Source organism: Saccostrea echinata, unplaced genomic scaffold (assembly GCF_033153115.1).
Source record: "Saccostrea echinata isolate AGI-Se365-2 ecotype Australia unplaced genomic scaffold, CSIRO_AGI_Sech_v1 ptg000015l, whole genome shotgun sequence".
Lineage (NCBI taxonomy): Eukaryota > Metazoa > Mollusca > Bivalvia > Ostreida > Ostreidae > Saccostrea > Saccostrea echinata.
In genome coordinates, this window is record NW_026889764.1 from 10,081,357 (window position 1) to 10,138,069 (window position 56,713).

General features: G+C 32.3%; 2 protein-coding genes and 2 pseudogenes across 2 annotated transcripts; 1 reads left to right on the top strand and 3 right to left on the bottom strand.

The window, feature by feature from the left end:
- Positions 1 to 9,342: 9,342 nt before the first annotated feature.
- Positions 9,343 to 11,706, bottom strand: LOC133188082 (uncharacterized; annotated as a pseudogene).
- A 1,033-nt stretch (positions 11,707 to 12,739) lies between these two features.
- On the top strand, positions 12,740 to 21,088 carry LOC133187843 (uncharacterized; annotated as a pseudogene).
- Positions 21,089 to 23,514: 2,426 nt separating this feature from the next.
- Positions 23,515 to 35,249, bottom strand: LOC133188083 (uncharacterized). The gene is made up of 9 exons (XM_061323471.1): positions 35,189 to 35,249; positions 35,009 to 35,078; positions 33,734 to 33,819; positions 33,324 to 33,512; positions 31,000 to 31,068; positions 30,630 to 30,746; positions 30,361 to 30,445; positions 24,280 to 24,421; positions 23,515 to 24,169 (listed from the first exon to the last, which is right to left on the bottom strand). Exons 1-9 carry the CDS (start codon positions 35,229 to 35,231, stop codon positions 23,825 to 23,827), a joined length of 1,146 nt encoding a protein of 381 aa, XP_061179455.1. The 5' UTR covers positions 35,232 to 35,249; the 3' UTR covers positions 23,515 to 23,824.
- Positions 35,250 to 44,648: 9,399 nt separating this feature from the next.
- On the bottom strand, positions 44,649 to 53,902 carry LOC133188085 (uncharacterized). Its single transcript, XM_061323472.1, has 11 exons — positions 53,817 to 53,902; positions 53,667 to 53,736; positions 53,416 to 53,501; positions 53,005 to 53,199; positions 51,073 to 51,144; positions 50,701 to 50,787; positions 48,257 to 48,337; positions 47,882 to 47,983; positions 46,060 to 46,144; positions 45,399 to 45,540; positions 44,649 to 45,303 (listed from the first exon to the last, which is right to left on the bottom strand). The coding sequence occupies exons 1-11, from the start codon at positions 53,872 to 53,874 to the stop codon at positions 44,950 to 44,952; spliced, it is 1,332 nt and encodes a 443-aa protein (XP_061179456.1). The 5' UTR covers positions 53,875 to 53,902; the 3' UTR covers positions 44,649 to 44,949.
- Positions 53,903 to 56,713: the final 2,811 nt, after the last annotated feature.

A 56,713-nucleotide genomic window follows, 5' to 3' on the forward strand; every position in this document is an offset into this window, starting at 1 on the left:
TCCACGACTCAAGAACAAACCTCTAGCATTGCTCCACGCGGGAGACTTTTTTAATTGTATATATTTTGTGTGTGTTAGAAGAAACGCATTATCAAAAAGAGGCCAAAAGGCTTTAACTGTCTCCTGAGTATAATACAACAATTTAGAGGATCCATAAAGTATAATATAAACTGATAGATGAAGCTTTGTTGCCCAAAAGCAAGAGAAATAGGATGATCAGGATTAATGAAATAATTAGTCTAGTATTCAGTAACAACTCATATATTAAATTCTTATCTATTACCCATTTACCACTATTGCAGTGCAGACAATTAACAAACTATTACTTCGTATGTACCAATTTTAATCCCATATTCTGATCTCGCACATTTGCCTCTCTTGGTCTTTGAAGAACATTTCATGAGATAAGTTATTTTTGTCTCATTTTGATTTATTTATTATTTACAAGTCTACCTGATCATTAAAACTATGAAAGTACTTTTTTGTATTATACAATATCATTTTTTGCATAATTCTCTTCTTCTATTGACTTTCAAATACATTATTTACAGTGATTAATTATCAAAAGTGAATGGCAAAGGGGAATAATTTCTCTCAGTAGAATACAAATTAATAGAGCGATGGTCCTGCTGTTAAAAAAAATCTGGTAAAAATATCCTTGCGTATTAAAATTTTTATTCTGTTTGCCTTCGATTTGCCAAGGAGCAGATAAGATTTTCAAAGAAATAATGCATTTTCACTACAGATTCAACAAAGCCCTATCCTAACATCAAAACCCATGGTCATGAAATTCACAAATTTGATAGAGGTACCTTCATCATAACTATGCACTTGAATATTTTCAAAGAATTAACACTTTTTCATTATATTATCAATATATCCCCCCCCCCTTTCCTTGCGAAACACCAAAACCTGGTACCACAAGTTTAGACAAAAAATTATAAGAAGCACAATTGTTCATCATATCTATGAACTTTGTTTATCTGCTCAACACTAAGAGGCAGACAGGATTATTTAACAGAAATAATTCATTTTCACTATGTTATCAAAGAAAGTATGCTTTTTCAATATATTATGAATAGAGCCGCCCCATCCCTGGGGCCATGAATTTCATAATTTTTGCTTATCATAATCATGTACTTAGTTTGCTTAAATAACACCCAGGAACAGAGAAGGATTTTCAAAGAATTAATGCATTTTCACTATATAATCAATAGAGCCCCGCTCTATTACCCGAACCCCTGATCCAGGGGCCATGAAATTCACAATTTTAAAAAAGGCTTCATTGCTTATCATAACCATGCACTTAGGTTGTTTAAATAATACCCTGGAGAAGAGTAGTAGATTTTCAAAGATATAATGCATTTTCACTATATGATCTATATAACACCGCCCTAGCACAAGAACCACTGACCCTGGGGCCATGAATTTCACAATTCTGTAAAAGCCATCCTTGTGCATCACAACCATGCACTTAGTTTGTTTTTATAATACCCAGGAGCAGAAAAGAAGATTTTCAAAGAATTAATGCATTTTCACTATATAATCAATAGAGCCCCGCCCTTACATCAGAACCCCTGAGCCTGAGGCCATGAAATTCACAATTTTGGAAAAGGCATTGCTTATAATAACCATGCGCTTAGTTTGTTTAAATAATACCCTGGAGAAGAGTAGAAGATTTTCGAAGATACAATGCATTTTCACTATATGATCTATATAGTCCCGCCCTAGCACCAGAACCCCTGACCCTGGGGTCATGAATTTCACAATTTTGGTAGAGGGCTCAATGCTTATTATAACCATGCCAACAGTTTGACTACTTGGTGTCCAGGATTAAAGAAGAAGATTTTAAAGATTGCATCAATTTTGGTGGTTTTAGCCCCACCCCTCACGCCCCAGTTTGGCAGGGACCATGAAATTCATAATTTTTGTTCCCCTTTACCCATAGGTGCCAAAATTGGTTGAAATTGGTTCAGCGGTTTTGGAGAAGAAGTTAAAAATGTTCAAAAGTTAACGGACGACGCACGACAGATGACGAACGACGACGGACGAAAACAAATAGCAATAGGTTACCTGAGTGACTCAGGTGACCTAATAAAAATCTTATCAATACCGTTAAAACAACATCGAAACTTATGCTACTGAAATCATTGTTAGGAAACTGAATGCAAAGTGAAATAAAAACGTTTAAATAGGCGGATATAGGGTCAGACTCTGTGTAAAATGCATAGAGAGAGTATTTTTGAGAAACTCATTACGTTACGTTTTCGACGTTACAATGTTGTTAGACTGTTCCGTGGTAAAAAAAAAAAAAAAAAAAAAAAAAAAAAAAAAAAGTAAAATTTCAATAAAAAGTGAAGTTTCATTTTAACATATGGAATGGCACTTCATACATAAACAAAATAAATACAATAATTTGGTATACTTGAATTTCTGGAATATAATGTAACAAAATGGAAATCGTCCGCAAACGTTTCGAACAACCCTCATGGAGAACATATATCCCATGATTTATAGCATCATTAAAGATTTAAATAACTCTAAGGGTGGTCTATCATTACTTCGCTAGTTAATGCATTTGCCTGCAAAAGAAAGAAGAAAACAGAAATCTAATCTGATATAATAATATTTATCATATAAAATTTGACAATCAAAAATATAATACGGTACCCATGCCTTAAAGTTAAAATGAATTACGGAATAAAAATTATGATTTCTTTTTTAAGTAGTTAATTTTCCTCTATTTTCACTGCAGTAGCCCGTCTACATCGATCCTTTTGCTATACCGATCTCGATGTATTTTTACAGATATTTTTAATTTCAGTTTGTGTGATACTGTATAGCGAAAAAGATGAAGATAACGAACAGTGATCGATCTCAATATAAATTTTTAAACAATACAAATATGTGAAGATGGCATAAAACAAAGCCTGGAAATTCCAGATGTGGAATCATGTGATAGGAGTGGTAACTGTGACCCGTTGACCGGTCACACCTACCGTTAGTCCTATGTATCGATCAGGTAGACGGAACATTGTGTTGTCAAATTTGGTATAAAAACAAAGGCCTAATACTTATTAAGAACGCGCCAGTCAAAATACGACCAATGATAGGTTACATTTGTTAACAATGTCACTATAAGGACCATAGAATTTAAGACATGCTTACTTTAAACGAGATTGTTGAAATCCCTGTAACATCAACTTATTTGGTAGTAGTTTGCCTCGGTTTCATACTTAATCGCTCCCGGAGCATGCTCTTGAGTGTCAAAGGTTTGGAGACAAAAAACCATATGCAGGTGATAGCGGGATATTTCTACATAAATAGGGAAAGTTGACGATGGAAAAGGTGAATTCATCTCGTTTGTCATACAATTTTGTTGTTAGTTGGACCTTTAAGTCTATAGTCAGTAAAACATCCACATATGAAATAGATGCGTCAGACTTCTTGGTGTCTTTTATTTCAAGTCCACTGGGATATACCAAGTCGACATATGAATGGAAGAAAGTATTGTTAATTGATAATACGTCGTCGATATACCTAAATATATAGTTGAAAGCAGCCTCTTCCCATGTAGAAGTTTTTTAATTAATAAATTAAAGGCGCACAACTACTGACCATTTAAATTCCAAGTTTGCTGGAAGGCCTGGCCTGGTCTCCAAAGATTAAATAAATGTTTTCAATGCGGAACTCCAGCATCCATTTGATATCAACTTCAGGGTTCTAAGTTTAGTAATTTTGTTGATGACCAATCAGAAGATACCAACATTTCCGACTTCCGTTTTTATTAGGTCACCTGAGTCACTCAGGTGACCTATTGCTATCCGTTTTTGTCCGTCGTCATGCGTCGTGCGTTAACATTTAAACATTTTCAGCTTCTTCTCTGAAACCGCTCAACCAATTTCAACCAATTTTGGCATACATGTATAGCATTTATGGGTAAAGGGGGACAAAAATTGTGAATTTCATGGTCCCTGCCCCCCCCCTAGGGCCTGAGGGGTGGGGCTAAAACCACAAAAGTTAATGCAATCTTTAAAAATCTTCTTCTTTACTCCTGGACACCAAGTAGTCAAACTGTTGGCATCACTGTAATAAGCATTAAGCCCTCTACCAAAATGTGAAATTCATGACCCCTGGGTCAGGGGTTCTGGTGCTAGGGCGAGGCTATTTAGTTCATATAGTGAAAGTGCTTTATTTCTTTGAAAATCTTCTTCTCTGCTCCTGGGTATTAGATAAACTAACTAAATACATAGTTATGTAGAGCAAGACTGCCTCTTCCAAAATTGTGAATTTCATGGCCCCTGGATCAGGGGTTCTAGTGTTAGGGCGGGGCTTTATTGATTATATAGTGAAAATGCATTAATTCTTCGAAAATCTTCTTCTCTGCTCCTGGGTATTAAATAAACTAACTAAGTACATAGTTATGATGAGCAAGAGCGCCTCTTACAAAATTGTGAATTTCATGGCCCTTGGGGCAGGGGTTCTAGTGTTAGCTAGGGCGGGCCCTATTGATTATATAGTGAAAATGCATTATATCTTGGAAAATCTTCTTCTCTGCTCATGGGTATGAAATTAACTAACTAAGTATATTGTTATGATGAGCATGGCTGCCTTTTCCAAATTGTGAATTTCATGGCCCCTGGGTCAGGGGTTCTGGTGAAGGAGGGGGGACTCTATTGATTATATAGTGAGAATTCATAATTTCTTTCAAAATATTTTTTTCTACTCCTGGTTATAAAGCAAAGAAATAAGTGTATAGTTATGATGAGCAAGGATGCTTTTACACAATTTTTAAAATTTAAGGACCCAGGGGTTCTGTTGTTTCTCTGAGGGGGGGCTCTATTTGATAATATAGTAAAAATTTGTGAATTCTTTGAAAATCTTCAACTAATTGCATAGTTATGATGATGAGGGTACCTCTTCCAAATTTGTACATTTTCAACATCTGGACCATTAATTCAAGTGTTCTGGTCCTGGCCAGGGCTCTATTAATTTGTATTCTATTGAAGTTATTCCCCTTTGCCATTCACTTTTGATAATTAATCACTGTAGATAATGTATTTGAAAGGTTAATAGAATAAGAGAATTATGCAAGAACATTTATTGTATATTATAAAAAGTACTTTCATAGTTTTAATAATCAGGAAGACTTGGAAATAATAGATGAATAAAAATGAAACAAAAATAACTTATCTTCTTAAATGTTCTTCAAAGGCCAATGGAGGCCAATGTGAGAGGTAATAATATAGACATTTTGTTAAAAGTCTGCATGGTAATAGTGATAAATGGGGGACATATAGAAAGATACTAAACCAATTATTTTGTTGATCTTAATCGTACTAATTTTCTTGCTATTGGGCAACAATTAAACCTTCATTTATCAGTTTATGGATCCTCTAAATTGTTGTACTCAGGTGACCGTTAAGGCCCTTGGACCTCTTGTTGAAGAAGCAATTGTCTATGATGTCAAAAAGTATAGTTTTCAATTTATCATGATGAATGGTTTAAAAAGTGCAGAAAAGTTGTAACATGTTACTGACTTTTGAAAAATTAAACCCTTGCGTCTCAAAATTCAAAAGTTAAATCAACTGTCCGGAGACCAGGTCTGCCAGGTCAGAGGTCATAGTAAAGTTGATTGTAAAGTTGACATTTTTTCGTAATTATTTAAAGACAGTGCACATGCTTAAAAGACTTATCTCTTAATAGTAAAAAAATATGCTATATATCCACACAGTCAACTGTTTTGAAAAGTAGGTCAAAGATCAAGTTCAGGGGTTAGGAGGCCGGAATCAATAGTATTTTACAAAAGCCAAATAATATCCAAAATGTAAAACCCACAACCCACAACTCCTACAGGTTTTAGAATATAGATAGAGACAGACGGACATAATCTAGGTAAAGTGATCCTTTTGTATCACTCTACAAGCGACAAAACATTAGCGTTCATAAAATCTGATACATATTTAAAATATTTTCTTAACTATTTATCATGTTATACTATACTCTGTATCATTTTTAGTTTCCACTGCTTTCCTCCGAATGATCAAACCTACAAAGAGAAAAAAAGTAAGTAAAAGAAGCAAAAAATATGTTTTTATCTAAGTTTTTGTTAATATCACCATCAAGAACTTACAAAGTAAAAGTTCCAAACAAATATGTCCTTTACATTTCATGATGTTCTACTTTGCTATAGTGCAACACTGTGTCAAACTTCCCAGTTTTAGTTTTCTTCCTGCTCTCTTCAAAAATTAAGAAAAATCAAACTTTGTTTGTAAAATATTGAAAGAGGAAGGAAATGTGCTTAGTTATTTTTGGGAAAAGTTGCGATATGATCACAAACATGCATATGTAATTGAATCATTTCTAATTTTTCCTCAGTTAAAAGTGTTTATAATTTTAAATCCCAAACAAGTATTAAAATAAGGCTTGGTGCTATTGAATGTTGAAGTCCTTGTTTTAAATAAACGATGAAAAATATATGTCATAGGATTTGTTTACATAAACCAAAAAAGATATAGGAACTGAGGTTTTATCAGTTCAATAGCTGTTACAGCGAGTACAGCAAGCTATTAAAGAAAAGCCTAAGCGAAAAGAAAATTCACACTGTGCATATTGATCTAATTTTTTTCCCGCAATAACCTTTAGACCAACATCATTTGCGAAATGCATGTCGCTGCAAAGTCCACAAATAAAAAATACTAACTGTACTTTAATGGAAATTAGAGAATTTGTTATAGACTAAATGAAATGAGATAATGAACAGTAATCAAGCTCAATAGTCCATTGTAAAATATAAATTTGAAACTGAGAAAACACGGACTCTAAATACATCACGCAGTTACGTTAAGGCTTCCCATAGAATATCGCAGTGCACTCTGGGCCTTCACTTCTCTGAACTACAAATATATAACGTCATAATTGAAAATGACGTCAAGTCACTGCACACTTGAGCTGTTATGACGGGGAGTGTGTCATAAACTTTACACCTTATTTCAAAGTGCATGTAAAATATCAGAACGCTTTTGCAAACTTCACATGTCTTAATTGTATTTTAAGATCTTATATGTCTGAATATTTTAAAATACTTCGTTTAATTATCCTTGATCGAAATTCTGTTCAAAATGCCTACGAAAAATTTATGCTTTTTGAAATGTACTCTATTTTATACCCGTGATTAGAGGTAGAATTTATTTTGTGTATAAAAGAGTCTAGCGCAGGTGATTAATGAAGATTAATTTGATATCTTTCGGCAAATATGTAAGAGGTGTTTATTCTCTAACTGAATCTTGCTTGGGAAAAATGTGCACGATGGCTTTGTTTTAATACAGATTTCAATATTGGAAAACACCGCCACCCTCAAATATATTAATGTGTCGGTAAATTGCACTTCGCATGAAATATTTTGTACCAGAGTAATACTATGACTTTTCCCAAGCACATTTCAGGAATATAACAACACGATGAATTGATTTATATAACAAAATGTTTATGGTAATCGTGTTTTATAAAAGGCTACGCCGAAAAGATTTATGTGTAACAGTTCAAAAAATTATAAATGATCGTCACGTGATCTACGGAGTCTTGTGATATCATACCAAATATGCTAATATATAGCCGAGAGAACCTATATAATCTATATAAAATGGCTGTACTTAAGTACATAGTTTACAAATTAAAATCAAAACCAACCTTGCACAGCATTGTTATGTTTTAAACGCATTTTAAAGCTTCAGGAAGCCTTAACATAGCTGCGCAAAGGTAAGATCAGTTGCCATGGAGGAATAAGCATCCCCTGTCGACAGGTCACACCCACCGTGAGCTCCTTCTCATGATCAAGCAAACGGAAACATCCGTAGACTATTCAGTGTAAAAATAATGGCCTAGCAATTAGTATGAAAAATATCAGTCACCATTCGACTTAATGATAGAATGTAGTTACTGATAGTTAATGTCATTGTATCGACCATAGAATTTGCGAAATGTTGAGTTTGAACGATACTGTTGATATTCTTATTTCATCAACTTATTTGTCAATAGTTTGTCTCGTTTTAGAAATTGTTCGTATGCATGCTCTTGCGTATCGAATCAAACGTCATGTGAAGGTAATAATGGTATATGCTACATAAATAAGGGAAGTTGACGATAGAAAAATTGAAGTCAGGACGCTTATCTTAAGTTTTGCTGTTAGGCTTATCAGAAAGATTTGCTGCTAGGTTACCATTAACGTCTTTTTCTTGTGAAATATCCAACTATGAAACAGATACCGGTATGTCAGACTCTGTGGTATCTTTTATTTCGAGTTCAAAGGGATATATCGAATAAACCTATGAATGAAAAGGAATATTGTTAATTCATAAAATGTAGTCGATATATCTAAATGTTGAATTGAAGGCCACAGCAAGAGCCTTTTCCTACACAGGTAAAATTGCAACGTATGTTAAACATATGTTAAACATACGTTTTACATATGTTTTGAAACATACGTTAAACATGAAAAACGAACAACATATGCTTAACATATGTTTGAAAACATATGTAAAACGTATGTTTAACATATGTTTAACATATGTTTTTATCACCATGAATGAACATGTGTTTCATAATACACATGTTGAACATATGTTATACCACGTACTACGGTTTCTGGATTGTAATACATTGTTGCATTTATTTCCTCTTCTTTCCTGGGAAATGTTTTTTTTTTACCCATCAAAATATTTCATCTCTTCATCTTTTGCTAATAATGTGCAGGGCACCAAGTTTGACATGTGTACTTCAACAATTATATCTTTTGTGTAAATGATTTAAATGATAACAGAACACAACATTGTTATCAAGTCTTATTTATTATTCTACATTTTTGCTACATTTTTTCATCTGTCATTAACTTATGAGTGTAGAGTTGGCAGCATCTAAAATCAATGAAAATGTATATATATTTTGAAATTAGCATTGTGTAATTATGCATTTTTAATAAAATCTTGCTTTATTTTTGAAATACCGGTAAAATATGAAGTAATGAATTGTACTGTGACATTCCAGAGTAACTCATAAATATCTATTTGTATCAGGAAAAAACCAAACCTTGACTGTTGAGGAACTTGTTTCTTCTTCTGCCATCAAGCTCCTCCATCTTTAACCATTTATCCTCAGTTTGGCTGCGGTGCTCTTGAATGTATGTTTTGAAATCATTCCAGAAATGGCTTTCTTGCTGGGTCTGGTTCTGGGTCTGATTCTGGTTTGTATAGACAAATATTTTTTGTCTATACAAGAAAGTTCTCTGAAAGTGTTGATATGAAACGGAAATCACCAATGGCCTATATTGTGTAGATAACTAGTGTATCATAAAACAATCTGCATGCATACCAATAAATTTACCAAATATTTAAGATGGAAAAAATGCTGCATCATGCGAGTTTTGATGCTGTGATGAATAATTCTTGTTTTTCAAAATCTTTACATGACAATCACGTACAAATTTTGAGTAACAAGAATTTAAATTTTGTAAAGGATACCAGTACTTATCTTTATACATGTACTTACAAACAGTAGGGCATTTCGGCGTCTCTCAGTGGAGCAAATGTCCTCCCCTGATCTGCAGAATTGACTGTAAACTACTCTACAGAACTCTGCCAATTTCAAACTTCTGAGGTCCACTTTTCTCTTCTGCACAAGCTGTAATCATTATAAATTACATGTATTATACATATGAGAGTATGAATGAAGTAAAAATTTTGAGGTTAATTATTACGCACGATAACCCCCATTGTTAAAGTTATGCCAGTTTGAATCAATTTTTAACCCTTTGTTGAATTCTAGTACTTTTATAATGAAGGAATGATATCTCAATTTTTTTCTTTAAGAAAACTGAACTGAAAACTTCATCTTCTAAAGAGAACACTGAATGTTATATTTGTGAAAGTATAGTTGATGTATGTCAGCAATATCTACCGATCAAAATTAAGTTCCATTTTGTCATCGATCTGATAATTAAATATCTAATTTTCCAAGAGCTTCACAATTCCTTACTGATAAGGAGCATGTAAGGAATGCAGAACAACAAAAATGTACCCTTGTCTAATTGCATTGGAATAAAGTTTTTATTTATAGAAACTTATACACTCCTTCTGAATTGGTTTCTGAATTCTGTGAATTTCAGCATAGAAAACGAGTTGACTTTTTTCAATGCATCAATATCCGAGGATCTGCCATCCCTCTGTAAGCATTTCTTCACTTCAGATTTATATAGAATGGAAAATAATTATTATAATTAATATTATTATTACTAGTTTATGTACTAAACAATCGTCTTTCAATTTTCTTGTAATGCAATTATTTAGATGTCTAAATGTAGTTTCTCTCACCTGGTATTCTTCATTCTGGAGATCAAGCCATATGTTTTTTGTAAACAAATGTCTCAAAAATAGATGCAGCTTCTCCTGTAAACACAGAATTTTTAGATAAGATATTTGATGGGAATGTTCACAAAATATTTAGAATTTCTCTATTAAATTTATATCAATAAATTTAAGAATTATCCATAATAATTTAATTATAAATAACTGTTATGGGCATAAACACCTGAATGTATTAAACCCAACTTTGTGTGTGTGTGTATGGGGGGGGGGGGGGGTTATTATTACTTTGAATGAACATGATGCCATATGGAATGGTCTCTGTTGGACAGTACTCGATAATTAACATCTCTTTAAGTTCTGCAACTTCTGATCGTAGAGATTTTAATTCCTTCACTGTAATTTAATTTTTGAAAATTATGATAACTATATAAATGTGACTGTCGTACAAAGAATAAAAATATATCTTATATATTATATATATTGACTCAACTTTTTTTTAGTTTATAATTTGTAACAATGCTATAAAAATGTACTTGCATATTTCTTTTAAGTCATTCTGTTGTCCTCTCCCTAAATCATCGTTCTGTGCACCATAGTCTTGGAAAAGATCCTGACTTTCGGATACTTGTGTTATCTGCGAGTCTTGACTGAGTTCCTAAAATTGAATTATAAATGTAAGTTTAATATGGAATACATAGAGACTGAGAGATGAAGAAGGGGGGGGGGGTATACAAAAAGCAACGATTTAGCAATTATTTATTTATTTATTTTATTTTTTTGGGGGGGGGGGGGGGGGGTTACATCCCTAAACTACTGAAGAACAATATTTCTGTGCATTTAAGTTTTTAAAAGTTTTCATATTTAACTTTTTGTATGTATCATCATATTCATTGATTTTAAATTTAATCTTTAAAAAAAATTGAAAAGATAGATGTAATTATTACATGACTTGATATATGTTTATACTGTCAATGTAAGCGTGTTGTCTTTCCAAAAATATTTATTCTAAAATAAAAATTGGTGGCCATGCAAATTCATTTCAAAATAAAAAATTGTTTCAATTTCTTTCAAGAGAATTTTCAGGGCATTGAATTTCTTATTACTTTTTTAATATACTTTAAATCTTGCTTCTCTAAAAAGTTTTTTTTTTTTTTTTGCGTTTAAAAGACAGTTTTCCCATCAATTTATCTATCATAAATGTATCTTTTTCAATTATTGTGAATGTAAGTCAATAAAAAGGGGGGATAGAGTATAGAACTTTAACCTACCTCCATCCTGCAACGATACCATACGACACCGTCTGCGTCATCAAAGAACCGAAGGGAATTTTGTAAACTGCATTTTGTTGTAGAAAACTTTTAAAAAAAAAATAACTATTTGGTCAAATTCCGATCGATTGTAAAATGAAATTAACACAAATTGATGAAAACACCGAATAAAAAAAGAAAACCTAAGCAATAAAACTCCAAGTTTGTAACTTTTTGGCCGGATGTTACAAAGTGTTACCTTTCGGTTCTCATTGTTTACATTTTAGATAAATCGGAACTCATCGGATAAATCGGTGTCCAGTCACTTCGTACACAAACCGAGTCGTACACAAACCAACTCGTATACAAAAAGTCAACTCGTACACAAAAACCAGAAGTCAACTCGTACACAACATTTATATACAATCGTTATGATTTAATTTTATACAAATAATGTTTGATAACACGAAGTGTTACTTTTCTTTAAGTTTTTTCCCCTAAATATTTAAATAATTCAACTTCCCTGATAGGATAGGAACATCAAAGACATCAAAGAAGTATTGTTAAACCAACACCCGCGCGGTGGTTTCTTGGATCTGCGACAAACGCTTATTACGAGATGCTCATAATTCGGTATCCTTTAATTATGAGATACTATATGTATCGAAAACGTCTCCAAGTTTCTTCATTCCTTATACTTCACCATGGTTCGAGAGAGTTGTCTTTCCTGCAGCAAGACGGTAAGTTTTTAAAACTTTTTTCAATTAAATAAGTTTAGGTAAGTGCAAGAAAAATGTGTTATACAGTATACCATTAAATTCTTACCATGTATTTAGATCGAATTTACTATCTACACTATATATCTATTTAACATAATAAATTAGGATGCTACAAAATATTATATTCTACATCAACATGCATGCATTACTTGCATAACAGAAAACTTTTTAGAAATATAAAAACTACATATATCAATTCTGTTGACAATTAGAAATCCATTTGACTTCTGGTTTGTATACGAGTTGACTTTTTTTTGTGTACGAGTTGACTTTTTGTATACGAGTTGGTTTGTGTACGACTCGGTTTGTGTACGAAGTGACTGTAAATCGATAAATCCAACACTTGTTTGCGAGATATCCGAGGAGTTTTGTTTACGCTATTTGAGATGGCGGCGAATTTAACAAATGCAAAGTAACTGTGCAGTTTATGTGATTACTCGAGTGGTCACCGTGGAAATTATCTTAGACATCTTCAGTCTGTATCTCATCAGAATATCTTACATTTTTATTCCGATGCAAAAAGCGATTCGTGTGAACAGGTGAAAATATTCCAATATCCACGGAAGATTCTCAAGAAGACATCGTTTTCGATGAGCCGACAAATTATACTGAACATGTGACGTTTCGAGATGACCAACCATCGAAATGTAATCAATATGTGTCCGCTGAGGAAAAAACTAATTTTGATCACGAACAAAAGTCAGAATGGTTTCCGTTTTTATCCAAAGCAGATTTTTATCTGTATGTTCTCATGAATTCTACCACACATCCAGTGGTAAGTAAAACCATGTCTAGGCCAAGTCAAAAAAAAAAGAGAAGAAAATATATATAGTGTTCTACAGAATTTTCAACTACAAATGAAATCTCTCTCTCTCTCTCTCTCTCTCTCTCTCTCCAGAATATCTCATTTTCTACAATGATTAATGACTGATCCAGCAATTTTAATAATAGCTAGCATACATGTATAACATGTATATAGTCCCAATTTATTATTGGATTATTTTGTTCAGTCAGATTTTCATAATTAGACCTACTTGATATATATTTTTAAACATTATATTACATCTGAAGTCTAGCATAAAATTTTCAAACTCAAAATACATATATATTTGTCCAAAAATAATGCATGCTTCATATTGATCTACAGATCTGTGCCAAAAGTGAAGGTAATTTTATTTGTCCTCTACATATTTTATTGAAAACCACATATAGTTTAATCACTGACAAATGGTCAATTTTTGTCTAATTTCATTATTTATTTCAGTACTTCAATCATAAAATGTGAAGTTATCTTTTTCTAAAAGATCATTACATATTTCGTTTTTAGAAAAAGATAGTTCATCACTTACATGCTTACATCAGTTCTAAAATTCAAGATCAATTTTGACTATATAATTCATTGTGCGTATATGAATTAAATTTTCATGTCGCACTTAACATGCTTAAATTACAATATTTTTTAAGTATTGATGCTGATCAGATAAAAACTAATGTTTTTTTCTGATCAGCATAATGTTTTTATCAAATATAACAATTTCTTGGATTATCAAGAAATTTGTGGTAAAAAATCTGTCAAGAAATGTTGTCATTCAAGTGATTTTTACAAAATATTGTTTTCAATGAAATATATAAGGAAAAAATAAAATTATCTTCACTTTTGGCACATATCTGTACAAATTCTTATACTTTTTATTATTCTTTTTCAGAGTGATGAAGTAGTTAAATTTGTTGTTTTCATCTTAAAACAGTGTGGAGTAGAGGATGTTCCTCCCTTTTCTTCAATCAAAAGAAAATGCTTTGGTTCCTTTGATTGGAATGAGTTCCTAATTAAAGTAAATAAACAAATTAATGAAGTATTGCATGATGAAATAGAAAAATAGAGGATATCTATTTTAATACACTGTCTATCCTGGACAATTAGTGTTAATGGTGTACATGTATCTCTCTCTCTCTCTCTCTCTCTCTCTCTCTCTCTCTCTCTCTCTCTCTTTAACAGTGAATTTGTATCACTTATAATTTTATATTTTGTATAGAGCCATGATGATGACAGTACTCCAATGTGGGCTATTAAACCATCAGCAATAGTAAAGATGGCAGTTGCTCACCCTAATGTTTCCAAAACAATCATCAGGTAAGTGTAAATAAATTTCTTGATATATAATAAGTAAACTAGCCAATGTAGTGAAATGAGTATAATTACAAAGTCTGTAACAAGGTGATTGATTTGCATTTGTTTTAAATATACTTCATGCATGTTGTCACTCTTGTGATGACCAAAAGTCAAGGTCTATATTTTGATCAATACATATTCTTCACATCTACAACTTAATGTAATATGTATATATAATAGGTATCCCAGAGTAGATTCATTAGGAGAAAAAAGTCATCCTGCATATGGAGAGAAGTGGATAAGTGATTTAGAATTCTGTTATGCTGCAGATGAAAACACAGCTTTTTTTAAAAATGAGGTGTGCATATTTGAGTCAGATGAAACTAAGCAGATGGGAATTATTGAAAGCTTTGTAGAGAATGTCAAGGTAAACAGTCTCATACTAAACTTCAAATAAAATCAAAGTGAAGACTGTGAAAATTAACACATCATACTTAACGAAAATTAAAACTTTGACATTCTTTGTGCAAATACATTCACATTTACATTTTATTTTATATATTGTCCATGTTCTAATTATCAGGAAAATGTAAAAGAAGCTGTTATTTCAAGTGTAGAGCCCATGCTACTAAAACCTCCATGCTGCCAAAGTGAAAAGTAAGTCTGATTTAATATTAATTGAATTTTTACAAAGTAATTTTTTAAAAAAAGCACAAACTTTTTTAAATATGCTATGCTTGTATAACAAAGTGAAAAAAACTAGAATTCATTCCTTAAAATTTATTTTTGTACTATAAAATTCATAATTAAAAAAAAATCAATAAAATGATGATTATAAAAATTTTGAATGGGACGTGAAGCTGAGTAATAAGTTCTGCATGAACTTTGTACTGAGATGTAGGCAAGCTATGTAATTTAATTTAGATGATACATGTATTTTTCAACCAATAAAGTATTGCTTTACTGTACAGTAGATTAAACTAAAAGTACCTAAATTTAGATAAATATTCTGACTATTATTTTTTTTTCTCAATAGAGCATTTCTTATATCAAGTGATAGAAAGCATTGTAAAAAGTTACAAAGCTTAAAACACAGAAAAACTTATGAAAATGAATCATACTACACAAAAGAAAGTTCAGAGGTGGTTTCTGGACCTATCAACCAGAATGTAAGAAGTGTATAATTTAAAATCCCTTTTGCATTAATGTCGTAAATAAATTTTAAGTTTGAATATATTTTATTTTATAAATGGTATATTAAAGGTTTCTATGCAAGTTTGAATAGCTTAATACAATATTTCTCCATGTTGTTAGTTGAACCTGTGTTTGAGTTTGGGATTATTATGTAACAAGCAAAATGATATTTTTCAGCACTTTAATCTGTACTCAAGTATGAATATGCCAATTTTGACTGTTCCCGTAAACCTTTTTTTGGATGACACGTCAACTCATAGATCAAAGAAATGGCTGGCATTACATTGTATACAGATGCAACTATCAGATACTGGTTATTTAATTTCTTGCAAAGTAAAACATGCTTATAGTGAACTTGCTTAAAGTGAATTTATGCTTATAGTGAAGTGATTTTCATTCCCCTTGGTTTTGAATAGTATTATGAACTTAACTATATAATTACTGGGACGTTTGTAACGAATTGTCTGTCCCCTGGCACTTCATTATAAGCGTGTTTTACTGTACAGTGATTTGGTTGTAAAAGTCAGAATATTATAATAGGGAAAAAGAATTTGAAACTATATAACCCATGGAATATCATAAATGTTACACTGTTTTTGCTTGATAAACCTTGTGTACATTTCATTCATATTTTGGTTTATGTAGAGGTATAAGAAATAGGCAATCTATAGTCAGGGAATTCATACATCTCTGCAAGATTAAAATAAAGAAAAAGAGGACAGAAGTAAAAATCCATACCCTAGGTTCTTTGGATGTATATTTACAGGAATTCCAGTTGATAAACGGCACAAAGAAAGACATGTACATTTCGTTGGAGCATCAGAGAAAGTAGAAATACTGAAATTGGTGGAAATAGCTATTGCCGATATAAAACAATGTCAAAGGTTATAATTATTTCTAATCTTTACTATGTTTAATGAAAACGCTAAGAAAAATTTACTGTGTTTGTCAATACTTCCCTTTCATTTCAGACATGGTGTAATTTCTTTTGATGCCCTCAACCAAGAAGAATGTATGATAAAGTGTCCTCTGGATGTTATTGTTGCAGATTATAACATGCTTTCACACTGCTGCAACCATCTTGGTGCATCTGCAGACAAATATTGTCCAAGATGCCTTGTGAGTAAAGATTTTTCCAAGTCAAATATCAACTTAAATATGTGAATCATTTCATTTCATGTGGGTTATGTTACAATATAAATTGTATTTATATTTGCAAATATCTTTCCTCATATGAACATATTAACTAGCAAAAATATTCACTATAAATCTGTCATTAATAGGTCAAATTTCTGACATCTCACTGATTATTGATTAACTGATAAATGGGTGATCAAAGTTTTACATAGGAATGCATAGGAAAAATCTTTAAAATTTTCCTCTTCAGAACAGCAAAGCCATATGATTAGTCATTTTTATATGCAGGCATCCTCATGTAGCGTAGATTCAAATTTATTCAAATCATGACCCCAGGGGTAGGGTGGTGGCACAATAGGTGATCAAAGTTTTACATAGGGACACAAAGGAAAAAATCTTTAAAAATCATCTTCTCAAGAACAGCAAAGGCATGATTGGACATATCCTCAAGTAGTATAGATTCAAGTTTGTTCAAATCATGACCCCCAAGGGTAGGGTGGGGCCACAATTAAGTTCAAATCATAACCCCCCAACCCCCCAACTACGTTGATGCACATGGACCTTGATTGATAAGTCTATTTAACTTATCATTGACTGTAAAAGGCTGCTCTGTACACTGCATCATTTCAATTGAGATTACAGTTTCTCATTCCTCAATCTAAATCTGGTTTTCCAACAAAAACCTTAAGAGTCTCGTTGAGATTTATTTACAAGGAAAAGAATTATTTCCAAGTTCTTTTTTTTTTTCAGTCATCCTCTGGGACATTTGATCAGGTTATACATTCTAGAAAACCAAAAGAAACACTTCGAACAATTAACAGATTACATCTGAGGTCTAAAGAAGTGGATAAAGCCATGCTACGCAAAGAAACAGGTGTCAAGGAACACTTCAATTGTTTATGGGATGTTATTGACCCACACAGGTACATATTAAATTCTAACTTTTACCAGAGTATAATTAATATTATACATATATTGCATGATCGTGAGGGAAACATGAAGATTTATTCAGTCAAGTAAAATCATATTCCCCGAGGGGAATATATTTCTTGGCAGAATAAATCTTCATGTTTCCCAAACACTCATGCAATAAATTGTTTATTATACCGAAACAAGCAAAAACTTTAAAAATAAACAAAAACTTTCAAATTCAGCACCGCTCTTAGATTCACTTTCAATTTTAACGTAGAGCTACTGAAACAATTTAGAAGTCCATCATCAATTTTGTGACGTGAACCAGGCTATTGTGACGTCTTAACTACCCTCGGGAGTTTTCGTTCAACTAACGATTACTATTGCGGGAAAATGCACCAGGTCTCCGAAGAGGTTGAATATGATGAAAATCATGACAGGACAGGGAAATATGAAGTTTTATGGCCTTGTCACGTGATAATCTAGAACCAATTAGATAACGCATTGTATAGAATAATTATAATGAGGTATAAGGATACATTGTATTTTTGTTTTATATCCATACACATAGATAAATTCCCTGTTTATATATAATCCCTTCCAGTGAAACTGGAGGAGCTGTAGTCCCCTTTCAGTGAAATTGGAGGGACTATAGTCCTCCCCCAGTGAAACCACAGGGACTATATATAGCCTTAATTGCTGTCTTTCTATCTATTGGTCAGTCTGTGCCAACATTTTTTTTTATTGTTTGGAAAATTGATTCAAAATTTGCTGTGTATCTTTATAATGGAAAATCAAAGATCAGGTTTGAGTTTTGTAATGATTGATCAACAGATAGTAAGGAGAACTCCAATTGTTCAAATAACTTTTTTATTATTTTCTTGAACCTTTTTGAACATAAAAGAATGTTCCTTTAAGAAACTGGGGGTGCCAGTTGCAGACATAAGCAATGCTCTCTGAATGTTTATTTCATTCACATGTTCTACTTTATCATGCAGAGACATACCAGTGGGATTATTACATCTTGTTCCCCTTGGTTTGACCAAACATCTTGTGACATACATTGTGGAACAAGTAGATCAAGAGAAACTTAAGAAAATGGGTTGCCATTTAAAAACACTTCAACCTTCCAAAGGACCTGAGTTTTTTCAACATATTGGAAGTCGACAAGGAAGAGACTTCAAAAGTTATGTAAGTCCATGCAAGAAAATGTCAGTAGCTGAAGTATATGTTCAAAATTTTTGGTGAGTCTACCTGACTTGTAAATGCTAATAGTGGTTTTGTTATGTCACTAAAAATTTTGCATATATATATATTCTTTATGCATCTTAATTTTTTAGCTGCAAGTGGCTCCCTTTAATTTGCTCTTTGCCAAGGTGGATCAAATTTTTATCAAGCTTACCTGCTGTTTGGCCCTTGTAAGTAAAAGTGAATCTTACATCTATAGATTATCGAATGTTAAAATTTTTAAAATGACCATTATTTGTACTTTGTTACAAACATCTTTGTTTATTAAAATTTCTGATTAAAAATCAACAGATACAAAAGCAACTTTACATGAAGAAAACAGATGAGCAAAGTATCAAGAACATGACGGAAAATATTGCAGCGTACCATCGAATGATCACAGAATTTTTACCATCCTTTGCTAGGAAAGCCAAGACTCATCTCCTACTTCATGCTGTAATTATTCTTCAGTGATATATGTTTTACTTTAAATGGTATTTTTTGATAATATTTTTATACATGACAAAGTTTAGATTAAGGATGATGGCATCAACACTCTATTAAACATCTTTATTATTGTAATCAAAATTAGAATTGAAGACTCACTAGTAGCTTGCTAACAGGATGTATCTAGTTGTTATGTTTTGTTTTTTTTTAAACAGATTGATGATATCCATAGGCATGGGCCATTACCTTCTTATGATGAAGAAGCATTTGAAAAAAATCATGGCAGAATTAGGGATCAGATTTTTCTACAAAATCAAAAAGCCCGCAGTCAGGATACTGCTGCGAAATATGCACAGCACATTCTTTGTTCTCATGTCATCACTGGTGGTTACTTTAAAGAAAATGACACTTGGTAGAAACTTATTCTGATTTGAAGAGTGTTTGTAATTTCTCACTTACATTGTACATATACAGAAACGTCAAACATGTAAAGTTTATATTTATCAGTGTGTAAACTCTTTACAGGACACAAGCTGCAGAATGTATTTTAAAAGCTGCTTCGGAGCCATCTGTAAAGTCTTTCCTGGGATTAAAAGAAGACAGCAAAAAAACAGTAGGAGAGCTTTCAAAATTTGAGAGACACTCCAATGGTCATATTAGGAAATACTCCGTTATGAATGATGACCCAATGATTTCTTGTCAAATAGGATTAGACAACACTGCAACATATCATAAAAGCCGGAGTGTAACAACACAGTCATTGGATCTCATCAACAGTGGTGACTGGGTGAGATACAAGAACAGCAATGGCGTAAGTTGTATTTCTAACCTTAAGTTTAAATATTTACATTTGCAAATATCTTTCCACATACCTGTATGAAACTGCTTCAGAGCTACATTGTTCATTTCTGTGTTAACATTTTAACTGGTCAAGAGGTCTAATACATTATGCCTGAAAGAACTTTTTCATTCATGTTTTGAAAAATAAAATTCAGTGTTAAATTTATTACATGAATGATATGTACTGCATATGGAGAAGGCAAAATGATAAAGTATAGTGTTCAACCACTGCTGGCAATGCAAAGTTGTGAAGGATATTTTGTATCTTCATTTATTGAACATATTTATGTTTAAAGGACTCTAAAATATACTACTAATTATTTGCTAACGGAGTCATGCATAATGAAAATATGATTTAGTGTTTGATTAAAAGGGTTTTTTTAAAATTTTTTGACCAGTTGAGATTAACACATTTCTGATTTTGTCTTTCCAGGACACGTGTCATGGTATCTTCACTGGGGGGTTTGAATTTAGTACCAAGCAGACGTTGGTCCGTGTACAGAAAGCCCAGGAATTAGATCACACTGATCCTTTCCTGGATTGTCCATTGCATGAACTTACTTTGAACTATGACTATGTTCCATCTGTACTATTGGAATGTCCATGCTCATTTTTCCATGACTGTTACAGAGGAAATTGTAGAATGACCTATATAATCACTTCAGCTCGAGTTGAGCAACAAAATTTATCAAAGCGTAAATTATCTATTAAACATAATGAAGAACACAGGATATACTTATTTAACAATTTTCACTTGTAAATGTTCTACATAGGTAGATCAACTGTAGACTTCATTTAGGTTTGAAGATAATGATAAAGAAAAATTGTTGACAATTATACATGTCTTGGAGTCATTTTTTGTAAAAATGGATCATTTAACCTTTGGGAAAAGGCCACAAAGTCATGTATAGTGTTACTGTCAAATAATTTAATTTTGTATTCTAGCCTCTGATCGGTTAATATCCAAAAAGGAACACAAATTATTTCTGTATAACCTGGTTTGGTATGGGGACCCCCCCCCCCTCCCCCCTGACAACCAGCTGAATCATCTGTATCCATACAATCCTCTCATTTCCAGTCCTAGGGATTCATAGAAAATTCCAGATTTAATAAATGTACCTTTAACTACAAACAATAATTCGATCTTACCACATGTAAACAAACAACAAAGCTGCTAGGCCTATGTATCAGTTTTTACCTCCTCTCGCTTCCCATCACTTCCGTTACTACGGTTGTATTGTTGAGCGGCAAATTTGAACTAATAAAATGCAACGAAATTTATTCAAGTATAACCAGGTTATACTCGAATAATTTGGCCAAGAATTAGAGTCATTCCTAAAATATACAAACATTATGTATCGATTGTAAATTAGATGCATTTAACAAATATTGTCAAATCCATTTTACTTTATGATTATGAAGTATGGGGTTTTAGTAAGGCCATGAACACCAAATTTTATGGTACATGGAGAACTTGGATGACGTTCTTCAATTATTAAAGCAAAAATTGGATTATGGTAATTTCCATTTAATACACTGATTATAGGAAAGAAACAAATTTCATGCTAATGGCCAAGTATGGCCAATATTAAGGCAGCATTTATTATTTAATGTATGTTTAACATAAGTTAGGATTTTCATATGTTAAACATATGTTGAACATAGGAAAACCCCAACGTATGTTTAACATATGTTTCGGATCAACATTATGTTTAACATATGTTTAAAACATATGTTTAACATATGTGTTGAACATATGTTCAACATACGTTTGGATTACCATATGTTTGACATGTGTTTAACATATGTTCAACATATGAAAATCCTAACGTATGTTGAACATACGTTGCTGTATCATGTAAATGTTTTTGAATAAATTCTGCTTCATAGGAATGAAAAAAGGTATGCTAATGATGGGGTCAATTAGAACACACTTCCAGTTTCACAAGAGATCTATGAGCCACAATGCTCATGTAATTATGGACCTTCTGTTCTTCATCAGCAGGTTCTTTTTCCTATATATTCCTCTATATTCTACATTCTTATGTAAAACTTTGATCACATATTTTTGCCTCACCCTACCCGTGTGAGTCAAAATTTGAACAATCTTTAAATATGACTAATCATGGCTGTGCTGTTCTTCAGAAAATTTTAAAGACTTTTCCTAGGTATTCCTTTGTAAAACTTTGACTACCCCTCCCCATCCTCTCCGGGGTTCATGAATTTAATAAACTTCAATCTACACTATCTGCGGATGCTTCAATTTAGATATGACTTATTGTAGCCTGCCCTTTCCCGGAGTTATGTTTTGAACAAACTTGAAGCTAAAAAGATATTTTCCTATGTAAAACATTGATCTTCTGTTGTGGCCCGCTTTACCCCCGGGGTCATAATTTGAATTAAGTTTAATCTAAAGTATGTAATGAAGCTTTCACACAGGATTCATCTTTTCTGGCCCAGTGGTTCTTGAGAAGATTTTTAAAGATGTTACCGAATTTGAACGACTTGTTAATTATCTCCCCTTGAAAAAGGGCGAAGCACTTCCTGTGAATAAACTTAAATTCCCTTTAACCAAGGCAGCCTTATGACAAGATTGGTTTAAAGTTGCACATTTATTCTTGAGAAAAGATGGAAAAGTGGAAAATGTAAAAAGTTTACAAACAACAGACGACACACGAAAGACTCAGACGACACACGACATGTGGACGCCGGACACTTTCACACGATCAGAAAAGCTCACTTGAGCCATCGACTCAGGTGATCTAAAAGTTGACCATTTGGACCCGTTTATGGGAATGCAATTAACCTACAGAGTCGTAAGACGTCAGAGTATAAACATTCTTAACGTCTCGTGTGGTCTGAAGAGGGAATTTAGGTTAATTTAAAGTGAATAGGTATCCAATGATGATTAAACAATTGCTTTCGTCCCAAAGGTCAGAATGTCAATATTGACTTATTGTAGCCAAATGTCCATCATGTAAATCAAGTATGTAAAGATCTACTGTTCTTCATGAACTGACATAAATTTAACATTCGTTTAAATACCAATTCATATATTCACATGTTGTTTTTTTTACATAAAATGAACTCCAATTAAAAGAGTGATTTAAAAATTCCTTCTTTTGATTCTGCTTATACTTAACTTATACTTTACTTAAATAATAATAAAAATACGTTTTCAGAAGAATAAAAGACATATCTTTATTTATTTTAACAAAATTATATTGGTGATTGATTGCAGTTAGCCATTAGATATTGTCTGTATTATTTGTATGTGTACTAAAAATTTCAGGATTAAATATTAATGCATATTTCGGGCTTTAAGTTTTTATTTTTGCATTCACGGATTCCATTTGTACAGTGTATTATAATTTATATACATCATGTGTACATCCAAAAAATGATTCTTCCTGTTGTTTACTGCCATTCGATCGCTGACTATAAGAAGAGTCATATACCTGTGTAAGTGAGTAGTTTAAACGGTTAATGTTCATACATGTAAACTATGTACATGCATTACTGTCAACATTTAGCACGTTTGTATATTATTCATAATTATTATTATTATAATCTTCACTTGAGATCCATGTCATTATCTTTCTCAAGAACAAAATATTCATCAGTTTTGTCCTCAATAGCGAAAGTAACCTTTGGACTGTTATCCAAAATATCATGATTTGTATCAACTTGATCTCCTGCTGAGGACGCTTTCTTGTGATCTTCTGGATTTAATCCTGTATAATTCACATTACTGTCTATCTGTAAACCATCCTTTCCAATATGAGAAATTAGGTATTCATACTCATCTTTTTCAGGTTCTCGTGGAATATCCGGTAGTTTGTAGAGCTTCCGATCTTGTGATAATCCAATCCCCGTGAAAGAATTCGATTTTGTATGATTTTCAAATGGAAGTGTTAGCTACAAAGAAAATTTTTTTAAAAAAAACATGTTGAAAAATATATATATATTTTTTTCAGTTATGGTTTATCCATCAAATGATTGAAAATTAAATGTTTGAGAGCTTCTACCGTTTTGCCTTCTACTTCGTGATAGAGCTCTTCATCGTAGTCATTGCTTGAGCGCGGAATAGTGATTCGTCCTGTATTTTCCTGTTGACTGTAAGAAGCATTATAAAATCCTTTGTTTCCCTCGGATTTATTTTCAGTCTTCCTGTTATAAGAAAGGAGAAGTTTTTTTAACCAAACTTAGAATTACTCTTTTAAATCTTAAATGCAATGACACCAGTTTGATCTAGTCTCCCATCATTTTACTTAAGCATTGAATACGTTGGTTTATTCCCCGAACGTCTACTCGCTAAAACAACTATTTAATTATCACACTCAATTAAGAGGCCCTCTAAGGGGTCCAGGTAGAGTTTACCTGTGTTACCTTGATTTAACAAAGTAGTCAAAATTAAATAATTTGATATTTACTGATAAAGTTGTGTCCTAAAGCACAGATTACATGTAATTGATTAAATACTTGCTATAATTGAAGGCTCTGAACAAATATTTTTTCATATTCATGTAATAAATATTTTTATTTAAAATACATCTAAAATTCGAAAAAGAAACATAACTGCACAAGACATGTAAATTAACAGATAGCATGTTTATGACTTATTTTCAAACATTACTTTTATAACCTAACACTTGGAACTTGAAGCATTACTTACATCACATTTTAAGCTTTGTTTAATCTATATTATACATGGGGAACTTTTTTCACATCGCCTTTGCAGGCCCTTAGAACAAAGGGGGAAGCATTTTTCTGAGTATAGACTTTTCCTGTAGTATAGTTTTTCCTCTAGAATTAATACGTAAATTTTCATTTAGATGCTGTCCCCCTTACATTCTGTTGCTGTAAAGTCTACAAACAGTTAGAGAAAGTCCACCCCTCCCCAAACACACAAAATAGGATTTTTAAGGGGTTTTTTTATTATTATTTTAATTTTGCTTGTCATATTTCTTTGGGAGGTCGTCCCTTCCCCCACTGTTTAAACCATAGCTACCTCGGTTTGGAAGCAATATCTAAATTTAACACGGTTTTATTTACATCAAATTCAGACACGTAGTATCGTTTTTGAAAGAGGAGGGAGGGGCAGAAAATTTTTTGACAACTTACCTTTAAAAATATTGTCCAAAACCCAATTTTATTAAGGGGGGGGGGGGTTAAAATTCAAAATAAAGTTATTTTTTTTAATCGTATCTTACACTTCTTGATAAATCTTTACCAAAATAAATTATATTGAGATCTGAGTTTCATGATGCAAACTAACAAAGATTTTGAAATTATTTATTGTTATAATATTTAAAATCAATGCTTTGAAATGGTGATTAAAACTAAATTTAGAGGTATCTGAAGCAAAATTTTTATGCCCCCGGATCGAAAGATCCCGGGGGTATATTGTTTTTGTCCTGTCTGTCTGTTTGTCTGTTTATCTGTTTGTCTGTTTATCTGTTTGTCTGTTTGTCTGTTGTCAACTTTAACCTTGCCCATAACTTTTGATTGGTTGAAGCTATGACTTTCATATTTCACATGTGTATTCCTTGTGACAAGACCTTTCTTTGGGTACCATCATATTTGACCTTTTGACCTTGCCCTTGGAGTTTGACCCACTTTTGCAAAATTTTATGAGACTTTAACCTTGGCCAAAACTTCTGAACAGTTGGTGCTTGGGGTTTCAAACTTCACATGTGCATTCTTTGTGACAAGGCCTTCCTTTGCATACCAACAACTTTGACCTTTTGACCTTGACCTTGAAGTTTGACCTACTTTTGAAAAACTTTAACCTTGGCAATAACTTTTGAACGGTTGGTGCTGTGGGTTTCATACTTCACATATGTAATCCATGTGACAAGACCTTCCTTTGGATACCAACCACTTTGACCCTTTGACCTTGACATAGGAGTTTGACCTACTTTTGTAAAACTTTAACCTTGGCCATATCTTTTGAATGGTTGATGGAAGGGCTTTCATACGTCACATATGTAATCCTTGTGACATCACCTTCCTTTGAATACCAACCACTTTGACCCTTTGACCTTTTGAAAAACTTAAACCTTGGCCATAATTTTTGAATTGTTGGTGCTAGGGCTTTCATACTTCACATATGTAATTCTTGTGACAAGACCTTCCTTTTGATATCAACCACTTTGACCCTTTGACCTTGACATAGGAGTTTGACCTACTTTTGAAAAACTTTAACCTTGGCCTAAATTTTTGAATTTTTGGTGCTAGGGCTTTCATACTTCACATATGTAATTCTTGTGACATCACCTTCCTTTTGATACCAACCACTTTGACCCTTTGACCTTTTGAAAAACTTAAACCTTGGCCATAATTTTTGAATTGTTGGTGCTAGGGCTTTCATACTTCACATATGTAATTCTTGTGACAAGACCTTCCTTTTGATACCAACCACTTTGACCCTTTGACCTTGACATAGGAGTTTGACCTACTTTTGAAAAACTTTAACCTTGGCCTAAATTTTTGAATTTTTGGTGCTAGGGCTTTCATACTTCACATATGTAATTCTTGTGACATCACCTTCCTTTTGATACCAACCACTTTGACCCTTTGACCTTGACCTAGGAGTTTGACCTACTTTTGTAAAACTTTAACCTTGGCCATAACTTTTGAATGGTTGATGCTAGGGTTTTCGTACTTCACATATGTAATCCTTGTGACATCACCTTCCTTTGAATACCAACCACTTTGACTCTTTGACCTTGACATAGGAGTTTGACCTACTTTTGAAAAACTTAAACCTTGGCCATAATTTTTGAATTGTTGGTGCTAGGGCTTTCATAATTCACATATGTAATTCTTGTGACAAGACCTTCCTTTTGATACCAACCACTTTGACCCTTTGACCTTGACATAGGAGTTTGACCTACTATTGAAAAACTTTAACCTTGGCCTTAATTTTTGAATTTTTGGTGCTAGGGCTTTCATACTTCACATATGTAATTCTTGTGACATCACCTTCCTTTTGATACCAACCACTTTCACCCTTTGACCTTGACATAGGAGTTTGACCTACTTTCGAAAAACTTTAACCTTGGCCATAACTTGTGAATGGTTGGTGAAGGGCTTTCATACTTTACATATGTAATCCTTGTGACAAGACCTTCCTCTGGATACCAACAACTTTGACCTTGACCTTGATGTTTTACTTACTTTTAAAAAACTTTAACCTTCCCCATAACTTTTGAACAGTTGCAGCTAGGGCTTTCAAATTTAACATTTATATCTTTTGGCCTGGATTCTGACTTGCATTTGAGAAACTTTAACCTTCGCCATAAGCTGCCATACGAGGGCATCAGTGTTTCACAAACACATCTTGTTTTAACTCTTAATAAGATATGTTGAAAAGAAAAATGACATATGATCGTTAGATTTCTCCTGTTTAAGAAAGAATGCTACTTACATGTTCACGGAGATTTTATTTAACCGATCTTTAAGACATCTCCTCTGAAATATGGCTTAAGTATGGAAAGATTGATATTAACCTAAATTAATTTTTATGAATTTTGGGGGCTTTTTTAGGAGAAAAAGAAAAGATTGTTTTTATTGCAAATAAGATCCTTTAGTGTTTAAAGTTTGCCGTAAAATGCACAGTATTAATGTCAAGAAAAGTCAGATAAGCTTTTTTTATTTTTGCTAAAAAATTATTTATGGAAACAAAACATTATTTTTAGCATTTTTTTAAACCAATGGATATAATTTAACATTTCCTCTGAAAACAAATCATGTAAAATAATTAATATTTTTTATCAATCTTTCCATGCTGAAACCATGTTTCACAAGAGATGCCTTAAAGATCCCAAAATTATATGTTGCTGTAGAATTCCTCCTTCAATAAATACAGGTATAGTTAGTTCATACATGTACATGTACCCTTTAAAGGGCCCCTTAATTGAGTGTGATAATTAGATTAGTCCACTAGACGTTCGGGGAACACACCGATTACGTATTTTGTAACTGATTTTCACAAATTATCTTTTTTCAATCAATTTAAATATTGCTTTCCGATCCAATTTTTTCAAACGATAATGTTCTACCATTTTTATAAAAGAGCACCATGTTTTTAACTAAAACATAGTCATGGTCATTTTGAAAGAATTAATAAGATTTTATTGGCATATGTTTGTTAAGAAAACGGTTAACGCTAGATGGTACAATGTAGGAAAACACACGTACTTGAATATACAAACAAATTCAGAGACCCCCCCCCCCCCCCAGTTTCGGGGTATTACTGGAATGTGAGAAATGGTTCATGGCATATTGTAACTGTATTGTCTGTCCTGGCTTGTCCGTCCATCATTTTAAATATGTTTTTTTTTTTAAATTTCGAAAGCAATATGTTTTGGTGCAAAAGCTACGGCCAAGATTAAAGTTCTTGAAAGTGACACTGGAGTAGTTCATTATGCAAAAGATCATAGTTAATTCAGAAATGTCTTGACACAAGTAATGCAGATTCAAAAAGATATGAAAGTCCTTTATCATAAGATCTTAAAGTTACGACCAAGGTTAAAATTTCTTAAAAGTAAGTCAAATTTTAAGGTGATAAAGTGAAAAATCTTTATGTATTTGGAAGGGACTTTTTACAAGTAATACTTAAGTAAATATTTGAACCCCTGATTCTTCGGGCGCAGAAGTTGCAGCCAAATTTAAGATAAAGACGGCCAAACTTCAAGGCCTTGGTCACAAATAATAGTACTCCTTGAAAGGTGTTGTAAAAGGTACACCTTCTCTCATGCAAAAGTTATTACCAATGTCATCATTTTGAAAATTTTAAAAAAAAACTTCAAGATCAAGGTCACGGATTCAAAAATATTATAGTACCTCACGGTACTTATAAAGGTCACAGGTAATGCATCCGTGAAGTCAGAAAGCCCCATCGTCTCTCATTCAACAGTTATGACCAAGGATAAAGTTTTTGTGTCAGATGAGATATAATGTCGCGAATGTGGTGTACAATAAATAGAGTTGAAGGGAATAAAAGATTTAAGAACTATTCTCTAAAATTACTTTAACTCTTATAAAGGAGCTGTGGCGCATAGTCAAAATTTCTTCACTCACTAATGGAAAGTGGTTAGAGCGTCTGCTCTAGAGTCGCGGAGTAACGAGTTGATCCTTACGTACCGGGTTCGAATCCCACTGTGGGACGTGGAGATCGGTCCTTCGGATGAACCGTATAAACCGAGGTCCCGTGTCGCAGTAGGTGCTGGCACGAAAAAGATCCCTCACTGCTCAATGGCCGTAAGTGCCGAGTATAGGACAAAATTTGCACTCTCCACCGGCAAGTGGTGGCGTCTTCATATGAGTGAATATTCTCGAGAGGGACGTCATACAACATACAAACAAACAAACAAACTCTAATAGTCAAATAGTATTTGATCTATAAGGTTATATCATGCAACAATTAACAAAAAATTACCCTGTCATGAGAAAAAAAAATAATGATTACACGACTATCTTTCGATTTAAGCCTAAAATTATTCGACTAGGCTATCCGATTGAAATTGACATCCCTATTATTTATAAATTAATATTGCTTTGAAATATTTACATAAGAACAGTTATTCTTTTTATTTCTTTATCTCTTGCAATTAATTTAGAACATGTATCTCCTACATGTTTAATTAGTAAATACTAAGCGTTTCCCAGCATAAGAAATGTATACCAAATGTTATCATGATTAGCACCTATTTAGAGAGGTAATCCAAAGAATCCCTTTACATCATAAGTGGCAATGGGGTATAATGTTTTTTGTAAGTACTCAATTTGATTTTGTTTGTTTTTGCAGCATCTTCGCTAGCCAAGGGTTTCTGATACGCTACTCTCCTCATGAGGGGAGTAGCGTATCAGAAACCCTTGGCTAGCGAAGATGTTTTTGCAGAGGCAAAATAAAGATCTCAAATAGCTGAAATCTCAATTTTTGAAGTTTTACAATCTAAAACCATGGAAACTAAGACACGTAGCAACCAAATTTTGATGGATTTATGCTTCTGATGTCAAGCAATAGTTAAATCAAAACCTGTGTCAATGCATGCCAAAAAAATAAGTCGTATAGAGAATTGCTTTTGATATATTTCACTTACATTAATCGCCCAAGCTTTTTTAGAACAAGATATAAAATTCCAGCCCCAACGGCTGCCACAAGAAGATGTGTAAACACTAGGATACCTAAAAAGGAAGAGAACGTATATATGGAAAATAAACAGTTTTATCAAAGTATAGGGAGGGCTTTTTTATAAAGTACTTATTAATAATATGGAGGAATTACCATAATGACAAATTTAAGAAATGCTCTTTTTCTCTTCTTTTATAAATACATATTGACTGTGTATGATACATTTTCTATACATACCAACACCACGAAATTTGGGAGAGTTGCCCGATATATAGATGTTTTGTGCACAATTAGGATTGAAATTCAAACCTTTTTTACATCCTTCTATAATTTTTGCTCTATGCGTTTTCCAGCCTAAAACAAAAGATTTGTTTTCTAAATTTGTCAGACTTTTATGCTGTTCAGTATTTATATATCATACCCACAATTATACCTCAGACAAAATCGTCTTTGCAATAACAAATGATGAAACAATGAATAAATGTTATGTGTAACCCTTTCTATCTCTCATTATTATTGCAAAAATAAAATAAGAATCTGTTTTCTCTTTATCATTTGAAAGTGTTCAAATTTATAGCTTTGTCTTGAAATAAAAAAAAATGCTTACATTGCACGAACGTTTTATCTGTTTCAGCATCAAGCTCTTGTTGGTCTGACGAATTTTCAATCGCAGTATCTGTGAAAAAAAAATGCAAGTGTAAACTATGAAGAGCTGTTATCAATCTTCTATATCCGGTCAAGAATGCATATCGAAAACGAGGCAAAAACATAGAGCCCTGGAAGAAAACAAAGATGAGATCACGTGCGTAGGAGGGGTAAACATCCCCCATCGTTACCCACCTGAGTCCACTTTATTCATTACTACTCTTTTGCAGCACTGTTAAAACTTGATAGAGGCAGAGCCTAATTTATATGAGAAATGATTACTGTGACATCACGTTTAAAACACAAAAGTTCTTTAAAATACATATACCTGAAAAATGATAACTTGCAGTTTAAACTGTTTAAGAGCACTAATCTTAGCATTGCATTCATTTTTATCGTTAGTAAAATTCTACAATGCAAGGAATAAAAAAGTAACTGCTTGCAATGTACTTGTCGACAAGACGTCATCATGGTAAAATTGTGCGGTGAGGGGGGGATCAAGCAATTCTTACAGTAAAGGTTGCATATCATTAGATAGGATATTTATTACAGATGTGTTATGGACCAATAATTTCAATGCATACCTTTGTTAATGCTATTATTTAATTAATATCGAGAGAATGTATTGAATTTATTCCACTGTGTAGTGTATGCAGAAATAGAAAGTTGAACGTCAGGGTATCCCGTTAAAATCGCCTTATTGCAAGGACATACACTTAATAGATCTTGACCACTTTTTAAATGAAGGTAAAGAAATATTCCTTACCTTCAAAAGTTATGCTTCTTTTTTGAAATTATAAATATTACTTGATGAATACATAAAATACTTGGAAAATGTTGTCAAATGTTATTTCTATTTAAAGCAGCAGCATTTTACAAGAATTAAAATATACATTGTATGTTGATAATATTTATCAATGAGAATTTAGATAAGATATGACCTTGCAAAATTTAAAATTTTTGTATGACCTTCATCCGGTACAAATTAAATGCATGTATCACGAGACTTACAAATCTGGTAATCAAACATTTTGTTTCATAGTGGGATACACTACGTTATTTCAATTCATATTAAACTAGTATGACAATATAATATCTTTACAATATAATTTCAGTATTAAAAGGTATCGATTTGTGCACGACTACATTTCGTTGATTTCTACATATTACGACATAACAGTGCTGCGTAGTCAAATTTATATTATAGTATTGACCTTAAACTTGGTTGAAAACATGTCACTCAAAATAATACCCACCAAAAGATTGTATTTGCAAATAAGGTCATTATAATGACCATAGAATTTATAAAATGCAAACCTTAAGCGAGATATTTCAAAACCCTGGAACATTATTGTCAGTAGTCTGACTCGGTTAAAAGATTGTTTTGTTTTGTTTTTGTTTTTGTTTTTTTTTTTTTTTTTTTTTTTTCAGAACTTGCCCTTGCACTGAACCAGTTTACATTCCTTGCTTTAAGTTGTCAAAATATGCCAGTGAAGGGTTTTAATTATAGAACTTTAGTCAACATGCAGGGCCATTCTTTAGCGAACCAATGCCTTCTGTGACATGGTACCTACATTATAAAGGTCATATCTAAAAGACCAGTGACTTTCACTTCTAATGCAGGGAGCTTGGCGAAGGAACAGTCACTAACTTTGTTTAAAGAATACGATTTGACGAAGCACCAGAAACAAGACTCGAACCTTGACCTCTCGATTATGATATGAAAGCACTAAGCTTCAGCAACGGATTCCAACAGATTGTTGGAAGACTTGGTCTCAAAGACTACATGAATATTGTTATTGAGGGTTTCCACCATCTTTTTAAAATCAAATTCATAGTACTTATGTGTAGAATCACTGTGATTTTAAATAAAGTTCTTTTGTAAATGATCAATCAAAATATGAAAATTAACGAATTCAATCTTTGTTGAAGAAGCACTTGTTTAATATACAAATGCAATTCAAACTCTCATCGAGTTTCATTGATATTAAATGATGATATATTTATTTACTCTTTATTGTAGAAAAAAGGGCAAAGATAAGCTGTGATTGATCTAAAAAAAATCTAAAAACAATACAATTCTGTTAACGTGGCAGAAAACACGGACCCCCGGAATAATCCTCAGCAGCGTTATAAAGATATATATATACTACTGATATGCTCCAAGTCATTTTTTTTTCATTTTAAAGTATTTATTTATGAGTTGTCATTAACCCCTTGAGAAGACACACAAAGAAAGTGATAAAAAAATAAGTTGAAAATGCATAATTTTTAATGCAACCATACCCTGTGAATCTGTTTCAATACATGTAATTTTGAAATCTCTCTTCTTGTTCAAAGAATCATTAGTTCCTAAGAAGACCATGAATTTCTTCCCTCCGGAAATGAATGCAATTTTCCAAGAATAGCAAGACTTGTCTTCATGTTGACAATTTTCTCGAATGTAGCTTCCCTCTTGGTCAATCGTATTGCAATCTAAATGTTATAAAAATGTTTTAATGAGTAAATCTGATGTATTGAGTAGTAAATAAAAAATAATAATTGGTCTTTTAAAATACCAATTCTCAATTTTGTATTGTCTCAACCAATGAAAGGTATTCATTGTAGGGTATAAACTGAAAACTAAATTAACATTCGGATTATATACATAAAGCTCAGTCCTCTTCTTATTACTTTTCATTTAAATATATAAACACCTCTGATGGAGGATGGAAGTGGATGACAGCTGTTGTTCTGTATCTTTATAGCAAGCTTTCCTAGGGTCTTTTCTAATTTCTTCAGACTATATTAATATAATATATGACATTAAAACATTGTTGTGACGTCATTCTTTTGTTCATACGGTAAATAAATTTATCTGCGACAGTCCGATATTAATGAGCAGTCTGTAACTTCAGAATTTTCTGAAATTATGTCATTTCAGAATGTTTCAGTACAGATATCCTTCAAAATTAAACTGTTACAGAACAAAAGAAAAGTAAAATGTAATTATTTAACAATGCTTAATCTTATATATGAGTATAATGATTATTTTAAAACTGATCATAAAGAATTTGAAAATTAAAAAAAACTTCCAATTCAAAGAATATACTTTAATAAGAAGAGAGGAAATAAAATGATTCAAACAAGAACTCCCTGAACTTGTAATAAACTTGTTTAACTTTAAGAAATTCAGAAATGTCTTTATCTGCATGGATTGAAACCACTGAATATTTAAGGAGCAGTCATTTCAATCATAGAAGAGATCTACTTTGGTTACATTTCAAAATTATTCATTATATATACAGTCCTTTATAAAGTTATTTCAATGTCTTTAATCTTAAATTGATAAATCTTCAACATCTGCTTTATTTTCAGTGGGGTTTTTTTCAGTTCAAATCATAGTTCCAATCTCCATTTCCCTTTCCATTCCCAAAAATATCATTCACCAGACAGTTTGTATCATAATCCGAAGCATTGCTTTAAGCATGTTTTAATTTGGGAAAATTTTAGCCGAATACTCCATTTTAAACAGTCATATTACTTTAAATATCTACAAATGCGTAGCTGATTAAAATAATATATTGATTTTTTCATTCAATTAAGCATTCTCTAGAGAATTGCTTTCATGGTTATTACTACTTCTGTCGTTTGTAATATCGGACTGTTTCAGGTCAATCAAAAACGGGAAATTTAAAGGGCTATGTTTAAGTACGAAATACCCTCAACTAATTCTATACAAGAAAATATCAGTCTGTTTTCGACCCTAACCGGCCTCAAACTGTCTATTTTTTCATACAGAACTCATGACTGTTTTGGCATATATCCGTTAGTTTTATGCAATGTCATTCTTTTTAAATACACTGTATCTATAATAGAAGTAAAACACTTATTGAAATTCTGGAGAATCTGAACATTTTACAGTAAAGTAATTATTACATATGAATGTATATATATGCTGTAAAAATAAAAACAATATATTAGTTACGCACTTTTTCTGGCTTAAATAATCCTCTTCAGTATCTGTTATACCCATAACAAGATATAAATGTATCACTACATCTAAAATGGAAATAATGCTAAATTTATATATTTATCGTATGTTAGTTTTCGTTTTGTTCTTTTTAATTTATCTTTTTGATGTTTTATGGAATCTTACTGTTTTTACGTACTCAGAAGAAATCCCAAACATAACTGATATCTCATAAACTTCATGATGTCCCTCTACATGGAAAGGTCGTGTTGGCATTACAATTTCTCCGATGATTTGCTATATTCCTTGCTTTCACATAAATGTGTCTAATCAAAGTATGAATTGTGTATGTGATATTAACAGGAAGAAGAAGGGAAATTGTACTTATATACTTAAATGTAGATACAATGGTCCATGTTTTCAACGCAGTACAATAATCAGAATGTTGTGTTGATAAAGTGCATTTTATGGTTTTTCTACGAAAACAGCTTTCCTATCAAATTTTACTAAAAAGTGCAAAAATTAAAACTGGTCATATTATCGGTAATATTATCCGTGTTTATATATACTGATAAGGAATGTAAACTGTAACAAAAAGATATGAGGAAGTAAATATCTTAAAGTAAGCAAAGCAAAGTTTATTGTATTTCTCATAAACACAGAAAAAAAATTTCTGATTCTCATTTACTGGACTCTATATATTGAAAATAACCAAGATTTGTTTACATTTTATCCACAATTCCTTGCATGAAAATTTTATTTTTTTTTTAAAAAAAAGCATTCTTAGAACACAGTAAACAAAATAAATTAGAAATACTCTGTTACACAATGTAGTGAAAATAAACTTTAAGCCAACATTTTTTTACAGGGGAAAGCTTCGATGGTAAAAAAAGAAATATCAAATCTTAAATTGAGAATCGAAATAAATTTGTCAGGTCTTCCAGAAGCAGAGGATTTTTTACCCTAACTTAAACGTATTGATTAACTGAATCTTACGCATACAATGATGAAACACAAATGTAAAGATTGATACTTGATAAATATGAGATCAGGAAAAATACTCCTTATTTGACTTTTTAAAAAAGAGAATGAGTAAATATGCACATCCCTAATATACGTGGGATTCTTCACACGATCCACAAAATTTCATCATGCACATAAAATACAATACGTTCCTTCAATTCAGTGGAACGAACACACTAAAGTGTTAATACATATTATTGTATCCAAACTTAATATTAAATTACTTAAATAAAATGCCAAAAAAGAAATGATTGTTTTTATAGAGAGAGAGACACAATTAAATAAGGTCATTTGCTATTTCTAGACAGAAGACATTTTCAAAGAACCGAAAGTCAATGAAACTGTCAGGTACTTATCCGTGCCTTGCATACCAGAATCAATTCTCCACGTAAAAGGTAAAACAGGTGATATCTCTTCAGAAAAGACTACAAAATATCTGGTCAAATCAATTTCAAAATTTAAAAAGAAATGGTTATTATTGAACAATCAAAAAAAAAAGAAAATGGAACGAAATGTAAGTTGAAATTTTGGAGTTTGTTGTGTCTATCTGCTTCAAAGTTTTCACGTCTCTAATTAATGAAAAGTACTTCATCAAGAAAGGACAAAATGTACATGTTTCCGTGACTGTGATGGCTTACCAATTTCATTTTGATTGGTTATTTCCTTGCGTAAAATCTTTGAAGTGCATATTGAAAAGAATGTCACACTTTTTCATCCTTTGACAAATGATGTCGATTATTTTTAAAATTAAACCTCATATTGCCAAATTATATATTTTTATCATTGAAAATCAAGGGTAAACAATATGCAAACCAACGCAAGTTAAACGGAATTTCACATATAGACTTCCTTTTAAAGACACAAAATGCATTAATGTAAAAGAAAGATTTTATGGAATTTTAAGATTATTCCTTGATTTGAAGAATGAATCTCTGATACCATAAAATTAAGCAGAATCAAAAATCACAAGAAAGATGTCTATGCTACATGTATCATAAAAAAAAGTCTCAGAAATATTATATTAAGGATGCTTGCAAAGTCACAATATTGGATAACAATTGCAAAAATAAAAATATGCTCTCAAGGAGGAAAAATCAGTCCCACCATTCTCGTAGAGCAAGCAGGTGCGTTTAGAAAATTGAATAAAGACAAGAAAATTGAAAATTGCCCCAGAGGTTTTTTTTTACCTGCTTTGATCCCAAAAAATAAATTATTTCTGGGGCTCTTGTTCCAGAACCTCTATATATGATTCTATTGTAACTCAAATATAACATAATTACCAATTGACGAAAGTTAATAGTTACTTGAACATCAATATAGTAAAAGACATTGTATTGATTGCATTTATGTCATTTCATATTTATTTAACTATTTAGGCTCTAATGTAAAAGAGTGTTTAGAAAAGTGGATTTATTTATTTAACTATTTAGGCTCTAATGTAAAAGAGTGTTTAGAAAAGTGGATTTGTTAACAAATATGAAATGGGTCCAAAAAAATTAACTTACATTGTTGTTGGAGGACACGGGTCAAACAGTACAAGATTTGGTCATGGCTTGTTAGACAAGTTGTGCAAGGGCATTCTTGTGACAGCTCGATCTTGGATATTTCATACTAGCAGTAATTATCAATTAGACTTAACACCCAATCCAGATCAAAGCATGGATATTAAAACAAATTTATCCTGATATCATTACTATCATTATTCACTACAGGTTGCATAACCTTGATCTCTTGTATCCCTTATGCAACGGTAATGCTTCCTGTCTAGGAAAACAGCGGGAATGAAGCGGGTCAGCTCATGACTTCTGAAGTATCTTTATCAGATTAACTCCTGTTCATTTTCATAGCCTCTATGACTTTGAAATAAAACTATTTAACTTACTGATAAGTAAATTACAGTGAAAGCAATATAGAAGCGAAGCGTAGATGTAAATTCATTTTAAATTACAAAGATATTTCTCATTCATATCAGGTTTATATTTTCTTTTATCTCAATAATGAGCTAGACTTTCTATCCGTTCATTCAAGTTCAGGATGTCATTTGGTGTTACATTTTTTTATTCCTAAAGTATCGCTTATTTCCATTCTTAAAACAGAAATATATAGGAAAATATATATCCCGGTCTCATATTTATGCTGATCACGGTGGGTTTCACTTTTCAATTCCCACGGGTAATTCTAATCCCAGAACCGGTCATATGCCTGAAATATTGCCGACTCGGCGTTAAGCAATAAACAATCAATCAATATCAAAGGAATCAATTTGTTCACGTTAGATAAGCTTTTTTTAGGAAACCTAATATTTGTATTATTAATATTTTGGTCAGGTAGACTTGTAAATAATAAAAAAAATGAGACAAAAATACTTCGTTCCTTTCCTTTCCTTTGTACATTAGATATAAGAGGGACCAGAGTGATGGGTCACTATTAGTGCTGAAGCACTATCGTAATTCTTAATCTGTATAGTGATAGCGTCAAATGGGACTGTATTATCAATTGCCAGGCCAGGCAAGTCATTTTGTGATTTGTTACTGAGTAACTAATTTTTTCATCCATGGTCGTACATGTATTTCTCTTGCTTTTGGGCATATTATTTTCTAATATTTACTTCTAAAACGGATTACAAATTCTTTGAAAAATTAAATTATTCAGAGCAGAATTTTTCGACCATAATTTGAGCAGCTATTACGTTTAATTGATATCATGTGAAACCCCCCCCCCCCCCCAGGAAAACCAAATAGGAAATCAAAGTTTTAAATAGAATATACAGAAGAAAAATCTGCATAAGAAGGACATCAGGGGGCCATATTGACTCAGGTGAGCAACATGACCCATGGACATATTGTTTAATATATAGACAAACTTTCAAAGATTCATAGTAAAAAAAAAACAAGACTACACAACAGGGTGAAAACAAACATGGTAAAAGAAATTGTCACTGATCGGGGAATCCTCAAATATACAGCAGTAAACATTCTTAGCAGATAACTATATGAGGTTTGTCCCAAAAAGTCGTAATCAGTGGTTATAACTTTGTTAACGTTCCTCCAATGCTAACCAAATTTTTTATGACAATCATTTATACAGATGAGCTAAAAATTCTTGTCAAAATAAAAGTCATTTCGGTTTTGAATATTTGCGTGGACCCTGAGTTCCACGCAGAAAATATACAAGCGGGGTTACACCGGATGCCATGGGCTTGCGTCAGGCCATGCATGCGCGAGAATGCTAGAGAGTTCGCCTCTAAGACAACTTACCCTTAGAACAATACGCCCTTTCAAATTAGAATATGCCAAATGAATCATTGGCAAACCTCGCTCTAAAATCTGTACATCATATTTATGTATTCTTTGGCGTTACCAAGATCCGAATTTCTCTTTTATACATATACCCGTATATACAAACTAAATTCTATGGTACAAGCATTTTAAATAAGTAGGAAGAACTTATATAGATCGCTTAACAGCTTGAACATGTTGAATGAAAAAAAAACTTAATTCATCTATTAGGTTTCAATTTAAAACCTAATAGTTCAATTTAAAACCTAATAGTTTTATACATATATCCGTATATACAAACTAAATTCTATGGTACAAGCATTTTAAATAAGTAGGAAGAACTTATATAGATCGCTTAACAGCTTGAACATGTTGAATGAAAAAAAAACTTAATTCATCTATTAGGTTTCAATTTAAAACCTAATAATTGAATTAAGTTTTTAATTCAACATGTTCAAGCTGTTAAGTTATCTATCTTTAAAGAAAAGATAGTCTTTACCATGTTTTCTGGAATTAATTTTGTGCATCAAGGTTCGCAAAATAATTTGATAGACAGCAATCCAAATATAGCTTGATAAAGGCCTGTAGCAACGTTTTTCCGTGTGGGGGAGAGGGCGAAACATAAAAAAAAATTCTGCGTACTACTGATCTGTGCTACACAAGTACCATCTTTCTAATGATAGAATATCTTCCGTATAAATCTAGTACAGATGTCAAGTCCCAGTCGTTATGGATTACATGTATCGAAATAGCCCGATTTTTTAAAATGACAAACTATAGGCCATACAATACTTCGTCTAACTTTTCGGTACATTTTGATTTCTTTTAAATGTTCGATATTTCCGTACTTTGAACCTTCCTGCAACAAAAAGTGCGGGGGAGCTTCCAATGCAAATCAAAACTTATATATTAAAATTATAACAAAAGTTGAGTGACCACCCCCCCCCCCCCTCCCCCACATACTACGGGGACATTTTGAACCTTTCTCTTCATTGGTTAAATAAGGAGATAAATATTCTCTTATGCATTCTTCCTTTCATCACTTTTTATGCATACTTCTTAAAGTTAGTTACTTTAGAAGATGGTCCAAAAATGGCATAGCCGTACGTTCGCCGGAATCTTCCGATGATATCAAAGTGAAATCTTTCATGTTACGTGTGGTTGGTCGAGGCCCGGGGCCGGGGTTGTGAAGGTACATGGAGGAAGCAATTAGCAAAACTCTATCTAAAGAGCAGAAAGGGCAGAGATTGAAGTACTTATTTTATTGAAAGTACTAGACGTAAAAATATCTATATTACAGAAAAAACATTCTCTCTCTCTCTCTTCTTCTTTCTGCAAAAATAAAGGAGGTTCCAACACCAGGACCCCCCTCCCTGGATCCGCCAATGGAGTTTAAAAAATACATCCATTACGATACCTGCACGCTTAAACCTCTTTTAATCATGTTAATTTTAAAGGCTACAATTGTGATAGATACCTAGATCATCATTTCATATTCATATCATTTCAAGGTCATGATTTTTTATCATTGCAGCCTAATTAAGCAGACTTAAATAACGATGAAAATTACAAGATACATGTAAAAAAAAAAATAAATAAATTTAATTACACCTTTGTAAAATCACTAAATCTAAAAATTTTCTTTGAAATTCGTTTAGAAACACATGCATATGGTCCAGGTATTGCGGTCCTTTTTTAAAGGATAGCAACTTGTTATACATATTGCTGGCATTAGACATTTTCGGTTGGGTGTACTTCTACAGGTATTAGCGACTATGGATAAAAAAGTGTGGAAGCCGTGTTGTGCAGATACAAATAAATAAATATGAAGACATCTTCATTAATTTGGAACTTGTATTGCAATGTAGACAAATGCGACAGGTTTGTCTTAATTGTCATTTGAAAAGGGTGCTAAAGATTGAACTTACTTCAAAATTTATAAACCCAGTAAAAAGCCACAAGAACTATATTGTTCTGGTTATACACATTATTGCACTATTCACACAAAGATTAAAGTACGGTTGATAATTCGTGGATCGAAAATTAAATGAGATATTTATTCCCAGGGCATGGCCATTGTGATTAATATTTCTGGAATGGAACTATCTTTCCATGATGGCTGTATTGATATACATACATTCCAATTTTTTAAGTTATGCTTGCAAATTTTGGAAATTCCATAACGTACCTTAAATAAATGTATAAAAAACAAGAAGTATGTGAGCCAATGCTCACTAATAATACCCCCCGCTCTGATGTGAATATACAAGTTCAGTTATGGACAGACGCACGGATAACATATGGCATGCTAATACAAAGAGTGTGCTAAATTTCAAGCATCTGTGATGAGTAGTTGCTGAGAAAACTGCGACCAAAATTTGTTATGTATGATACGGACAGACGCACGGATAAACAGGAAGTTGACATCGGATTTGTACAAAAATAAATCCCACCATATGGCATGCCTAAACAAAGAGTGTGCTAAAATTTCAATCATCTGTGATGAATAGTTCCTGAGAAAACTGCGACCAAAATTTGTTATGTATGGTACGAACAGACACATGGATAAACAGGAAGTTGACATGGGATTCGTACAAAAATAAATCCCACCATATGGCATGCCTTAACAAAGAGTTTGCTAAAATTCCAATCATCTGCGATGAGTAGTTGCTGAGAAAACTGCGACCAAAATTTGTTATGTATGGTACGGACAGACGCACGGATAAACAGGAAGTTGACATGGGATTCATACAAAAATGAATCCCACCATATGGCATGCCTAAACTAAGAGTGTGCTAAAATTTCAAGCATCTGCAATGAGAAGTTGCTGAGAAAACCGACCAAAATTTGTTACGGACAGACATACAGACAGACGGACAGACAGACACACAAGGGTAAAACAGTATACCCCCTTCTCCTTCGGAACGGGGGTATAAAAAAACGTGTTAGGAGTGAAAATGTTTGCTTGTTGTTGCATGGTTAATCGTAAATAAGGTCGTTATCCAATACCTATATGAATATAAAAATGAAAGTAAAATAAATTTTGCATCTTTAAACATGGAAAGATTGTTGGATACGAAGCTAAGAAATGTAAAGCATATTTTGAAAATTCAACATCGATTGTGGAAATTTTGTCAAATCTTTAACTGACTAAGCGTAATCAATTTCAGTTAAAGAAGCATATTTCTAGAATGAGACCCCCCCCCTTTTTTTTCAGGGCTTGAAAAAAGAAACTGGCATATACTAAAAAATGAAAGAAGCTTCAGAATATTTCATTTTTGTAATGATTGCAGTGTTGGTCAAAGATCACTTTCGAGATCACTTTCGTTTTAGCTTGAATTTTTGCCTGAATGTCCTTTACATAATGGGTGCATTAAACCATATAATTTTAGATCTCCAACTACACATAAACTGCTTAGATCCCATAATGTTGGTGTTTCAATTTGGTCAGGATCGCAATTTATGCCCAAAGCACTCAAGCAATTGAATGAAAAATTGTCAGTAGGGGATATAAGAGGGCAGAGCTTTGTGGGATTGATTCTTATGCTTTCTCCCGTATAGAACTTAAACTATTCGTAGTCTTATAAGAACTTATCATGAATAAGGACAAGAAATTTTTAAAAAAAATCTTAGAAGACATCAGTTTTGCTCTACTAAATCTCTAGAATGGTTGTATAAAACGCAGTTTGAAAAAAACGATACAATGATTTTACTAATGTTTTTAAATTGGACTATAATTTAGTAAGCGGTTACGAGCTTACTTTTCCTATTGAATACCTGATTACTCGGATTATTTTTCATTACATCTCTTAACGTCCTTGCTAGCGATAGATACCCAATATTCAGTTCACTTTTCGGATTAAACATCGGCATTTCTTTGGAAATATTTCCAGGCTTTTGTTGCCTGGGACAGCATCTTGTTAAATCAGGTTATTAATAAGGTAATAGATTATTTAGGTCTTCAAAACTAGTATACCTTTAGATAACCTAAACCATTAATCAGATAAACCGTGAAAACTAATAAAATCAAATCGATCGTATTTGTGAAACTCTAGATCGAGACTAGCGGTATATTTATATTAAAAACAAAATATTTCCATCTCTATTTGTTTTCTCTGTGATAACTCTTTGAAAGTTAGGAGAGCTGATTTCTTGATCATTCTAAAGGAATGCAAATTTTGCCAAGCGAAAGGTCAGTAGCTAAGAAGGCCTAATATGCATGTAATTCTCGTGCGGCTGTCTTTGTGTCTGACTCTAAGGAGGCCTAATATGCTTCGCCCGTTATGCAAATTATCCCACGTTTCCAACTATCGTTGATGCCCTGGCATACTCTACTAACTAGACAGTGATTCCTTAAATAACGTTTCTTTTCTACTTATTTAATCAGTCAATTGTCTATATATCCCCGGGTAGCCGTTTTACTAATCTATGCCCGCATCGTTCGACAGTAAACCTGTAAACCGCGTTCTCATTGACAACACTAGTTTTTAGTGCATAATGCATTCCATACTGAAGATCCGTATTCGCTATTTTGTAAATGAAATGTCCAGTGGCAAGAACAATCATATATAGTATTGACATCTTTGAGCTTTCCAAGACTCCATTTCTTTAATTTATTAATTTATTCAAACCTTCTACACGAAAAGAAGTCTCTCTGTGGCTTTCAATTTAGATACTAGTATATCAACGAAGTTTAATCAATAAGCAATATTAAGTTTCATTCCTACGTTAATACGATACATCCCTCTGAACTCGAAATAAAGATATCACAGAGTCTGACATATCTATGTAATATTAGATTTTACTAGAAAAAGACATTAATGGCAAACTAAGAACGCAATATTATGTTAAACGTGATTATTTCAACTTTACTATCGACATCTTCCTCTTTTTCATGTAGCAATATGCCACGCAAAATTTAAATTATTGATTAATAATTTAGTACGTATTAGCCTCAATAAAACCTCAATAAGCATAGCAAAACGCTTAGTAGGGTCATTAGAATGATGCAATATTGAACACTTACAGGACAGACATTAATTTATATACCGATACTGAAAAATTCTTATTCATTTAAGTTGTTTAATTAAAATAATTAATATAAATCAATGGGAGATATTTTAGCTATGTAATAAAGAAGTTATTGAACTTCTATTGGTGAATATTGGCACTCGTTGGCTGTACAAATGTACTTGCAAGCTCGTGCATTTGTACATCGAATTCGTGTCAATATTCACCAATATAAGTTAAATAACCCTATAATATGTACATGCATATCTAGAAATAATTCATAAACGTACAAGTCTCAGTTGCAAAATAAAGTTTGTATTTAATTCTTGCATTTACATTGTAATATTCTATCAATTATTAATTCCCAACTTATTGTTCATCATTCATATTATACAAGTATTCCACAATAAATTTGAACTGATTTTGTAGGTCATTTGCAACTAAAAACGTGAGATATGATCAATGTACTGTAAATTGAGCTATTTTGAATATGAGCTAAATAAACATTTAGATTGACAATGATTTTGTTGTTGTTGTTGTTTTCCTTTTCTGTATGCATTCAAATCATAGAATTATTGTGTTTATTGGGATGATAGCATATTATTCATCCATTTCAAATGATAAACCGTCACAAATCCCCTGATAAACCTCACTTGAGATCCATATCAGTAACTTTCTTCTCAAGAACAAAATAATCATCAGTTTTGTCATCAGTAGCGGAAAGAGCTTTTGGACTGTTGGCCAAGATTTCAAAATTTGTATCTACATTATCCCCTGCTAAAAGCACTTTTTCATGATCTTCTAGATTTAACTCTGTATAATTCACATGTTTATCTGTCTGTAAACCATCCTTGTCCTTTCTAATATGAGGAATCAGGTATTCATATTCAACTTTTTCAGGTGCTCGTGGAATATCCGGTAGTTTAGAGAGCTTCCGCCCAGGTGATGAAGTACTTCCCGTAAAGGAATTCGATTTTGTACGATTATCAAATTGAATTGTTGGCTACAAAGAGATGCAAAAACAAAGACGTTTAATTCGCTTTTAATGGTACTTTCTTTCGGTTCATTGCTAATATTTACATGTTTTAGAGATCTCACCGTTTCGCTTTCCACTTCATGATATGGGTTTTCATCGTTGTCATGGGTTATGTGTGGGATAGTGATTCGAGTTGTTTTTTCCTGTTGGCTGTTACAGAAGTTATCAAAGCCTTTGTTTCTCTCGGATTTATTTTTATCACTTCTGTTTTAAAAAAGAAAAATAAAAATAAAAAAAATGTTTATATTTCTTTTAATAGATGAAATGCAGTGGCACCACCTTACTCAAAATCCTATTTTCCTACTTAAACCCCTTGTTCGAACCTTTTTGTAACTGATATTAAGCATCTTATTTTTAATACATTTTCCGGTCTGATTCCCACTTTTACTCTAATACGTCCTTTCGATACTAAAGTCCACCCACACGAAGAATCATTTTCAGCTATTTAGAATATGGTCTCTTAGAAAGTGATAACTAGTGTCCCTAATTTTATAGCACCGATGAATCGACATTGTTTAAGTATCCAGATTTTTTAGGATTTTATTGTCATCTTTATATACCAATAGATTCAAAAACACCGCTAATATATATATTGATTCATCTTTTTTCAAAACTATCAGATGAAATATGAAGATTAAGCTTTCTATTTTTTTCTGTTAATTCGGAATTTATTCATATTGAACAGAATATCATGAACTGTTAGATTTAAAATGAGTCTCTTACACTAATCGTCCAATCTTTTTCAGAACAAGATATAAAATTCCAGACCCAATGGCAGCTGCCAGGAGATGTGTAATCAACAGGATACCTAAAAGGAGAGGGAAACATTTCTGCAGATAGGGAAATTTGATACAAAAGGAGTGATGAACACTTCCTACAAGAAAACTGTTTATTTAAACAAGCATATAGAAAAGGTACTAAAGCTACGCATATATGGGTAAATTCAAAAAGTTATTAATAAGCTACATAGTTTTTTTCCCCAGATTGATCTAAATATTGACGAAATATTGTAAAGACGAAGGGCAAAAATGAGGATTTTTGACATCATAGAAATTCTTCATTTTTTTATATGAAATCAAATGTACAAGATAGATAGATAGATAGATAGATAGATATATATATATATATATATATATATATATATATATATATATATATATATATATATATATATATATATATATATATATATATATATATATATATATATATATATATATAAAGCTTCATCGATTTATTTTATTTATTTAAAAAATGATTGATTGATTAATTGTATTTTGTTTTACGTCCAATTCGAGAATTTTTCACTCATATAGAGACGTCATCGTATGCCGGTGAAGGGCTTCAAATTTAGACCTATACTCAGCACTCAAGGCCATTCAGCAGTGAGGGTTCTTTATCGTGCCAACGCCTACAGTGACAGGGAACCTCGGTTTTAAAGGTCTCATCCGAAAAACCAGTGACTTTCACTTCTAGTTCCGGGCCCTTGGCGAAGGAACAGTCACTACCTATGTTTGCGTCTTAGGTTTGACGCTGCGCGGCGAACGAGAATCGAACCCGTGCCTCTCGATCACGAAGCGAACGCCCAAGCTCCAGGCTACCGTGACCGGTTTAAAAAAATGATTGATTGATTTTATGTTGTTTTACGTCCTATTCGAGAATTTTTCACCCATATAGAGACGTCACCATATACCGGTGAAAGGCTTCAAATTTTTACCTTTACTCGGTACTCAGGGCCATTGAGTAGTGAGGGATCTTTATCGTGCCAACGCCTGCCGTGACACGGGACCTCGGTTGTTAAGGTCTCATCCGAAGGACCCGCAACTTTCACTTCAAAGTGCCGAGCGCATGGCGAAGGAACAGTTGCTATCTTTTTTATGGACTTAGGTCTGTCGCGGCCGAGATTCGAACTCACGACCTTCCGATCACGGAGCGAGCGCTCTACCGACTGAGCTACCGTGAACGGTTTTTAAAAATGAAGATCATAATCAGTATACAAGCTCAAACGTTGATTGAAACAATACAAATTGGGAGCATAGCAAACAAAGACCTCTAAAACATCTGAGAAGGGATCAGGTGTAATGGAGGAGTGTGCATTCCCTGTCGACAGGCATTGCAAGCCGCTACTCCTTGTCATGATCGGACAAAAGGAAAAATCCGTAGGTAATTCAATGTGAAAATAATGGCCTAACATTTTGTGCGAAAAATGTCAGTCAACATTCAAATTAATGACAAATTGAATTTGCTGACAAGGTCATTATATCGACAAAATAAAATTTTGATAAGTTGACTTTAAACGAGACAATTGATATTCGTGTACCATCAACATATTTGTCAATAGCTTTCCTCGTTTTAGAATATTTTGTAAGCAGAGCATGCTCTTGCATATCTTTCCTATTTATTTATTTGTAAGTGTCCTTACGTAGATAAATACATACATGTTTTAATGATATAGAAGTAAGTTTCATGAAATGTTCCTTTCATCTTTAAATTATTAAAATAATATAATATTAATTGTATGCATAATCATATTTTCAATACATACCTGCTCCCGGAAATTTTGGAGAGTCTTCAGATGTGTAAATATTTTGTGCACAGTTATTATTTAGACTCAACCTTTTTCTACATCTCCTTAATTTCTTCCAGCCTAAACAAAACGGTATTTTTTTTTTTTAGTTTTTAATTTCTCGAGAATTTTAGCATTTATATATATATATCATACCGTATGCGCCATTATATCCACAATCAATTCATCTTGTCAATTATTATTATCAACAATTATTTTTTCAACAATTAATGTTACGTCTATCTTTTTCTTATCGCCAATTTTCATCTAAATTATACTGATTTTTTATTTACCACTGAAAAATGTTCAAATATTTAGCTTTGATTTCAATTATGAACATACTGTCATGCTTACATTGCACGAAGCCCTCTTCTGACATTTCGTCTGTATTAGCGTCTATTTCTTGTCCGTCTGAAGAAATTTCAGACAACGTAGCTACAAATAAACATTTTCCATTCACAATTTCTTAAAAAAAAAAAAAAAAAACGAAAAAGATTTTTTTAAAAAATTAAAACAGAAAATACGTACTTTACGGAAGCCCGTTGAGGCCAGTTCAGAGAAAGAAATATTTTTTATTGCGTTTAAACGCAATAATTATTGCGTTTAAACGCAAAACATTGCGTTTAATCGCAATAATTATTGCGTTTAAACGCAAAAGATTGCGATTAATCGCAATGTATATTGCGTTTAAACGCAAAACACTTTGCGTTTAATCGCAAAAGATTGCTATTAAACGCAATCTTTTGCGTTTAAACGCAATACTTTTGAGATTAAACGCAATACTTTTGCGATTAAACGCAATACTTTTGCGATTAAACGCAATAATTTTGCGATTAAACGCAATAATCTTTGCATTTAAACGCAATAATCCTTCCTTATAAGGATTTGTATTGCATTTAAACACAATGATACTGTAGTTTCAAAATCAAACATGAATTAGTCAAAGCTTATAATTACATGTACTAGGACCCGACACTTCAACTTTAAGAAAATCCGATTTGTTCTGTGTCTTTTTGCAAAATTTTCCAGTTTTTGAAAATTGTAATAAAACAATGGCATCCTAACAACCTGAATGTCTTAAATGTATTAGAACCCAAAACTCTTAATGAAGTCTCTGATCAATTGCTTACGTGTATCACAACTTATAGAGAAAGTTTCAGTGGAATTAATAGCACTTGTCAATTTGATACATGTAGTACACATCGATCAATCTGTTTTCATTTGATTTTGATTTTGACCTCATATAAATCCATCACATATGTTCTTGTGTTTACTGTATGCAACCATAGGAAGGGTTATGAATGTACATTGAAGTCTAAATACTTCATCATGTTGTACGTAATTCCAACATTTCCTCAGTCCTTTCCAAAAATCCCTTTATACATGATTTACACTTGTGACTGCAACGTATGGGACAGTTTTTTTAGCAGAACAACTGACCGAAACTTCATTGAAAATGTAGAGAATAAGCTTAAGACATGTCTCGTTCTTAGGATTCCTTTGTTTTTACAACCCGACATTTTTTTCTCCTCTATAAATTCTTATTAGTGATTTACCTTTCAGAGAGTGTTTGCTCGGAGAAGTCTGATTCTATAAAGACAACACACAATTCCCTAATAAGTAAAAAGAGAAAGAAATAAAAGATATAAGTATGCGTGGGTCCATTGTTCTCTGCGAGGTTTGATACAAATGACTGCCTTTAAACACAAAGATTATTGCCTTTGAACGCAAAGATTATTGCGTTTAAACGCAAAAAGTATTGCGTTTAAACGCAAAAATTATTGCGATTAAACGCAAAAGTATTGCGTTTAATCGCAAAAGTATTGCGTTTAAACGTAAAAATTATTGCGATTAAACGCAAAAGTATTGCGTTTAAACGCAAAAATATCATTGCGATTAAACGCAAAACACTTTGCGTTTAATCGCAAAAGTATTGCGTTTAAACGCAATCTTTTGCGATTAAACGAAAAGTGTTTTGCGTTTAAACGCAATATACATTGCGATTAAACGCAATCTTTTGCGTTTAAACGCAATGATTATTGCGATTAAATGCAATGTTTTGCGTTTAAAAGCAATAATTATTGCGTTTAAACGCAATAAAAAATATTTCTCTCTCTGAATTGGCCTCAACGGGCTTCCGTATACTTTAACTGAATCAATAAAATATTTTTTTTTCTTCCTGTGCATAATTTTTTAAAATTCAAATTCAAATTTCTTGAGATATCTTTTGAAATTGAAAGTTTAAACATACTATATTTTCAACCAGCTTTAACAATAAAGTCTTAGATTATAGTAATTGATTTATCACGTTGCATTCTATATGGCAACAAAAAATATGTACCCTCTGCTGAACAATCAGGACATTTATTTTCTTGGCGGGATTATTTTGTACAATTATTTCTGCATTTTTTTTTTACGACGAAATCACTCTACATGTATTTTACAATCAATTTCTTTCATGGTGTGTGTGTGTGTGTGTTTTCTCCATGAAGTGTTTTGTAGTCAATTTCCATGCATTGAACACAAGCTAGATTTTGAACAAGAACATCGTTTAATGTATTTTGTCGAATTAACAGATAAGCAAGCCATGTGTTATCTAAAATCACATTCCAAAACGTACAGCCTAAATCATAAAAATAATATGAACTTCCCCTAGACTTAACATTTATACATATATCTTTATCATTGCAATGCACTTTTCTTTGATTTATATAGATAACTATGAATAACGAACAATTCTATTGTATTTTATTAGATTTATGTGTGTCACCTGATTCTATTAGATTTAATTGTGGTACCTGATTCATTGCCGTTGTCAGTTTCCAGAATTGGGTTTTCAGTAGGCTGACTCTTTTTCCTTCTCGTCGTCAGATTATTTGTTTCTTCTGAAATATTCACTGTAAAGGTTGTGGCATTAGTGTGTTTCCTATTGATTTACGCCGATATAATAAATTCTGTGAAATTACTTATTCTGGGGGCTTAGATTTCGTTGGTTTTTTGTGGTATATGAAGAGACCACAAATTCAAATACCCACGAAATGTTGCAATTTCAGACTGCATCAAATCCCCTTGAACATGTTATATTCGTCAATTTACGAAAATTTGAAACCATGCAAATAAGTGCTTTTTTCATTACTATATTAAGCTATCAGAATTACTAACGAACATACCAGAAATGGATTCCGTCGTTTTAGGTTCTTGTTCTTTGGCCTTTTCTCTTGTACCATTTGTCCTCATATATGCTACAACATTATCAAATCTATTTGCAACAAAGTAAAATGCCAATAAAGTTTTAGTTCAAGTGACGTAATTGGGCTCTTAATCATTGCCTTGCTGGACCATATCATGTAACTCACGCGCTATTAGATATTATAATAACATTTTCAAGCAATAAAAGTGCTTGAAAGAAATTATAGAACGATTTTTATCCTTTTTTTTCCTTGATAAATAATTTACGATATATTAGAAAAGATAAAACTAATGTATTTTTTTTCTGATGTTTCGTTTTCGGGCATTCGGTACATTGATGAACTCTGCAAAATTGTTTTGCTTAGAAAAAAACACTCGCTTAATCTTTCTTTTAAAAACCCAAAAATTTTTGCTGAAGAACAAGATTATTGTGAATCCATTAGAATCTTATTATTGAAAGCATTTTCTCATTTTGAAATTTTCTGATTTTGATCAAATGTAATAATGGATAACCTCCGATACCGCAACAGTTTTAAATTCATTCCAATGCATTTAATCGCCATTCACTCGAATGCAATGCTTATAAATATCACGTTTTTTTTAATTTGAGAACAAATAATTTTTTTTTATGCCCTCGTAATCGAGGATTCGGGGGTATACAGTTTTTGCCCTGTCCGTCCGTCTGTCTTTCTGTTTGTCTGTTTGTCCGCTTAAACCTTGCCCATAACTTTCGATTGGTTGGAGATATGGCTTTCTTATTTAACTTGTATATTCCTTGTAATAAGATCCTCCTTTGGGTACCAACATATTTGACCTATTCCCTTGAAATTTGACCCACTTTTGCAAAAATTTGCCCAACTTTAACCTTGGCCTTAACTTTATAACAGCTAGTGCTAGGGATTGCATATTTCACATTTGTATTCATCGTTACAAGACCTTTCCATGGATGTAAATATTTTTGACCTTTTGACCTTGACCTTAGAGTTTGACCCACTTTTAAAATACTTTAACCTTGGCCATAGCTTTTGCACAGTTAGTATTAAGGCATTCAAATTTCACAGGTACATTTCTTGTGATAAGAACTTCCTTTGGATTCCACCAATTTTGACCTTGGCCTTGGAGTTTGACCTACATTTGAAAAACTTTAACTTTCGCCATAACTTTTGAACAATTGCTGCTTAGGCTTCTATATTTTGTATTTGTATTTATATGACAAGGTCATTCCCTGTTTACCATAAATTTTGACCCTTTGACCTTGACCTTGGAGTTTGATCCACTTTTAGTAAACGTTGACTTTGACCATAATGGTTGGTGATTGGGCTTCCATATTTACTAGGTGTATCCATTGCAGTTGACACACGTCCTCTCTGTAACATTTTTGATCTCTTGACCTTGGAGTTTTGACTTGCATTTGAGAAACTTTAATCTTTACCATAAGCTGCCATACGGGGGAATCAGTGTTTTATAAACACATCTTGTTTATTGCATTTTTTTCTGGGTGATTTATTTTCAATATCACATTATTTCTTCCAATAAAACCAAAATGGTCATTACAGAAATTAAAAATAATAAAATACGAAAAGCAATAATCGATGAAATATCATAACGCTTTCTTCAACAATGTCCATGAACAATGAATGAATTTTACTCTTCACATGTGTTATTCTGAATGTTGAGTAACGATTATAGCTGATAATTTTTTCCTCACATTTTAAAAGATTTTGTTCATCTGGAATCAAATGCAAATCAAACACATCATCTTTATCGTAATTTCTAGAGTATATTTTATATTTTTAAGTACAGAAGACGAATAAGATTTATTGGTGGATGCCAATGTTCATTCTAATTATCAATTTAAAGACGAACAATGTGATGAAATAAGGTAAAATTTCATTATTTTTATTAATCGTTACCTAGAGTATCTGTTTCAATGCATGAAATCTTGAAGTTTCTATTCGTGTCCAGGGAATCAGCTTCAGTAGTCCCTAAGAAAACCATGACTCTTTTCCCTCCTGCAATGAATGCAATATTCCAAGAATAGCAATCCCTCTCTTCTAGTTGGCAGTTTTCCTGGATGTAACTTCCGTTGAAGTCCATGGTATTGCAATCTATATGTTAAAAACAAAGTGTAAGAATAAATTGAAAATAAGCATGTTTTTCAGGTATTAGGCAACAAAAATACATAATATCATTTTAAACACAATTTATCAACGTGTACTGTCTTATATCTATCTTTCAAAATCACTACAGGGTTCATTTCAAAAGTACATTTAGATCTGAATCATATTTAATTCCTTCGTTTTTTCATATTAATAGATGAGCACCTCTGATGGTAGATGGTAATGGGTGACACGTGTTTTTCTCTAGCTTTGCGGCGAGGGTTCTTAAGGTGTTGTCTAATTTCTTCAGGCTATAATAAAATGATTTAGAATATTCCGTTTTCAATTTTCACTATCTATAATAGAACCAAAGCTGATATCAAATTCTGCAGAATAATACGATTTTCAAGCAATCCATTTATATATATATATATATATAAAATATCAGTATTCATAACAATGGATTAGATACTCACTATCTCCGGCCAGAATTTTCATCTTCACTATCAGTAGAAACCATCACTGGTTCCAAATGCATCAGTACATCTACAATGTGAAAGGTATTTATAAAAAAGTAAGTCGTAAGTTTATATTTTTTTAAATGTTTATGGAGTCTTGCTACATACATAAAAGAAATCCAAACCAGAACTGATGCATTATACACGTCATGATATCCCTCCACATGAAAAGTCATATCGACATTAAAATTTTTCCCATGAGATAGCGGTCTTCCTTGTTTTCCAGTCAAATTGTGTCTAATCAAAGTATAAACTGTGTCTGTGGCAATATTAACAGGAAAAAACAAAGGAAATTGTACTTACTTACACTTAGATACGTTTGCCTTGTCATTTTCTACTCATTAAAATAAACAAGGGTGTCATGCTGAAATACTGCATTTTATTTTTTCTACGAAACAGTTTTTCGGTCTGATTCTACGAAAATTAAGATTGGTTACATCTACAGTGTCCATACATGTGTTAAAATTTCAGGCAAACTGTAAAACGTATAAGGAAGTTGTATCTTATAGTTAACATTTAGCGATATTTTATTTGAAAATAACAAGGCATATTGTGTTCATGAATATCAGAAAGGATTCGGAAGCAAATTATAGAGCTTATCTTAATCCGTCTCCTTAAGTAATGATCTTTAAGTCGGGGAAACAAAGCGTATCATTACTTTGATCAACATGGAAAACGTGTGTGGTGAACAATCCTCTGACCCTTTGTACTTAGATTGGAATATTGAAAATAAACAAGATTTGATCGCTAGCTGATACTCACAGTTTAGCATATGAATATATTTTATATCTTTTAAACATTTTAACAAATTAATGGATTTTAAAATAGACAATTGATTTTGCTTGCAAACACCAAATGTTTCCTGATGAGTGGATATAATTCACTCAGGAGTCATTGTTTGGAAATTGTTACTTGAGAAATATCGACCGCATCATCATTTTTTTCACCCCTATTGCAGGATATTATGATATCCGTTACATTGAATCATTGATATTTTTTTCCCCATTTTTTACACCTCAAAATCTACTTATTCAAACTCTGATGAAGATTCAAGCTTTTGTTTGAAAAATGCAGAACGTGATTTTGGAGCACAAGTATTGCTTCGGAAAAAATAGCAAGTCAGAGTTTTAAATTGTATCAGAAATTTACAAGCAGTTACTGTATACTTTTTAAAGCTTAATGAAATAGATGTTCTCATGGAAATTCTATTGAATTCTATACATTTTACTTTTTGTTTGTGTTTCAATTTTGATGCATTTTCCCCTTCATATTACGGACATCCTGGAACTGCGATTAAAAGAGAATCTGGGATTCTAATATGGACAATGAATAGATATAGATAATCTCAATTATGTAAGATAAACACATTTATTATTGTTCACTTTGTTTCTGCCTGACATCAACTTATGATCTATACAATCATGAAATGAACATAAATGGCTTTTGATGATTTATATTTGTTTTTTTATTGAATGATCTCTGTATTTCAAGATGCTTCAGTTACTAGTTTATTTACATTTATCAACCAAGTATCAAACAGCTTAATGCCATTCTGAGGATTTGTAATTCCAAAAGGATATAAATAGTCAACGTCATTATGCCTTAATTTTTTAAGCTGAGTTATGTGCAACAAAATCCATAGACTATACATTCTTCATAGTTTGTAGATACATAAAAAGAAATGAAAAAAAATGTAAAAAAAAAAAAAAAAAAAAAAAAAAAAAAAAAACAAAAAAAAAAAACAAACAAAACAAAACAAACAAAAACAAATTTATCGAAATAAGAAAAACAACAAACCGACGCCAAATGCGAATGTACGAGTTGTTTCAAGTCAAAACATTTGATTACTGATTAACAAATCATAACTGACTAGCTGCAGTAATGTAAACCTTTTGGAGGGAGCCTCTCCAAGAAACATCAGACAAAAATATCGGAGAGGGCTATATTATTGCAGCTAAATAACTGAAACGCATCTTTCCTAAACAATTTCAACGAGGGTTGTTAAAAGTTTGAATCGCAGTGATTTCCAGCGAAATAACTGTTCTTTGAAGACAAACAGTGTATACTTAATTGATCAAAGATAAGTATACAAACATTCAGACGCAAAATCCAAAAATTCAAAATATAAAATGAAATTATTCCTTCAGGTAATGTGACCTCAGAAAACCTTATTTCAAACAAGTCACTTTTTTTCCAAAGTACATACATATGTATGTATTTACTTGAAAAAAATGAAGATAATGAACATTGATCGATCTCACAAATCCTGTAAAAAAAACACAGACCACTTGAAAAATCAGAGGTGGGTGCCTCGGAGGAATAAGCATATCCCCTGTCAAGCAGTCACACCCGCCGTGGGCCCCATGCATTGATCAGGAAACCGAGTAATCCGTAGTGAAAGTTACTGTGGAATCATCATTGTTCGTGGGGGATCAATGTTCGTGGATTTCGTGGGTCACCCTTACCCACGAATCCCAACGAACAATTTTTTTAAAAGTACGGATTAATTAAATATACCAAATATACGAGCTGCCGACGAAATTACATCCCAACGAACCAATAAAATTTTGCTTGCCCACGAACATTGACCCCCACGAATTTAAATGATTCCACAGTACAATGTAGTAAGAAAAAAGGCCAAACAATAGATATGAAATATGTCGCTAAAAATTAGATCTAACGATAAATTTTATTTGCAAATAAGGCAAATAGAATAAGAGAATTTTCGACGTACTGACTAAAATGAAAGTTCTGTAACATCAATTTATTTCTCAGTAGCCTGTTTCGGTTTCAAATTTGACCGTACGCAGAACATGGTCTTGTGTATCGAATCAGTTGGAAAATATAAAGATGATATGCAAATGATATTGGAGTATTACTGCATAAATAGGGGATGTAGACTTTGAACTCCTCACTTCTGTCATAAATTTTACTTATGAGTTGGCCATTAACGTCTATAGATAAGGAAAACATCCAAACATGAAACAAATGTGATTTTAGGTGTT

Excerpts from the sequence above, each read along its gene's own strand:
- LOC133188083 (XM_061323471.1), bottom strand. The coding sequence starts at position 35,231 with ATGAAGTTTATGAGATATCAGTTATGTTTGGGATTTCTTCTGA. Across the intron at positions 24,422-30,360 it reads AAAAAGCTTGGGCGATTAAT|GAAGACTGAAAATAAATCCG; the intron begins GTAAGTGAAATA and ends TTCTTATAACAG. Across the intron at positions 24,170-24,279 it reads ACGAAGTAGAAGGCAAAACG|CTAACACTTCCATTTGAAAA; the intron begins GTAGAAGCTCTC and ends TTTTCTTTGTAG.
- LOC133188085 (XM_061323472.1), bottom strand. The coding sequence starts at position 53,874 with ATGTGGAGGGATATCATGACGTGTATAATGCATCAGTTCTGGTTTGGA. Across the intron at positions 53,502-53,666 it reads GAAAATTCTGGCCGGAGATA|CCTGAAGAAATTAGACAACA; the intron begins GTGAGTATCTAA and ends ATTTTATTATAG. Across the intron at positions 46,145-47,881 it reads TCCAAAATTTCCGGGAGCAG|GTATCCTGTTGATTACACAT; the intron begins GTATGTATTGAA and ends CTCTCCTTTTAG.